This window comes from Mesoplodon densirostris, unplaced genomic scaffold (assembly GCF_025265405.1).
Source record: "Mesoplodon densirostris isolate mMesDen1 unplaced genomic scaffold, mMesDen1 primary haplotype scaffold_46, whole genome shotgun sequence".
In the NCBI taxonomy this organism is placed as follows: Eukaryota; Metazoa; Chordata; class Mammalia; order Artiodactyla; family Ziphiidae; genus Mesoplodon; species Mesoplodon densirostris.
The window spans coordinates 3,213,059-3,285,147 of record NW_026778200.1 but is presented as its reverse complement, the minus strand read 5'-3'; positions in this window follow the sequence as shown (position 1 = coordinate 3,285,147).

The window sequence follows — 72,089 nt, the reverse complement described above, 5'->3', positions numbered from 1 at the left end:
ACTCAGGTCCTGACACTGTCCCTAACAAATACCCTGACACTACTCATAACACAGGCCCAGACAGGATACCTAACAAAGGCTCTGATGCTAGTCTTAACTAACGCCCTGACACTCTCCCTACCTAAGGCCCAGAACCTACTCCTAACTCAGGCCTTGATCATGTCTTTAGATAAGACCCTAATGCTCATCCTACAAAGGCCCTGATGCTGCTCCTAACTCATGTCATGAGAGTTTCCCTAGCTAAGGGACTGATGCTAGTCCTCACTCAGGCCCTGTTGCTCTCCCTACGTCAGGCTCTGACGCTGTCCCTACCTGAAGCGCTGACACTGATTCTAAACAAGGCCCTGGTTCTCTCTGTAACTATGGGATTGACATTATCCCCAGGTCATTTCTTGACACTATACCTAGATGTTAACCTAACACTGTCTTTAGCTAAATTCGAGCCTCTTATGCCAACTAAATTCTTGATGCTGTGCCTAACTCATGCCCTGAATTTAGCCCCAATGCCGTGACACTGTCCCAAACTAAGGCCTAGATGCTGTTCCTAACTCAATGCATGATACTCTCCCTAAGCTGCCAACACTACTCCTAACTCAGGCCCTGACAACTATCCCTAACTAAGGCCATGTTGCCATCAATATCTAAAATCCTGACACTATCCTGAGCTCATATCCTGACCCATCTATTACTAAGTTCCTGAAACTGTCCCTAAGTGAAACTTGACATGGTCCCTAAGTGACTCCCTGAGGCTATCCATAAGAGACACTGATAATGTCTTTAACAAACACCCTGATGCTGATCCTACAGAGGCCCTTAGGCTATTCCTAAGCCTTACCCTGACACTGTCCCTGGTTAAGGTCCTGACAAGGGGCCTAAATAACTCCCTGATACTCTCAATAACTACGACCTTCAAACTATCTCTTGCTCATTTCCATACATTATCCCTAGCCCGAAACATGACTCGGCCTATAGCTAATGTCCTGCCTCTGTTCCTAACTGAAGCCCTAATTTTGTCCCTAACTAAGGCCTTGACTAGTCCTAAGACACTGACACTGTCCCTAACTAAGGCCTTGGCAGTACTCCTAACTCAGGTATCACAGGATACCTAGCAAAGGCTCTGATGTTAGTCCTAACTCAGGCCCTGACTCTGCCCCTAACAAAGGCTCTGCTTCCGTCAATATCTAAAGTCCTGACACTATCCCGAGCATATGTCCTGTTCCATCATCTCTTACTAAACTAATGGAACTGTCCCTAAGTGAGGCCCTGACTCTGACCCTAACAGAGGCCCTGAGAATGTCTTTAACCAAGACCCTGATGCTGATCCTACAGAGGCCCTTCTGCTCCTCCTAAGCCTTGCCCTGGCACTGTCCCTAAGAAAGCCGTGACACTCGTCCTAAAGAAGGCCCAGGTACTCTCAGTAACTAAGGCTTTCAAACTGTCCCTCGCTCTATTCCTGACCTTATCCCTAGCCCGTAACCTGACTCGGTCTGTAGTTAATGTCCTGCCTCTTATCCGACCTGAAGCCCTAATGCTGTCCCTACTTAAAGCCCTGGCTATTACTCGCTAAGTCGCTGACACTGTTTGTAACTAATGCCCAGAAGCTGACCCTGATGTAGGCCCTGATAACGGCAATAACTAAACGCCTGACACTATCCAGAGTTCATGTACTAACCCATTTCTAACCAAAGTCCTGACACTATCCCTAAGGTAGCCCTGGCGCTGTCCCTAAATAAAGCTCTGAGGCCATCCCTAACATAGGCCCTGAAGCTATCCTGAACTGAGGCCCTGATGCTCTGCCTAACTCAGGCCCTGATCATGTCTTTAACTAAGACCGTAATGCTGATCCTACAAAGGCCCTGATGCTGCTCCTGAGTCATGCCCTGACAGTGTCCCCAGCTAAGGGACTGATGCTAGGCCTCACTCGGTCCCTGTTGCTCTCCCTACGTCAGGCTCTGACGCTGTCCCTACCTGAAGCCCTGACACTAAAGGAGGCCCTAATTTCTCAGTAACTAAGGAGTGGACACTATACCTGTGTATACTTGATACTTCTGTTCTATGGACTGTTATGTAGCCTATAAAAAGTGTGAGAGCTAAATTTGTTTCTCTACAGTGAGAAACATGATGTTCCAGATGTAAGGAACACCTGGATAAAATGAGAAAGCTACACATTATGCTGGTCGTTTCAGGAAGTGGGAAAGGATGGCAAGTGGTAAAATATTATATTTTCCTTTAATCTTTTTAAATTTCACTTGTTACAAACAACTTGAATTATAATTGTACTTTTAAAAAGTAACAATGGAAATTTAAAAGAAAAAAATATATATTGTATTTAATTACATTTCATAGAATTATTAGCCCTGAATCATAATTCTGTTAGTACAACAGTATAGAGATTATTTCTTAATATTTAGGTGAGAACCATTTCCTTCTGTTTTTCAAAATAATTCTGTAAACTCATTTCCTGTAATGGCACTCCTCCCCAAATCAAAGTTTTAACAAGGGAGATGCAAGCAGAATAATCATGAAAACACAAAGCAATACAACAGCAACAAAAAAATTCTAATTTCCAATAACAGCTCAATTTAGAAGAGGGTTTATATCTTCAGAACAAAACCACTCCTCTTGACTTTCTAACCAGTCAAAATCTGGGTATTCTACAGTAAATCTGTGCTGTTATTCCTAAAAAACTACCCTTTACTGCTTCTGCCTCCATTAGATTTCCTAAACACTAGTGTTTTTATGTACAGGTTAAAAACAAAACCCTAAAGTGATTTATTTATAATATATGTGTTCTTTGTCTTATCCTAGTGTCTAAAGTCTTCTCCATGGCTGGACCCCAAATAATGTTCCTTTAAGTGCTAAGTAATATCTGGAGAGTGGGAGAAGTTTAATAAATACACAAACCCTAAAGCGTACACTGACCCATACCATAACCCTAAACCGTACCCTAAACCTAACTCGTACCCTAACAATAAAACAAACCCTAACCCATAACCTAAACCTTACCCATAGCCGTACCCTAAACTGTACCCTACAAATAAAGTTACACTTAACCCAGACCCTAACACTAAAGCTAAAGCTAAACCCTCACACTAACACTAAACCTAAACCTAAACCCTAACCCTAACCTCAAACCCAAACCCAACCTCAACCACATCCCCAACCCTAAACTCAACCACAACCACAACCCTAACTCCAAACCTAACCCCAACCCTAAACGCTAAACCAAAACCAACCCTAGCCAACCCCTTCCCTAATCCAATGTGTACACTAACACTAACCCATACCCTAACACTAACATATTTTCGTACCTTCACCTTTACAATAAAACTTACCCGTTTGCTACCCCTAACCATAACACTTACCGTTGCAACCCAAAAGTTTAAGGCTGCTCTGTTTCCAAGAACCTTGACTTCAGTACACCTTAGAAACCCCAGGAAAGACAAAAGTGGATAAAGAAGTTGTGGTACTTACGTTTGATGGGATAACCCTCAACCATGGAATCAATGTCATAAAGCCAGTAGCAACATAATGACTGGATTTAGATATGATCATTCAAAGTGAAATAAGTAACACATAAAAAGAAATGTATCATAAGATATCACTTATGAAGGGAATGTAAACATGGCTACAAATGAACTAAATTAGAAAACAGAACAGAGTCTCACATTTACAAAAAAAACAAACACTTATGCCTAGTGAAGGGGAAAGGAGAGGTGAATTGATGCATAAAACTAGAGTTTGATATTAGCACAGGTACTGTGCCAAAAAACAAATACGGAATACACAAGACCTACACCTTCCTCAGTGAAAGGGACTCAAAACCCCATATTCCCCACAGAGGAATATATCTGACTAGCAAAAATCTTAAAACCTATGTAATGATATGTCTGTGTAAGGTAATAAAGCATGCATAGAGTGACATAAACACGGCAGTGAAAATCAGCTCAAACCAATTATAAAAATAAATTTCAAAAACAAAACACAGAAACAGCGAAAATCTTACACAATTCCTTCAGGGTCTCTGATTCAACCTGGATTGACTACATCTACACACACAGCTGGATGAGACATAAGCCTGGACACTTGGGACTGAGAGGATTGGTGAGGTTGGGTGAGCAAATGCAGAGGATTTAAAGCAATAATGCATGTAACCCTTCCCACGTGTCCCAACTCTCTAGGTTCAAAGGAATTTTATTTCAGGTACAACATGCATGGGAAACGCAGAGAATGGGACAACGATGGATCTGGACAGGTTTCTAAAACGCTACTCCTTTTTCTTCTCCTTGTGCTCGGGTTAGGGATTCCAGCCACTTTACTATCAATCTCCACTCTTGGAGGGTGAGTGCCTTTAACCTCCTGTTTCTCAAAGTTTACAATTTGTGTGGAGAATGAAAGGGAAGATGGGGAAACAATGAGAAACTTCCTGTAAGCATTTGGACGGGCACATATCACTTTAATTTCCTGTCATGCAAAAGAGTTAACCAAACGCTCATCCTGCCGCCCCACAACTAGGACAGGGCCTGAAGCAATCCTGCAGGTTTGCGGACATCTCACAAAAACAGTGAGTTGTTAAGTGGAGCTCAGGTGCACAGGTCTTCACAAACCTGCAGTATTATAATGGACAACTATCATCCAAAAATATGTTAAGGGAAGACAACCAGGAGGAATTGAAATCGAGGCAGGATTGGAGGAAATATATTTCAAGAGTTAGATCGGAAAAAAACTTTTAAGCACAGGAAATGCGACACAATTTTGATAATGATGCAATTGGCAAAAAAGTGCTTATGCATATTTTCCTAAATATATTCAAGAAAACACGCATACTCAACTTCTGGGCAACCAAGCAACTGGGCAACGCAAATCCACACTACAAAGAAATCTCATTTCCGACCAGTCAAACAGAATATCCAAGAAAACTGTAAAAACTACAAAGGCAGCACAGCCTTGGGGAACAGGGAGCCTTGTTACACTGATGGGAGGGATGTAAATTGCCAAGAGTCACTCTGGAGAAGTCCATGGTGTTTGCTAAAACATCTAGAAACAGAGCTACAGAGCATAGGGGACTTCCACTCATAGGTGTATACCATAGGAAAATTGAAAATCAACAAGAATCAGCAACACCAAAGTTTAGGGCTGCACTGATCACAAGAAAATCGACTTCGCTACACCTTAAATATCCCAGGAAAGACAAAAGTGGATAAAAAAGTTATGGTAGTTATGTACGATGGCATATACCTCAGCCATGGAATCAATGTCACAAAGCCAGTAGCAGCATAATGACTGGATTTAGGTATGATAGCTCTAAGTAAAATAAGTAACACAGAAATAGAAACTTATCATAAGATATCACTTATGAAGGGAATGTAAACATGGCTACACATGAACTGAATTAGAAAACACAAAGGAGTCTCACATTTAGAAAAAAAAAATTCTTATGCCTGCTTCAGGGGAAAGGAGAGGTGAGGTGGTGCATAAAACCGGAGTTTAATATTAGCACAGGCTCCATTCCATAAACCTAATATATAATACACAAGACCTACTCCATGCTCAGTGAACTGGACTCAACATCCCCTATTCCATGCAGAAGAATATATCTGAAGAGTAAGAATCTTAATACCTGTGTATTGATATGTCTCTGTAAGGGTGTCAAGCATGTATAGAGTGGCATAAACACGGCAGTGAAAATTACCTCAACCTCACTATAAAAGTAAATTTCAAAAACAAAACACACTAACGGCAAGCTTCTTACACAATTTGTTCAGGGGCTCTGATGCAACCTGGATTGACCACATATACACCCACAGCTGGATGAGACATAAGGCTGGACACTTGGGGCTGAGAGGATTGGTGAGGTTGTGTGAGCAAATGCAGGTCATTTAAAGCAATAATGCATGCAACCCATTCCACGGGGCCCAACTCTCTGTGTTCAATGTAACCTTATTACAGCTAAAACATGCATGGGAAACCCAGAGGATGGGAAAACGTGTGATCTGGACAACTTTCTAAAACGCTCCTCTTTTTCCTCTCCTTGTGCTCGGGTTCCCATTCCAGCCACTTTACTACATATCTCCCCTCTTGTAGAGTCAGCGCATTTAACTTCCTGTTTCACACAGATTGCAATTTGTGTGGAGGATAAAAGGGAAGGGGGGTAACCAATGAGACATTTGCTGTAAGCAGTGGGACGAACACATGTCACTCTAATTTCCCGTAATGAAGAAGAGTTAACCAAAGGCTCAGCATGCCGCCCCAGAAAGAGAATACGGACTGAAGCAATCCTGCGAGTTTGCGGCCAGCTCACAAAGAAGTGAAATGATAAATGGAGCTCTGATGCTCAGGAACTCGCAAACCTGCAGGGTTATAATGGACAACTAACTTCCAAAAATCTGTTGAGGGAAGGCAACGAGGAGGACTTGAAATCGAGGGAGGATGGCAGGAAACATATATCAAGAGGTAGATTGAAATCGCCTTTTAAGGACAGGAAATGCTGCAAAACTTCAACAATCATGCACTTGGCCAAAAATGGTGTATGCGTTATATCCTCAATATATTCAGGAATACATACATTTGCCATTTTTGGCCACCCAAGCAGGTGGGCAATGCAAATCCGCACTAAAAAAAAGTCTCATTTCCAACCGGTCAAACAAAATATCCAAAAAAATTGTAAAAAACTAGAAAGGCAGCACAGTGATGTTGAGCAGGGAGCCTTGTTACGCCGATGGGATGGATTTAAATTGCCAACAGCCACTCTGGAGAACTCCATGGTGTTTCCGAAAATATCTAAAAACAGAGCTACATAGACTAGGGTACTTCTACTAATGGGCATATACATTAGGAAAACTGAAAGTCAAAAAGAAAGAGCCACCCAAAAGTTTACGGCTCCACTGTTTACAGGAAAACCGACTTCTGTACAACTTAAATATCCCAGGAAAAAATAAAGTGGATAAAAAAGTTGTGGTACTTTAGTACTATAAGAAATCCCTCAGGCTTGGAATCAATGTCATAAAGCCAGTAGCAAGATAATGACTGTATTAAGGTAGAATGATACCAAGGGAAGTAAGTAACACAGATAAAGAAACTTATCATAAGATATCACTTATGAAGGGAATGTAAACATGACTACACATGAGCTGAATTAGAAAACAGAACAGATTCTCACATTTAGAAAAATAAACTCTCGTATCTGCTTAAAGGGAAAGGTGAGGTGGGGTGATGCATAAAACCAGAGGTTGATATTAGCACAGGTACAATTCCATAAACCAAACTTGTAATAGACAAGACCTACTCCTTGCTCAGTGAAATGGACTCAATATCCCCTATTCCCAGCAGAGGAATATATCTGACTAATAAGAATTTTAATTCCTATGCATTCAAATATTGCCATAATGGAATCAAGCGTCTATAGAGCGGCATAACCACGACAGTGAAAATCAGCTGAACCCCATTATAAAAATTAATCTCAAAAACAATACACAAAACAGCAAAATTGTTACAAAATTCAATCAGGGGCTCTGAAGCAACCTGGATTGACCCCATCTACACACACAGCTGGAAGAGATATAAGGCTGAACAAATGGGGCTGAGAGCATTGGTCAGGTTGTGTTAGAAAATGGAGAACAATTAAAGCAATAATGTGTGCAACCCGTTCCAAGGATCCCAACACTCTAGATTCAGGGGAATCTTATTACACTTAAAACATGCATGGGAAACCCAGAGGATGGGGCAACGTGTGATCCAGGCAGCTTGCTAAAACGATCCTCCTTTTTCCTCTCCTTGTGCTCGGGTTTGCCATTTGAGTCACTTTATTATTAATCTCCCCATTTGGGGAGTCAGCACATTTAACCTTATGTTTCACACTGTTAACAAAATTTGTGGAGGATGAAAGGGAAGAGGTGGAACCAATGAGAGATTTGCTGTAAGCATTTGGAGAGGCACATGTTACTCTAATTTCCCGTCACATAGAAGAGTTAACCCAAACCTCAGACTGCCGCCCCAGAACCCAGATAGGGCCTGAAGCAATCCTGTGGGTTCATGGCAAGCTCAAAAAAAAAGGGAGTTGAAAAATGTAACTCAGGGTCTCAGGAATTCACAAACTTTCAGAGTTATAATGGACAACTATCGTCAAAAAATCTGTTGAGGAAAGGAAACGAGGAGAACCGGAAATTGAGGCAGGACTGCAGGAAACATATTTGAAGACGTAAATAAGAATCGTCTTTTAAGCACAGGAAATGTGGCACAACTTCGACAATAATGCACTTGGCCAGAAAGACGTATGTGTTTTATCCTCAATATATTCAGGAAAACACGCATACGCACTTCTTGGACAACGAAGCAAGTGGGCAATGCAAATCCGGACTTCAAATAAGTCTCATTTCCCACTGGTCAAACAGACCATCAAAAAAATTGTAAAATCTAGAAACGCAGCACAGCCATGTGGAACACTAGCCTTGTTATGCTGATGGAGGGATGTAAATTGCTAAGAGCCACTCTGGAGAAGTCCATGGTGTTTCCTAAAACATTTGAAAATTGAGCCTCAGAGCTTAGGATACTTCCACTCATGGGCGAATACTTTGGGAAAACTGAAAATCAACAAAAAACAGCGACCCCAATGTTTAGGGCTGCTCTGTTTACAAAAAAAAATCTACTTCAGTACACCTTAAATATCCAAGGAAAGACAAAAGTGCAAAAAGAAGTTGTGGTACTTACATACTATGGGATATCTTCAACCATGGAATCAATATGATAAAGACAGAAGCAGCATAATGACTGGAGTAAGGAATGATGATTCTAAGGGAAATAAGTAACACAGAAAAAGAAACTTATAAGATATCACTTATGAAGGGAATGTAAACATGGCTACACATGAGCTGAATTAGAAAACAGAACAGAGTCTCACATTTAGAAAAATAAAATCCTATGCCTGATTAAGGGGAAAGGTGATGTGGACTGACGCATAAAACCAGAGTTTGATATTAGCACAGATACCGTTCCATAAAACAAATGTGTAATAGACAAGACCTACACCTTGCTCAGTGAACTGAATGCAACATCCCCTATTCCTTGCAGATTAATATATATGACTAGTAAGAATCTTAAAACCTATGTATTGATATGTCTCTGTAAGGGAAACAAGTGTTTATAGAGTGCCATAAACATGGCAGTGAAAATCAGCTCAACCCCATTATAAAAATAAAGTTTAAAAACAAAACAAAAAAACAACGAAATTCTTACAAAATTCATTCAGAGGCTCTGATGCAATCCGGACTGACCACATCAACACTCACAGTTGGATGAGACATAAAGCTATAAACTTGGGGCTGAGAGCATTGGTGAGGTTGTGAGCAAATGCAGACCACTTAAAGCAATAATGCATGCAACCCATTACAAGGGTCACAACACTCTATATTCAAGGGAATCTTATGACTGCTAAAACACGCATGGGAAACCCAGAGGATGGGACAGTGTGTGATCCGGACAGCTTTCTAAAACGCTTCTCCTTTTTTGTCTCCTTGTGCTCGGGTTTGCCATTCCACTCACTTTACTATAAATCTCCCGTCTTGGAGAATCAGCACATTTAACCTCATGTTTCACACTGTTCACAAATTGTGTGGAGGATGAATGGGAAGAGGTGGAAGTAATAATAGATATGCTGTAAGCATTTGAACGGGCACATGGCACTCTAATTTCCCATAATGAAGAAGAGTTAACCCAAACCTCATTCTGCTGCCCCAGAACCCAGATAGGGTCTGAAGAAATCCTACGGGTCTGTGGCAAGCTCAGAAAAAAAGCAAGTTACGAAATGGAGCTCAGGGTCTCAGGAAATTACAAACTTTCAGAATTATAATGGACAACTATTGTGCAAAAATCTGTTGAGGGAAGGAAATGAGGAGGAATGGAAATTGAGGCAGGACAGCAGGAAACATATTTGAAGAGGTAGATAGGAATCACCTTTTAGGCACAGGAAATGTGGCACAACTTCAACAATGATGCAATTGGCCAAAAGGGCGGATGCGTTTTTTCCTCAATATATTCAAGAAAACACGCATATGCACTTTTTGGCAAACGAATCAAGTGGGCAATGCAAAACCGGACTACAAATACCTCTCATTTGCCAATGGTCCAACAGAATATCCAAAAAAAAATGGTAAAATCTAGAAATGCAGCACAGACGTGTGGAACAGTAAGCCTTGTTTCACTGATGGGAGGGATGTAACTTGCCAAGAGCCACTCTGGAAAAGTCCACTGTGTTTCCTCAAACATCTGAAAACTGAGCTGAGGAGTTTAGGGTACTTCCACTCATTGGCATATACATTGGGAAAACTGAAAATCAACAAGAAACAGCCACCCCAAAGTTTAGGGCTGCTTTGTTTACAAAGAAATCCACTTAAGTACACCTCAAATATCCCAGGAAAAATAAAAGTGGATAAAGAAGTTGTGGTACTTACGTACTATGGGATATCCCTCAGTCATGGAATCAATGTCATAAAGGCAGTAGCAGCATAATGACTGGATTTAGGTACGAGGTTTCTAAGTGAAATAAGTAACACAGAAAAAGAAACTTATCATAAGATATCACTTATGAAGGGAATGTAAACATGGCTACACATGAGCTGAATTAGAAAACAGAACAGAGTCTCACATTTATAAAAGAAAAATAAAACACACTTATGCCTGCTTAAGGGGAAAGGTGAGGTGGGTTGATGCATAAAACCAGAGTTTGATATTAGCACTGGTAGCGTTCCATAAAACAAATGTGTAGTAGACAAGACTTACACCTTGCTCAGTGAATTGAACTCAACATCCCATATTCCATGCAGATTAATATATCTGACTAGTAAGAATCTTAATACCTATGTAGTGATATGTCTCCTTAAGGGAATCAAGAGTGTATAGAGTGACACAAACACAGCAGTGAAAATCAGCTCAACCCCATTATAAAAATAAATTTTAAACTAAATCACCAAAACAGCGAAATCCTTACAGAATTTGTTAATTGGCTCTCACGCAATTGGAACTGACCACAGCTACACCCACAGGTGGATGAGACATAAGGCTGGACACTTGGGGCTGAGAAAATTGGTGAGGTTATGTGAGCAAATGCAGACCATTTAAAGCAATAATCTTTGCAACCTATTCCTTGAGTCCCAACTCTCTGGGGTCCAGGGAAGCTTATTACAGCTAAAACATGCATGGGAAACCCAGAGGATGGGACAACGTGTGACTCAGACATCTTTCTAAAATACACCTCCTTTATCCTCTCCTTGTGCTGGGGTTCACCATTCCAGCCACTTTACTATAAATCTCCCCGCTGAGAGAGTCAGTGCCTTTAACCTCCTGTTTCACACAGTTTGCAAGTTGTGTGGAGATTAAAAGGGAATAGGGGGAACCAATGAGAGACATGCTGTAAGCATTTGGACGGGCACACGTCACTCTAATTTTCCATCACGAAAAATATTTAACCAAATGCTCAGCCTGCTGCAGCAGAACACGGATATGGCCTGACGCAATCCTGCGTGTTTGTGGCCAGCTCACAAACAAAGCGAGTTGAAAAACTGAGCTCAGGTTCTCTGGAATTCACAATCCTGCACAGATATAATGGACAACCATTGTTCAAAAATCTGTTGAAGGATGGAATCGAGAAGGACTTTAGTTCGAGGCAGGATTTCAGGAAACATATATCAAGAAGTAGATAGGAATCGCATTTTAAACACAGGAAATGCGGCCAAATTTTGACAATGATGCACTTGGCCAAAAATGGCGTATGTGGTTCCCCGCAATATATTCAAGGAAACACGCATATACACTTTTTTTGACAATGAAGCAAGTGGGCAATGCAAATCGTCAGTACAAAGTACTCTCATTTCCAACCGGTTAAACAGAACATCCAAAAGAATTGAAAAACTAGAAAGGCAGCACAGATGTGTCGAACAGGGAGTTTTTGACAAGGATGGGAGGGATGTAAATTGACAAGAGCCACTGTGGAAAAGTCCATGATGTTACCTGAAACATCTAAAAACAGAGCTACAGAGCCTAGGCTACTTCCACTCATGTGGTAATACATTGGGCAAACAGAAAATCAACAAGAAACAGCCACACCAAACTTTAGGGCTTCTCCATTTACAAGAAAATCGACTTCAGTACACCTTAAATAACCCAGGAAAGAAGAAAGTTGTGGTACTTACATACTACGGGATATTGCTCAGCCATGGAATTAATGTCATAAAGCCAGTAGCAGCATAATGACTGGATTTAGGTACGATGTTTCTAAGTGAAATAAGTAACACAGAAAAAGAAACTTATCATAAGCTATCACTTATGAAGGGCGTGTAAACATGGCTACACATGAGCTGAATTAGAAAACAGAACACAGTCTCACATTTAGAAAAAAAACTCAAATATCTGCTTAAAGCGAAAGGTGAGTTGGGGCGATGCATAACACCCGAGTTTGATATTAGCACACGTACAGTTCCATAAACCAAACGTGTAATAGACAAGACCTACTCCTTGCTCAGTGAACTGCACTCAACATCCCCTATTCCCTGCAGAGGAATATATCTGACTAGTATGAAGTTTAATTCCTATGTATTCAAATATGTCTGTAAGGGAATCAAACGTGTATAGAGTGGCATAAACACGTCAGGGAAAATCAGCTCAACCCCATTATAAAAATTAATTTCAAAAACAATACACAAAAACAACAAAATTCTTACGAAATTCATTCAGGAGATCTGATGCAACCTGGATTGACCCAATCTACACCCACAGGTGGATGAGACATAAGGCTGGACACTTGGAGCTGAGAGGATTGGTGAGGTTGTGTGAGCAAATGCAGACCATTTAAAGCAATAATGCGTGCAACCCATTCCTTTTGTGCCACCTCTCTGGGGCCCAGGGAATCGTATTACAGCTAAAACATGCATGGGAAACCCAGAGGTAGGGACAACGTTTGAGCCGGAGAGCTTTCTAAAATACACCGCCTTTATCCTCTCCTTGTGCTCGGTTCACAATTCCAGCCAATTTACTATAAATCTCCCCGCTTAGAGAGTCAGTGCCTTTAACCTCCTGTTTCACACAGTTTGCAATTTGTGTGGAGATTAAAAGGGAAGAGGGGGAACCAATGAGAGACATGTTGTAAGGATTTGGACGGGCACACGCCCCTCTAATTTCCCATCACGAAGAATATTTAACCAAATGCTCAGCCTGCTGCAGCAGAACACGGATATGGCCTGATGCAATCCTGCGGGTTTGTGGCCAGCTCACAAACAAAGCGAGTTGAAAAACTGAGCTCAGGTTCTCTGGAATTCACAAACCTGCAAAGTTATAATGGACAACTATCGTCCAAATATCTGTAGATGGAAGGAAACGAGGAAGACTTTAATTCGAGGCACGATTATAGGAAACATATTTCAAGATATAGATTGGAATCGCATTTTAAGCACAGGAAATGCGGCCCAATTTTGACAATGATGCACTTGGCCAAAAAGGGCGTATGTGGTTTCCCGCAATATATTCAAGGAAAAGCACATATGCACTTTTTGGCCAACCAAGCAAGTGGGCAATGCAAATCCTCACTACAAAGCAGTCTCATTTCCAACCGGTTAAACAGAACATCCAAAAGAATTGTAAAAACTAGAAAGGAAGCACAGATGTGTGGAACAGGGAGTCTTTTGACAATGATGGGTGGGATGTAAACTGACAAGAGCCACTCTGGAGAAGTCCATGGTGTTTCCTGAAACATCTGAATACAGAGCTACAGATCCTAGGGTACTTCCACTCATGGGCTAATACATTGCGCAAACAGAAAATCAACAAGAAACAGCAACACCAATGTTTAGGGCTGCTCTGCTTATAAGAAAACTGACTTCAGTACACCTTAAATATCCCAGGAAAGAAAAAAGTTGTGCTACTTATATACTATGGGATATCCCTCAGCCATAGAATCAATGTCATAAAGCCAGTAGCAGCATAATGACTGGATTTAGGTACGATGTTTCTAAGTGAAATAAGTAACACAGAAAAAGAAACTTATCATAAGATATCACTTATGAAGGGAAGGTAAACATGTCTACACATGAGCTGAATTAGAAAACAGAATAGAGACTCACATTTAGAAAAAAAAAACTCTTATATCTGCTTAAAGCGAAAGGTGAGGTGGGGTGATGCAAAACACCCGAGTTTGATATTAGCACACGTACAGTTCCATAAACCAAACGTGTAATAGAAAAGACCTACTCCTTGCTCAGTGAACTGGACTCAACATCCCCTATTCCCTGCAGAGGAATATATCTCACTAGTATGAAGATCAATTCCTATGTATTCAAATATGTCCGTAAGGGAATTAAACGTGTATAGAGAGGCATAAACACGGCAGGGAAAATCAGCTCAACCCCATTATAAAAATTAATTTCAAAAACAATACACAAAAACAACAAAATTCTTAAGAAATTCATTCAGGAGCTCTGAAGCAACCTGGATTGACCCCATCTACACCCACAGGTGGATGAGACATAACGTTGGACACTTGGGGCTGAGAGCATTGGTGAGGTTGTGAGCAAATGCAGACCATTTAAAGCAATAATGCATGCACCCCATTCCAAGGGTCCAACACTCTAGATTCAAGGGAATCTTATGACAGCTAAAACATGCATGTGAATCCCAGAGAATGGGACAGCATGTGATGCAGACAGCCTTCTAAAACTCTTCTCGTTTTTAGTCTCCTTGTGCTAGTGTTTGCCTTTCCAGTCACTTTACTATAAATCTCCCGTCTTGAAGAATCAGCACATTTAAACTCATGATTCACACTGTTCACAAATTTTGTGGAGGATGAATGGGAAGAGGTGGAAGTAATAAGAGATTTGCTGTAAGCATTTGGAAGGGCACATGGCACTCTAATTTCCCATCATGAAGAAGAGTTAACCTAAACCTCATTCTGCCACCCCAGATACAAGATAGGGCCTGAAGCAATCCTACGTGTCTGTGGCAAACTCAGAGAAAAAGCGAGTTAAAAAATAGAGCTCAGGGTCTCAGGAATTCACAAACTTTCAGAGTTATAATGGACAACTATCGACCAAAAATCTGTAGAGGGAAGGAAACCAGGAGGACCAGAATTTGAGGTAGGACTGCAGGAAACATAATTGAAGAGGTAGATAGGAATCACCTTTTAAGCACAGGAAATGTGGCCCAACTTCGACAATGATGCCTTTGGCCAAAAAGGCGGATGCGTTTTTTCCTCAATATATTCAAGAAAACATGCATACGCACTTTTTGGCCCACGAATCAAGTGGGCAATGCAAAGCCGGACTACAAATAAGTCTCATTTGCCAATGGTGAAACAGAACATCCAAAAAATTGTAAAATCTAGAAATACAGCAGAGCCGTGAGGAACAGTGAGCATTGTTACGCTGATAGGAGGGATGTAAATTGCCAAGAGCCACTCTGGAGAAGTCCACTGTGTTTCCTTAAACATCTGAAAACTGAGCTAAAGTGTTTAGGGTACTTCCACACATGGGTGTATACATTGGTAAAAGTGAAAATCAAAAAGAAACAGTCACCCCAAAGTTTAGGGCTGCTTTGTTTACAAACAAAATTCACTTCAGTACACCACAAATATCCCAGAAAAGACAAAAGTGGATAAAGAAGTTGTGGTAGTTACGTACTATGGGATATCCCTCAGCCATGGAATCACTGTCATAAAGCCAGTAACAGCATAATGACTGGAGTAAGGTACGATGATTCTAAGGGAAAAAAGTTACACAGAAAAAGAAACTTATCATATCACTTATGAAGGGAATGTAAACATGGCTACACATAAGGTGAATTAGAAAACAGAACAGAGTCTCACATTTAGAAAAAAAAACTCCTATGCCTGCTGAAGGGGAAAGGTGAGGTGGGTTGATGCATAAAACCAGAGTTTGATATTAGCACAGGTACCGTTCCATAAAACAAATGTGTAATGGACAAGACCTACACCTTGTTCAGTGAAATGAACTTAACATCCCGTGTTCCTTGCAGATTAATATATCTGACTATTAAGAATCTTAATACCTATGTATTGATATGTCTCCGTAAGGGAATCAAGAGTGTATAGAGTGGCATAAACACGGCTGTGAAAATCAGCTCAACGCCATTATAAAAATAAATTTCAAACTAAAACACAAAAACAGTGAAATCCTTACAGAATTTGTTAAGGGCCTCTGATGTAATTGGGACTGACCAAATCTACACCCACAGCTGGATGAGACATAAGGCTGGATACTTGGGGCTGAGAGGATTGGTGAGGTTGTGTGAGCAAATGCAGACCTTTTTAAGCAATAATGCGTGCATCCCATTCCTTGGGTGCCACCTTTCTGTGGCCCAGGGAATCCTATTACAGCTAAAACATGCATGGGAAACCCAGAGGATGGGACAAGGTGTGACCCGGATATCTTTCTAAAATACACCTTCTTTATCCTCTCCTTGTGCTCGGGTTCACCATTCCAGCCACTTTCTATAAATCTCCACGCTTAGAGAGTCAGAGCATTTTACCTGCTGTTTCACACAGTTTGCAATTTGTGTGGAGATTAAAAGGGAATAGGGGAAACCAATGAGAGACATTCTGTAGGCATTTGGACGGGCACACGCCCCTCTAATTTCCCATCACGAAGAATATTTAACCAAATGCTCAGCCTGCTGCAGCAGAACATGGATATGGCCTGACGCAATCCTGCGGGTGTGTGGCCAGCTCACAAACAAAGCTAGTTGAAAAACTGAGCTCAGGTGCTCTGGAATTCACAAACCTGCAGGTTATAATGGACAACTATCGTACAAAAATCAGTTGAAGGAAGCAAACGAGGAGGAATTTCATTCGAGGCAGGATTTCAGGAAACATATTTCAAGAAGAAGATTGGAATCGCATTTTAAGCACAGGAAATGCGGCCCAATTTTGACAATGATGCACTTGGCCAAAAATGGCGTATGTGTTTTCCCGCAATATATTCAAGAAAACACGCATACGCACTTTCGGGCCAATGAATCAAGTGGGCAATGCAAAGGCGGAATACACATAAGTCTCATTTGCCAGTGGTGAAACAGAACATCCAAAAAAAAATGTAAAATCTATAAATAGAGCAGAGACGTGTGGAACAGTGAGCCTTGTTACGCTGATAGGAGGGATGTAAATTGCCAAGAGCCACTCTGGAGAAGTCCACTGTGTTTCCTTAAACATCTGAAAACTGAGCTAAAGAGTTTATGGTACTTCCACTCATGGGCGTATACATTGGGAAAACTGAAAATCAACAAAAAACAGCCACCCCATACTTTAGGGCTGCTTTGTTTACAAAACAATGCACTTCAGTACACCACAAATATCCCAGGAAAGACAAAAGTGGATAAAGAAGTTGTGGTACTTACGTACTATGGGATATCCCTCAGCCATGGAATCAATGTCATAAAGTCAGTAGGAGCATAATGACTGGAGTAAGGTACGATGATTCTAAGGGAAAAAAGTTACACAGAAAAAGAATCTTATCATAAGATATCATTTATAAAGGGAATGTAAACATGGCTACACATGAGCTGAATTAGAAAACAGAACAGAGTCCCACATTTAGAAAATAAAATAAAACACACTTATGCCTGCTTAAGGGGAAAGGTGAGGTGGGTTGATGCATAAAACCAGAGTTTGAATTAGCACAGGTAGCGTTCCATAAAACAAATGTGTAGTAGACAAGACTTACTCCTTGCTCAGTGAACTGAACTCAACATCCCCTACTCCATGCAGATTAATATATCTGACTAGTAAGAATCTTAATACCTATGTATTGATATGTCTCCATAAGGGAATCAAGAATGTATAGAGTGGCTTAAACACGGCAGTGAAAATTAACTCAACGCCATTATAATAATAAATTTCAAACTAAAACACAAAAACAGCGAAATCCTTACAGAATTTGTTAAGGGCCTCTGATGTAATTGGGACTGACCACATCTACACCCACAGCTGGATGAGACATAAGGCTGGACACTTGGGGCTGAGAGGATTGGTGAGGTTGTGTGAGCAAATGCAGACCTTTTTAAGCAATAATGCGTGCAACCCATTCCTTGGGTGCCACCTCTCTGTGGCCCAGGGAATCTTACTACAGCTAAAACATGCATGGGAAACCCAGAGGAAGGGAAAACGTTTGACCCGGAGAGCTTTCTAAAATACACCTCCTTTATCCTCTCCTTGTGCTCGGTTCACCATTCCATCCACTTTACTATAATTCTTCCCGCTTAGCGAATCAGTGCCTTTAACCTCCTGTTTCACACAGTTTGCAATTTGTGTGGAGATTAAAAGGGAAGAGGGGGAACCAATGAGAGAAATGTTGTAAGCATTTGGACGGGCACACGCCCCTCTAATTTCCCATCACGAAGAATATTTAACCAAATGCTCAGCCTGCTGCCGCAGAACACGGATATGGCCTGGCGCAATCCTGCGGGTTTGTGGCCAGCTCACAAAAAAAGCGAGTTGAAAAACTGAGCTCAGGTTCTCTGGAATTCACAAACCTGCAGAGTTATAATGGACAACTATCGTCCAAAAATCTGTAGATGGAAGGAAACGAGGAAGACTTTAATTCGAGGCAGGATTACAGGAAACATATTTCAAGATGTTGATTGGAATCGCATTTTAAGTACAGGAAATGCGGCCCAATTTTGACATTGATGCACTTGGCCAAAATTGGCGTATGTGGATTCCCGCAATATATTCAAGGAAACACACATATGCACTTTTAGGCCAACCAAGCAACTAGGCAATGCAAATCCTGACTACAACGTAGTCTCATTTCCAACCGGTTAAACAGAACATCCAAAAGAATTATACAAACTAGAAAGGCAGCACAGATGTGTGGAACAGGGAGTCTTTTGACAATGATGGGAGGGATGTAAATTGACAACAGCCACTCTGGAGAAGTCCATGGTGTTTCCTTAAATATCAAAAAACAGAGCTACAGAGCCTAGGGTACTTCGACTCATGGGCTAATGCATTGGGCAAACAGAAAATCAACAAGAAACAACAACACCAATGTTTAGGGCTGCTCCGTTTATAAGAAAAAAGACTTCAGTACACCTTAAATATCCCAGGAAAGAAAAAAGTTGTGATACTTATATACTATGGGATATCCCTCAGCCATAAATCAATGTCATAAAGCCAGTAGCAGCATAATGACTGGATTTAGGTACGATGTTTCTAAGTGAATTAAGTAACACAGAAAAAGAAACTTATCATAAGATATCACTTATGTAGGGAATGTAAACATGTCTACACATGAGCTGAATTAGGAAACAGAACACAGTCTCACATTTAGAAAAAATAACTCTTATATCTGCTTAAAGCGAAAGGTGAGGTGGGGTGATGCAAAACACCCGAGTTTGATATTAGCACACATAAAGTTCCATAAACCAAACGTGTAATAGACAAGACCTACTCCTTGCTCAGTGAACTGGACTCAACATCTCCTATTCCCTGCAGAGCAATATATCTGACTAGTATGAAGTTTAATTCCTATGTATTCAAATATGTTCTTAAGGGAATCAAACGAGTATATAGGGGCATACACACGGCAGGGAAAATCAGCTCCACCCAATTATAAAAATTAATTTTGGGCCTGCCTGGTGGCACAGTGGTTAAGAGTCCACCTGCCGATGCAGGGGATATGGGTTCGTGCCCCGGTCTGGGAGGTTCCCATATGCCGCGGAGCGGCTGGGCCCGTGAGCCATGGCCGGTGGGCCTGCGCATCCAGAGCCTGTGCTTCGCAACGGGAAAGGCCACATCAGTGAGAGGCCCACATACCGCAAAAAGAAAAAAAAATAATTTAAAAAACAATACACAAAAACAACAAAATTCTTACGAAATTTATTCAGGAGCTCTGAAGCAACCTGGATTGACCCCATCTACACCCACAGGTGGATGAGACATAACGTTGGACACTTGGGGCTGAGAGCATTGGTGAGGTTGTGAGCAAATGCAGACCATTTAAAGCAATAATGCATGCAACCCATTCCAAGGGTCCCAACACTCTAGATTCAAGGGAAACTTATGACAGCTAAAACACGCATGGCAAACCCAGCGGATGGGACAGCATGTGATCCGGACAGCTTTCTAAAACGCTTCTCCTTGTGCTCGGGTTTGCCATTCCACTCACTTTACTATAAATCTCCCGTCTTGGAGAATGAGCACATTTAACCTCATGTTTCACACTGTTCACAAATTGTGTGGAGAATGAATGGGAAGAGGTGAAAGTAATAAGAGATTTGCTGTAAGCATTTGGACGGGCACATGGCACTCTAATTTCCCATCACGAAGAAGAGTTAACCCAAACCTCATTCTGCCACCCCAGAAACCAGAGAAAGCCTAAAGCAACCCTCCGGGTCTGTGGCAAGCTCAGAAAAAAAGCGAGTTATAAAATGGAGCTCAAGGTCTCAGGAACTCACAAACTTTCCGAGTTATAATGGACAACTATCATCCAAAAATCTGTAGAGGGAGGGAAACGAGGAGGACCAGAAATTGAGGCAGGACTGCAGGAATCATATTTGAACAGGTAAATAGGAATCACCTTTTAAGCACAGGAAATGTGGAACAACTTCGACAATGATGCCCTTGGCCAAAAGAGCGGATGCGTTTTTTCCTCAATATATTCAAGAAAACACGCATACGCACTTTTGGACAAATGAATCAAGTGGGCAATGCAAAGCCGGACTACAAATAAGTCTCATTTGCCAATGGTGAAACAGAACATCCAAAAAAAAAAATGTAAAATCTAGAAATACAGCAGAGCCGTGTGGAACAGTGAGCCTTGTTACGCTGATAGGAGGGATGTAAATTGCCAAGAGCCACTCTGGAGAAGTCCACTGTGTTTCCTTAAACATCTGAAAACTGAGCTAAAGAGTTTATGGTACTTCCACTCATGGGCGTATACATTGGGAAAACTGAAAATCAACAAGAAACAGCCACCCCAAAGTTTAGGGCTGCTTTGTTTACAATAAAAAGCACTTCAGTACACCACAAATATCCCAGGAAAGACAAAAGTGGATAATGAAGTTGTGGTACTTAGGTACTATGGGATATCCCTCAGCCATGGAACCAATGTCATAAAGTCAGTAGCAGCATAATGACTGGAGTAAGGTACGAAGATTCTAAGGGAAAAAAGTTACACAGAAAAAGAAACTTATCATAAGATATCACTTATGAAGGGAATGTAAACATGGCTACACATGAGCTGAATTAGAAAATAGAACAGAGTCTCACATTTAGAAAAAAAAATAAAACACACTTATGCCTGCTTAAGGGGAAAGGTGAGGTGGGTTAATGCATAAAACCAGAGTTTGATATTAGCACAGGTAGCGTTCCATAAAACACATGTGTAGTAGACAAGACCTACTCCTTGCTCAGTGAACTGAACTCAACATCCCCTATTCCCTGCAGATTAATATTTCTGACTAGTAAGAATCTTAATACCTATGTATTGATATGTCTCCATAAGGGAATCAAGAGTGTATAGAGGGGCTTAAACACGGCAGTGAAAATCAGCTCAACCCAATTATAAAAATAAATTTCAAACTAAAATGCAAAAACAGCGAAGTCCTTACAGAATTTGTTAAGGGACTCTGATGCAATTGGGACTGACCACATCTACACCCACAGCTGGATGAGACATAAGGCTGGACACTTGGGGCTGAGAGGATTGGTGAGGTTGTGTGAGCAAATGCAGACCTTTTTAAGCAATAGTGTGTGAAATACATTCCTTGGGTGCCACCTGTCTGGGGTCCAGGGAATCTTATTACAGCTAAAACATGCATGGGAAACCCAGAGGATGGGACAACGTGTGACCTGGAGAGCTTTCTACAATACACCTCTTTTATCTCTCCTTGTGCTCGGGTTCACCATTCCAGCCACTTTCCTATAAATCTCCCCACTTAGAGAGTCAGTGCATATAACCTCCTGTTTCACACAGTTTGCAATTTGTGTGGAGATTAAAAGGGAATAGGGGGAACCAATGAGAGACATGCTGTAAGCATTTGGATGGGCACACGCCCCTCTAATTTCCCATCACGAAGAATATTTAACCAAATGCTCAGCCTGCTGCAGCAGAAGACGGATATGGCCTGATGCAATCCTGCGTGGTTGTGGCCAGCTCACAAACAAAGCGAGTTGAAAAACTGAGCTCAGGTTCTCTGGAATTCACAAACCAGCAGAGTTATAATGGAAAACTATCGTCCAAAAATCTGTAGATGGAAAGAAACGAGGAAGACTATAATTCGAGGCAGGATTACAGGAAACATATTTCAAGATGTAGATTGGAATCGCATTTTAAGCACAGGAAATGCGGCCCAATTTTGACAATGATGCCCTTGGCCAAAAATGGCGTATGTGGTTTCCCGCAATATATTCAAGGAAACACGCATATGCACTTTTTGGCCAACCAAGCAAGTGGGCAATGCAAATCCTCACTACAAAGTAGTCTCATTTCCAACCGGTTAAACAGAACATCCAAAAGAATTGTAAAAACTAGAAAGGCAGCACAGATGTGTGGAACAGGGAGTCATTTGACAATGATGAGAGGGATGTAAATTTACAAGAGACACTCTGGAGAAGTCCATCGTGTTTCCTGAAACATCTCAAAACAGAGCTACAGAGCCTAGGGTACTTCCACTCATAGGCTAATACATTGGGCAAACAGAAAATCAACAAGAAACAGCAACACCAATGTTTAGGGCTGCTCCGTTTATAAGAAAAATGATTTCAGTTCACCTTAAATATCCCAGGAAAGAAAAAAGTTGTGGTACTTATATACTATGGGATATCCCTCAGCCATGGAATCAATGTCATAAAGCCAGTAGCAGCATAATGACTGTATTTAGGTATGATGTTTCTAAGTGAAATAAGTAACACAGAAAAAGAAACTTATCATAAGATATCACTTATGAAGGGAATGCAAACATGGCTACACATGAGCTGAATTAGAAAACAGAACAGAGTCCCACATTTAGAAAATAAAATAAAACACACTTATGCCTGCTTAAGGGGAAAGGTGAGGTGGGTTGATGCATAAAACCAGAGTTTGAATTAGCACAGGTAGCGTTCCATAAAACAAATGTGTAGTAGACAAGACTTACTCCTTGCTCAGTGAACTGAACTCAACATCCCCTACTCCATGCAGATTAATATATCTGACTAGTAAGAATCTTAATACCTATGTATTGATATGTCTCCATAAGGGAATCAAGAATGTATAGAGTGGCTTAAACACGGCAGTGAAAATTAACTCAACGCCATTATAATAATAAATTTCAAACTAAAACACAAAAACAGCGAAATCCTTACAGAATTTGTTAAGGGCCTCTGATGTAATTGGGACTGACCACATCTACACCCACAGCTGGATGAGACATAAGGCTGGACACTTGGGGCTGAGAGGATTGGTGAGGTTGTGTGAGCAAATGCAGACCTTTTTAAGCAATAATGCGTGCAACCCATTCCTTGGGTGCCACCTCTCTGTGGCCCAGGGAATCTTACTACAGCTAAAACATGCATGGGAAACCCAGAGGAAGGGAAAACGTTTGACCTGGAGAGCTTTCTAAAATACACCTCCTTTATCCTCTCCTTGTGCTCGGTTCACCATTCCATCCACTTTACTATAATTCTTCCCGCTTAGCGAGTCAGTGCCTTTAACCTCCTGTTTCACACAGTTTGCAATTTGTGTGGAGATTAAAAGGGAAGAGGGGGAACCAATGAGAGAAATGTTGTAAGCATTTGGACGGGCACACGCCCCTCTAATTTCCCATCACGAAGAATATTTAACCAAATGCTCAGCCTGCTGCCGCAGAACACGGATATGGCCTGGCGCAATCCTGCGGGTTTGTGGCCAGCTCACAAAAAAAGCGAGTTGAAAAACTGAGCTCAGGTTCTCTGGAATTCACAAACCTGCAGAGTTATAATGGACAACTATCGTCCAAAAATCTGTAGATGGAAGGAAACGAGGAAGACTTTAATTCGAGGCAGGATTACAGGAAACATATTTCAAGATGTAGATTGGAATCGCATTTTAAGTACAGGAAATGCGGCCCAATTTTGACATTGATGCACTTGGCCAAAATTGGCGTATGTGGATTCCCGCAATATATTCAAGGAAACACACATATGCACTTTTAGGCCAACCAAGCCACTAGGCAATGCAAATCCTGACTACAACGTAGTCTCATTTCCAACCGGTTAAACAGAACATCCAAAAGAATTATACAAACTAGAAAGGCAGCACAGATGTGTGGAAAAGGGAGTCTTTTGACAATGATGGGAGGGATGTAAATTGACAACAGCCACTCTGGAGAAGTCCATGGTGTTTCCTTAAATATCAAAAAACAGAGCTACAGAGCCTAGGGTACTTCGACTCATGGGCTAATGCATTGGGCAAACAGAAAATCAACAAGAAACAACAACACCAATGTTTAGGGCTGCTCTGTTTATAAGAAAAAAGACTTCAGTACACCTTAAATATCCCAGGAAAGAAAAAAGTTGTGATACTTATATACTATGGGATATCCCTCAGCCATAAATCAATGTCATAAAGCCAGTAGCAGCATAATGACTGGATTTAGGTACGATGTTTCTAAGTGAAATAAGTAACACAGAAAAAGAAACTTATCATAAGATATCACTTATGTAGGGAATGTAAACATGTCTACACATGAGCTGAATTAGGAAACAGAACACAGTCTCACATTTAGAAAAAATAACTCTTATATCTGCTTAAAGCGAAAGGTGAGGTGGGGTGATGCAAAACACCCGAGTTTGATATTAGCACACATAAAGTTCCATAAACCAAACGTGTAATAGACAAGACCTACTCCTTGCTCAGTGAACTGGACTCAACATCTCCTATTCCCTGCAGAGCAATATATCTGACTAGTATGAAGTTTAATTCCTATGTATTCAAATATGTTCTTAAGGGAATCAAACGAGTATATAGGGGCATACACACGGCAGGGAAAATCAGCTCCACCCAATTATAAAAATTAATTTAGGGCCTGCCTGGTGGCACAGTGGTTAAGAGTCCACCTGCCGATGCAGGGGATATGGGTTCGTGCCCCGGTCTGGGAGGTTCCCATATGCCGCGGAGCGGCTGGGCCCGTGAGCCATGGCCGGTGGGCCTGCGCATCCAGAGCCTGTGCTTCGCAACGGGAAAGGCCACATCAGTGAGAGGCCCACATACCGCAAAAAGAAAAAAAAATAATTTAAAAAACAATACACAAAAACAACAAAATTCTTACGAAATTTATTCAGGAGCTCTGAAGCAACCTGGATTGACCCCATCTACACCCACAGGTGGATGAGACATAACGTTGGACACTTGGGGCTGAGAGCATTGGTGAGGTTGTGAGCAAATGCAGACCATTTAAAGCAATAATGCATGCAACCCATTCCAAGGGTCCCAACACTCTAGATTCAAGGGAAACTTATGACAGCTAAAACACGCATGGCAAACCCAGCGGATGGGACAGCATGTGATCCGGACAGCTTTCTAAAACGCTTCTCCTTGTGCTCGGGTTTGCCATTCCACTCACTTTACTATAAATCTCCCGTCTTGGAGAATGAGCACATTTAACCTCATGTTTCACACTGTTCACAAATTGTGTGGAGAATGAATGGGAAGAGGTGAAAGTAATAAGAGATTTGCTGTAAGCATTTGGACGGGCACATGGCACTCTAATTTCCCATCACGAAGAAGAGTTAACCCAAACCTCATTCTGCCACCCCAGAAACCAGAGAAAGCCTAAAGCAACCCTCCGGGTCTGTGGCAAGCTCAGAAAAAAAGCGAGTTATAAAATGGAGCTCAAGGTCTCAGGAACTCACAAACTTTCCGAGTTATAATGGACAACTATCATCCAAAAATCTGTAGAGGGAGGGAAACGAGGAGGACCAGAAATTGAGGCAGGACTGCAGGAATCATATTTGAACAGGTAAATAGGAATCACCTTTTAAGCACAGGAAATGTGGAACAACTTCGACAATGATGCCCTTGGCCAAAAGAGCGGATGCGTTTTTTCCTCAATATATTCAAGAAAACACGCATACGCACTTTTGGACAAATGAATCAAGTGGGCAATGCAAAGCCGGACTACAAATAAGTCTCATTTGCCAATGGTGAAACAGAACATCCAAAAAAAAAAATGTAAAATCTAGAAATACAGCAGAGCCGTGTGGAACAGTGAGCCTTGTTACGCTGATAGGAGGGATGTAAATTGCCAAGAGCCACTCTGGAGAAGTCCACTGTGTTTCCTTAAACATCTGAAAACTGAGCTAAAGAGTTTATGGTACTTCCACTCATGGGCGTATACATTGGGAAAACTGAAAATCAACAAGAAACAGCCACCCCAAAGTTTAGGGCTGCTTTGTTTACAATAAAAAGCACTTCAGTACACCACAAATATCCCAGGAAAGACAAAAGTGGATAATGAAGTTGTGGTACTTAGGTACTATGGGATATCCCTCAGCCATGGAACCAATGTCATAAAGTCAGTAGCAGCATAATGACTGGAGTAAGGTACGAAGATTCTAAGGGAAAAAAGTTACACAGAAAAAGAAACTTATCATAAGATATCACTTATGAAGGGAATGTAAACATGGCTACACATGAGCTGAATTAGAAAATAGAACAGAGTCTCACATTTAGAAAAAAAAATAAAACACACTTATGCCTGCTTAAGGGGAAAGGTGAGGTGGGTTAATGCATAAAACCAGAGTTTGATATTAGCACAGGTAGCGTTCCATAAAACACATGTGTAGTAGACAAGACCTACTCCTTGCTCAGTGAACTGAACTCAACATCCCCTATTCCCTGCAGATTAATATTTCTGACTAGTAAGAATCTTAATACCTATGTATTGATATGTCTCCATAAGGGAATCAAGAGTGTATAGAGGGGCTTAAACACGGCAGTGAAAATCAGCTCAACCCAATTATAAAAATAAATTTCAAACTAAAATGCAAAAACAGCGAAGTCCTTACAGAATTTGTTAAGGGACTCTGATGCAATTGGGACTGACCACATCTACACCCACAGCTGGATGAGACATAAGGCTGGACACTTGGGGCTGAGAGGATTGGTGAGGTTGTGTGAGCAAATGCAGACCTTTTTAAGCAATAGTGTGTGAAATACATTCCTTGGGTGCCACCTGTCTGGGGTCCAGGGAATCTTATTACAGCTAAAACATGCATGGGAAACCCAGAGGATGGGACAACGTGTGACCTGGAGAGCTTTCTACAATACACCTCTTTTATCTCTCCTTGTGCTCGGGTTCACCATTCCAGCCACTTTCCTATAAATCTCCCCACTTAGAGAGTCAGTGCATATAACCTCCTGTTTCACACAGTTTGCAATTTGTGTGGAGATTAAAAGGGAATAGGGGGAACCAATGAGAGACATGCTGTAAGCATTTGGATGGGCACACGCCCCTCTAATTTCCCATCACGAAGAATATTTAACCAAATGCTCAGCCTGCTGCAGCAGAAGACGGATATGGCCTGATGCAATCCTGCGTGGTTGTGGCCAGCTCACAAACAAAGCGAGTTGAAAAACTGAGCTCAGGTTCTCTGGAATTCACAAACCAGCAGAGTTATAATGGAAAACTATCGTCCAAAAATCTGTAGATGGAAAGAAACGAGGAAGACTATAATTCGAGGCAGGATTACAGGAAACATATTTCAAGATGTAGATTGGAATCGCATTTTAAGCACAGGAAATGCGGCCCAATTTTGACAATGATGCCCTTGGCCAAAAATGGCGTATGTGGTTTCCCGCAATATATTCAAGGAAACACGCATATGCACTTTTTGGCCAACCAAGCAAATGGGCAATGCAAATCCTCACTACAAAGTAGTCTCATTTCCAACCGGTTAAACAGAACATCCAAAAGAATTGTAAAAACTAGAAAGGCAGCACAGATGTGTGGAACAGGGAGTCATTTGACAATGATGAGAGGGATGTAAATTTACAAGAGACACTCTGGAGAAGTCCATCGTGTTTCCTGAAACATCTCAAAACAGAGCTACAGAGCCTAGGGTACTTCCACTCATAGGCTAATACATTGGGCAAACAGAAAATCAACAAGAAACAGCAACACCAATGTTTAGGGCTGCTCCGTTTATAAGAAAAATGATTTCAGTTCACCTTAAATATCCCAGGAAAGAAAAAAGTTGTGGTACTTATATACTATGGGATATCCCTCAGCCATGGAATCAATGTCATAAAGCCAGTAGCAGCATAATGACTGTATTTAGGTATGATGTTTCTAAGTGAAATAAGTAACACAGAAAAAGAAACTTATCATAAGATATCACTTATGAAGGGAATGCAAACATGGCTACACATGAGCTGAATTAGAAAACAGAACAGAGTCTCACATTTAGAAAAAAAATAAAACACACTTATGCCTGCTTAAGGGGAAAGGTGAGGTGGGTTGATGCATAAAACCAGAGTTTGATATTAGCACAGGTAGCGTTCCATAAAACACATGTGTAGTAGACAAGACCTACTCCTTGCTCAGTGAACTGAACTCAACATCCCCTATTCCCTGCAGATTAATATATCTGACTAGTAAGAATCTTAATACCTATGTATTGATATGTCTCCATAAGGGAATCAAGAGTGTATAGAGTGGCTTAAAAATGGCAGTGAAAATCAGCTCAACCACAATATAAAAATAAATTTCAAATTAAAACACAAAAACAGCGAAATCCTTACAGAATTTGTTAAGGGCCTCTGATGCAATTGGGACTGACCACATCTACACCCACAGCTGGATGAGACATTTGGCTGGACACTTGGGGCTGAGATGATTGGTGAGGTTGTGTGAGCAAATGCAGACCATTTAAAGCAATAATGTGTGCAACCTATTCCATGAGTCCCAACTCTCTGGGGTCCAGGGAATCTTATTACAGCTAAAACATGCATGGGAAACCCAGAGGATTGGACAACATGTGACCCCTACATCTTTCTAAAATACACCTCCTTTATCCTCTCCTTGTGCTCGGGTTCACCATTCCAGGCACTTAACTATAAATCTGCCTGCTTAGAGAGTCAGTGCCTTTAACCTCCTGTTTCACACAGTTTGCAAGTTGTGTGGAGATTAAAAGGGAATAGGGGAACCAATTAGAGACATGCTGTAAGCATTTGGATGGGCACACGCCCCTCTAATTTCCCATCATGAAGAATATTTAACCAAATGCTCAGCCTGCTGCAGCAGAACACGGATATGGCCTGACACAATCCTGTGGGTTTGTGGCCAGCTCACAAACAAAGCGAGTTGAAAAACTGAGCTCAGGTTCTCTGGAATTCACAAACCTGCAGAGTTATAATGGACAACTATCGTCCAAAAATCTGTAGATGGAAGGAAACGAGGAAGACTTAAATTCGAGGTAGGATTACATCAAACATATTTCAAGAAGTAGATTGGAATTGCATTTTAAGCACAGGAAATGCGGCCCAATTTTGACAAGGATGCACTTGGCCAAAAATGGCATATGTGGTTTCCCGCAATATATTCAAGGAAACACGCATATACCCTTTTTGGCCAACCAAGCAAGTGGGCAAAGCAAATCCTCACTACAAAGCAGTCTGATTTCCTACCGGTTAAACAGAACATCCAAAAGAATTGTAAAAACTAGAAAGGCAGCACAGATGTGTGGAACAGGGAGTCTTTTGACAATGATGTGCGGGATGTAAATTGACAAGAGCCACTCTGCAGAAGTCCATGGTGTTTCCAGAAACATCTAAAAACAGAGCTACAGAGCCTAGGGTACTTCCACTCATGGGCTAATACATTGGGCAAACAGAAAATCAACAAGAAACAGCAACACCAATGTTTAGGGCGGCTCCATTTATAAGAAAAATGACTTCAGTAAACCTTAAATATCCCAGGAAAGAAAAAAGTTGTGGTACTTATATACTATGGGAAATCCCTCAGCCATGGAATCAATGTCATAAAGCCAGTAGCAGCATAATGACTGGATTTAGGTACGATGTTTCTAAGTGAAATAAGTAACACAGAAAAAGGAACTTATCATAAGATATCACTTATAATGGGAATGTAAACATGTCTACACATGAGCTGAATTAGAAAACAGAACAGAGTCTCACATTTAGAAAAAAAAAACTCTTATATCTGCTAAAAGCGAAAGGTGAGGTGGGGTGATGCAAAACACCCGAGTTTGATATTAGCACACGTACAGTTCCATAAACCAAACGTATAATAGACAAGACCTACTCCTTGCTCAGTGAACTGGACTCAACATCTCCTTTTCCCTGCAGAGGAATATATCTGACTAGTATGAAGTTTAATTCCTATGTATTCAAATATGTCCGTAAGGGAATCAAACGTGTGTAGAATGGCATAAACACGGCAGGGAAAATCAGCTCAACCCCATTATAGAAATTAATTTCAAAAACAATACACAAAAACAACAAAATTCTTACGAAATTCATTCAGGAGCTCTGTGGCAAACTGGATTGACCCCATCTACACCCACAGGTGGATGAGACATAACGTTGGACCCTTGGGGTTGAGAGCATTGGTGAGATTGTGAGCAAATGCAGACCATTTAAAGCAATAATGCATGCAACCCATTCCAAGGGTCACAACACTCTAGATTCAAGGGAATCTTATGACAGCTAAAACACGCATGGGAAACCCAGCGGATGGGACAGCATGTGATCCGGACAGCTTTCTAAAACGCTTCTCCTTTTTTGTCTCCTTTTGCTCGGGTTTGCCATTCCACTCACTTTACTATAAATCTCCCGTCTTGGAGAATCAGCACATTTAACCTCATGTTTCAAACTGTTCACAAATTGTGTGGAGAATGAATGGGAAGAGGTGGAATTAATAAGAGATTTGCTGTAAGCATTTGGACGGGCACATGGCACTCTAATTTCCCATCACGAAGAAGAGTTAACCCAAAACTCATTCTGCCACCCCAGAACCCAGATAGGGCCTGAAGCAATCCTACGGGTCTGTGGCAAGCTCAGAAAAAAAGCGAGTTAAAAAATGGAGCTCAGGGTCTCAAGAATTCACAAACTTTCAGAGTTATAATGGATAACTATCGTCCAAAAATCTGTAGAGGGAAGGAAACGAGGAGGACCAGAAATTGTGGCAGGACTGCAGGAAACATATTTGAAGAGGTAGATAGTTATCGCCTTTTAAGCACAGGAAATGTGTCACAAATTCGACAATGATGCCCTTGGCGAAACAGGCGGATGCGTTTTTTCCTCAATATATTCAAGAAAACACGCATATGCACTTTTTGACCAACGAACCAAGTGGGGAATGCAAAGCTGTACTACAAATATGTCTCATTTGCCAATGGTGAAACAGAACATCCAAAAAAATGTAAAATCTAGAAATACAGCAGAGCCGTGTGGTACAGTGAGCCTTGTTACGCTGATAGGAGGGATGTAAATTGCCAAGAGCCACTCTGGAGAAGTCCACTGTGTTTCCTTAAACATCTGTAAACTGAGCTAAAGAGTTTAGGGCACTTCCACTCATGGGCGTATACATTGGGAAAACTGAAAATCAACAAGAAACAGCCACCCCAAAGTTTAGGGCTGCTTTGTTTACAAAACAATGCACTTCAGTACACCACAAATATCCCAGGAAAGACAAAAGTGGATAAAGAAGTTGTGGTACTTACGTACTATGGGATATCCCTCAGCCATGGAATCAATGTCATAAAGTCAGTAGCAGCATAATGACTGGAGTAAGGTACGATGATTCTAAGGGAAAAAAGTTACACAGAAAAAGAAACTTATCATAAGATATCACTTATGAAGGGAATGTAAACATGGCTACAAATGTGCTAAATTAGAAAACAGAACAGAGTCTCACATTTAGAAAAATAATAAAACACACTTATGCCTGCTTAAGGGTAAAGGTGAGGTGGGTTGATGCATAAAACCAGAGTTTGATATTAGCACAGGTAGCGTTCCATAAAACACATGTGTAGTAGAAAAGACCTACTCCTTGCTCAGTGAACTGAACTCAACATCCCCTATTCCCTGCAGATTAATATATCTGACTAGTAAGAATCTTAATACCTCTGTATTGATATGTCTCCATAAGGGAATCAAGAGTGTATAGAGTGGCTTAAACATGGCAGTGAAAATCAGCTCTACAACATTATAAAAATAAATTACAAACTGAAACACAAAAACATCGAAATCCTTACAGAATTTGTTAAGGGCCTCTGATGCAATTGGGACTGACCACATCTACACCCACAGCTGGATGAGACATAAGGCTGGACACTTGGGGCTGAGATGATTGGTGAGGTTGTGTGAGCAAATGCAGACCTTTTTAAGCAATAATATGTGCAACACATTCCTTGGGTGCCACCCGTCTGGGGTCCAGGGAATCTTATTACAGCTAAAACATGCATGGGAAACCCAGAAGATGGGACAACGTGTGACCGGGAGAGCTTTCTACAATACACCTCTTTTATCCTCTCCTTGTGCTCGGGTTCACCATTCCAGCCACTTACCTATAAATCTCCCCGCTTAGAGAGTCAGTGCCTTTAACCTCCTGTTTCACACAGTTTGCAATTTGTGTGGAGATTAAAAGGGAATAGGGGAACCAATTAGAGACATGCTGTAAGCATTTGGATGGGCACACGCCCCTCTAATTTCCCATCACGAAGAATATTTAACCAAATGCTCAACCTGCTGCAGCAGAACACGGATATGGCCTGACGCAATCCTGTGTGTTTGTGGCCAGCTCACAAACAAAGCCAGTTGAAAAACTCAGCTCATGTTCTCTGGAATTCACAAACCTGCAGAATTATAATGGACAACTATCGTCCAAAAATGTGTAGATGGAAGGAAATGAGGAAGACTTTAATTCGAGGCAGGATTACAGGAAACATATTTCAAGAAGTAGATTGGAATTGCATTTTAAGCACAGGAAATGCGGCCCAGTTTTGACAATGATGCCCTTCGCCAAAAATGGCATATGTGGTTTCCCGCAATATATTCAAGGAAACCCGCATACACCCTTTTTGGCCAACCAAGCAAGTGGGCAATGCAAATCCTCACTACAAAGTAGTCTCATTTCCAACCGGTTAAACAGAACATCCAAAAGAATTGTAAAAACTAGAAAGGAAGCACAGATGTGTGGAACAGGGAGTCTTTTGACAATGATGAGAGGGATGTAAATTGACAAGAGCCACTCTGGAGAAGTCCATGGTGTTTCCTGAAACATCTAAAAACAGAGCTACCGAGCCTAGGGTACTACCACTCATGGGCTAATACATTGGGCAAACAGAAAATCAACAAGAAACAGCAACACCAATGTTTAGGGCTACTCCGTTTATAAGAAAAAGGACTTCAGTAAACCTTAAATATCCCAGGAAAGAAAAATGTTGTGGTACTTATATACTACGGGAAATCCCTCAGCTATGGAATCAATGTCATAAAGCCAGTAGCAGCATAATGACTGGATTTAGGTACAATGTTTCTAAGTGAAATAAGTAACACAGAAAAAGAAACTCATCATAAGATATCACTTATGAAGGGATGGTAAACATGGCTACACACGAGCTGAATTAGAAAACAGAACAGAGTCTCACATTTAGAAAAAAAAAGCTCTTATATCTGCTTAAAGCGCAAGGTGAGGTGGAGTGTGCAAAACACCCGAGTTTGATATTAGCACACGTACAGTTCCATAAACCAAACGTGTAATAGACAAGACCTACTCCTTGCTCAGTGAACTGGACTCATCATCCCCTATTCCCTGCAGAGGAATATATCTGACTAGTATGAAGTTTAATTCCTATGTATGCAAATATGTCCGTAAGGGAATCAAACGTGTATAGAGTGGCATAAACACGGCAGGGAAAATCAGCTCAACCCCATTATAAAAATTAATTTAAAAAACAATACACAAAAACAACAAAATTCTTATGAAATTCATTCAGGAGCTCTGAAGCAACCTGGATTGACCCCATCTACACCCACAGGTGGATGAGACATAACGTTGGACACTTGGGGCTGAGAGCATTGGTGAGGTTGTGAGCAAATGCAGACCACTTAAAGCAATAATGCATGCAACCCATTCCAAAAGTCACAACACTCTAGATTCAAGGGAATCTTATGACAGCTAAAACACGCATGGGAAACCCAGAGGTTGGGGCAGCGTGTGATCCGGACAGCCTTCTAAAACGCTTCTCCTTTTTTGTCTCCTTGTGCTCGGCTTTGCCATTCCACTCACTTTACTATAAATCTCCCATCTTGGAGAATCAGCACATTTAACCTCATGTTTCACACTGTTCACAAATTGTGTGGAGGATGAATGGGAAGAAGTGGAAGTAATAAGAGATTTGCTGTAAGCACTTGGACGGGCACATGGCACTCTAGTTTCCCATCACGAAGAAGAGTTAACCCAAAACTCATTCTGCCACCCCAGAACCCAGATAGGGCCTGAAGCAATCCTACGGGTCTGTGGCAAGCTCAGAAAAAAAAGCGAGTTAAAAAGTAGAGCTCAGGGTCTCAGGAATTCACAAACTTTCAGAGTTATAATGGATAACTATCGTCCAAAAATCTGTAGAGGGAAGGAAACGAGGAGGACCAGAAATTGAGGCAGGACTGCAGGAAACATATTTGAAGAGGTAGATAGTAATCGCCTTTTAAGCACAGGAAATGTGTCACAACTTCGACAATGATGCCCTTGGCCAAACGGGCGGATGCGTTTTTTCCTCAATATATTCAAGAAAACACGCATATGCACTTTTTGACCAATGAACCAAGTGGGGAATGCAAAGCTGAACTACAAATAAGTCTCATTTGCCAATGGTGAAACAGAACATCCAAAAAAAATGTAAAATCTAGAAATACAGCAGAGCCCTGTGGAACAGTGAGCCTTGTTATGCTGATAGGAGGGATGTAAATTGCCAAGAGCCACTCTGTAGAAGACCACTGTGTTTCCTTAAACATCTGAAAACTGAGCTAAAGAGTTTAGGGCACTTCCACTCATGGGCGTATACATTGGGAAAACTGAAAATCAACAAGAAACAGCCACCCCAAAGTTTAGGGCTGCTTTGTTTACAAAAAAATGCACTTCAGTACACCACAAATATCCCAGGAAAGACAAAAGTGGATAAAGAAGTTATCCAAATGCTTACAGCATGTCTCTAATTGGTTCCCCTATTCCCTTTTAATCTCCACACAACTTGCAAACTGTGTGAAACAGGAGGTTAAAGGCACTGACTCTGTATGCGGGCAGATTTATAGTTAAGTGCCTGGAATGGTGAACCCGAGCACAAGGAGAGGATAAAGGAGGTGTATTTTAGAAAGATGTCGGGTCACATGTTGTTCCATCCTCTGGGTTTCCCATGCATGTTTTAGCTGTAATAAGATTCCCTGGACCCCAGAGAGTTGGGACTCATGGAATAGGTTGCACACATTATTGCTTTAAATGGACTGCATTTGCTCACACAACCTCACCAATCATCTCAGCCCCAAGTGTCCAGCCTAATGTCTCATCCAGCTGTGGGTGTAGATGTGGTCAGTCCCTATTGCATCAGAGGCCCTTAACAAATTCTGTAAGGATTTCGCTGTTTTTGTGTTTTAGTTTGTAATTTATTTTTATAATGTTGTAGAGCTGATTTTCACTGCCATGTTTAAGCCACTCTATAAACTCTTGATTCCCTTATGGAGACATATCAATACATAAGTATTAGGAAGACACTCCCATCTAATTTCCCATCATGAAGAATATTTTACCAAATGCTCAGCCTGCTGCAGCAGAACACGGATATGGCCTGACGCAATCCTGTGGGTTTGTGGCCAGCTCACAAACAAAGCGAGTTGAAAAACTGAGCTCAGGTTCTCTGGAATTCACAAACCTGCAGAGTTATAATGGACAACTATCGTCCAAAAATCTGTAGATGGAAGGAAACGAGGAAGACTTAAATTCGAGGTAGGATTACATCAAACATATTTCAAGAAGTAGATTGGAATTGCATTTTAAGCACAAGAAATGCGGCCCAATTTTGACAAGGATGCACTTGGCCAAAAATGGCAAATGTGGTTTCCCGCAATATATTCAAGGAAACACACATATACCCTTTTTGGCCAACCAAGCAAGTGGGCAATGCAAATCCTCACTACAAAGCAGTCTCATTTCCAACCGGTTAAACAGAATATCCAAAAGAATTGTAAAAACTAGAAAGGCAGCACAGATGTGTGGAACAGGGAGTCTTTTGACAATGATGTGTGGGATGTAAATTGACAAGAGCCACTCTGGAGAAGTCCATGGTGTTTCCAGAAACATCTAAAAACAGAGCTACAGAGCCTAGGGTACTTCCACTCATGGGCTAATACATTGGGCAAACAGAAAATCAACAAGAAACAGCAACACCAATGTTTACGGTGGCTCCGTTTATAAGAAAAATGACTTCAGTAAACCTTAAATATCCCAGGAAAGAAAAAAGTTGTGGTACTTATATACTATGGGAAATCCCTCAGCCATGGAATCAATGTCATAAAGCCAGTAGCAGCATAATGACTGGATTTAGGTACGATGTTTCTAAGTGAAATAAGTAACACAGAAAAAGGAACTTATCATAAGATATCACTTATAAAGGGAATGTAAACATGTCTACACATGAGCTGAATTACAAAACAGAACAGAGTCTCACATTTAGAAAAAAAAAAACTCTTATATCTGCTAAAAGCGAAAGGTGAGGTGGGGTGATGCAAAACACCCGAGTTTGATATTAGCACACGTACAGTTCCATAAACCAAACGTGTAATAGACAAGACCTACTCCTTGCTCAGTGAACTGGACTCAACATCCCCTTTTCCCTGCAGAGGAATATATCTGACTAGTATGAAGTTTAATTCCTATGTATTCAAATATGTCCGTAAGGGAATCAAACGTGTATAGAATGGCATAAACACGGCAGGGAAAATCAGCTCAACCCCATTATAAAAATTAATTTCAAAAACAATATTCAAAAACAACAAAATTCTTATGAAATTCATTCAGGAGCTCCGAAGCAACCTGGATTGACCCCATCTACACCCACAGGTGGATGAGACATAACGTTGGACACTTGGGGTTGAGAGCATTGGTGAGATTGTGAGCAAATGCAGACCATTTAAAGCAATAATGCATGCAACCCATTCCAAGGGTCACAACACTCTAGATTCAAGGGAATCTTATGACAGCTAAAACACGCATGGGAAACCCAGCGGATGGGACAGCATGTGATCCGGACAGCTTTCTAAAACGCTTCTCCTTTTTTGTCTCCTTGTGCTCGGGTTTGCCATTCCACTCACTTTACTATAAATCTCCCATCTTTGAGAATCAGCACATTTAACCTCATGTTTCACACTGTTCACAAATTGTGTGGAGAATGAATGGGAAGAGGTGGAAGTAATAAGAGATTTGCTGTAAGCATTTGGACGGGCACATGGCAATCTAATTTCCCATCACGAAGAAGAGTTAACCAAAAACTCATTCTGCCACCCCAGAACCCAGATAGGGCCTGAAGCAATCCTACGGGTCTGTGGCAAGCTCAGAAAAAAAGCGAGTTAAAAAATGGAGCTCAGGGTCTCAGGAATTCACAAACTTTCAGAGTTATAATGGATAACTATCGTCCAAAAATCTGTAGAGGGAAGGAAACGAGGAGGACCAGAAATTGAGGCAGGACTGCAGGAAACATATTTGAAGAGGTAGATAGTAATCGCCTTTTAAGCACAGGAAATGTGTCACAACTTCGACAATGATGCCCTTGGCCAAACGGGCAGATGCGATTTTTCCACAATATATTCAAGAAAACACGCATATGCACTTTTTGACCAACGAACCAAGTGGGGAATGCAAAGCTGAACTACAAATAAGTCTCATTTGCCAATGGAGAAACAGAACATCCAAAAAAAATGTAAAATCTAGAAATAGAGCAGAGCCGTGTGGAACAGTGAGCCTTGTTACGCTGATAGGAGGGATGTAAATTGCCAAGAGCCACTCTGGAGAAGTCCACTGTGTTTCCTTAAACATCTGAAAACTGAGCTAAAGAGTTTAGGGCACTTCCACTCATGGGCGTATACATTGGGAAAACTGAAAATCAACAAGAAACAGCCACCACAAAGTTTAGGGCTGCTTTGTTTACAAAACAATGCACTTCAGTACACCACAAATATCCCAGGAAAGACAAAAGTGGATAAAGAAGTTGTGGTACTTACGTACTATGGGATATCCCTCAGCCATGGAATCAATGTCATAAAGTCAGTAGCAGCATAATGACTGGAGTAAGGTACGATGATTCTAAGGGAAAAAAGTTACACAGAAAAAGAAACTTATCATAAGATATCACTTATGAAGGGAATGTAAACATGGCTACCAATGTGCTAAATTAGAAAACAGAACAGAGTCTCACATTTAGAAAAATAATAAAACACACTTATGCCTGCTTAAGGGGAAAGGTGAGGTGGGTTGATGCATAAAACCAGAGTTTGATATTAGCACAGGTAGCGTTCCATGAAACACATGTGTAGTAGACAAGACCTACTCCTTGCTCAGTGAACTGAACTCAACATCCCCTATTCCCTGCAGATTAATATATCTGACTAGTAAGAATCTTAATACCTCTGTATTGATATGTCTCCATAAGGGAATCAAGAGTGTATAGAGTGGCTTAAACATGGCAGTGAAAATCAGCTCTACAACATTATAAAAATAAATTACAAACTAAAACACAAAAACAGCGAAATCCTTACAGAATTTGTTAAGGGCCTCTGATGCAATTGGGACTGACCACATCTACACCCACAGCTGGATGAGACATAAGGCTGGACACTTGGGGCTGAGATGATTGGTGAGGTTGTGTGAGCAAATGCAGACCATTTAAAGCAATAATGTATGCAACCTATTCCATGAGTCCCAACTCTCTGGGGTCCAGGGAATCTTATTACAGCTAAAACATGCATGGGAAACCCAGAGGATGGGACAACATGTGACCCGGACATCTTTCTAAAATACACCTCCTTTATCCTCTCCTTGTGCTCGGGTTCACCATTCCAGGCACTGAACTATAAATCTGCCCGCTTAGAGAGTCAGTGCCTTTAACCTCCTGTTTCACACAGTTTGCAACTTGTGTGGAGATTAAAAGGGAATAGTGGAACCAATTAGAGACATGCTGTAAGCATTTGGATGGGCACACGCCCCTCTAATTTCCCATCATGAAGAATATTTAACCAAATGCTCAGCCTGCTGCAGCAGAACACGGATATGGCCTGACGCAAACCTGTGGGTTTGTGGCCAGCTCACAAACAAAGCGAGTTGAAAAACTGAGCTCAGGTTCTCTGGAATTCACAAAACTGCAGAGTTATAATGGACAACTATCGTCCAAAAGTCTGTAGATGGAAGGAAACGAGGAAGACTTAAATTCGAGGTAGGATTACATCAAACATATTTCAAGAAGTAGATTGGAATTGCATTTTAAGCACAGGAAATGCGGCCCAATTTTGACAAGGATGCACTTGGCCAAAAATGGCATATGTGGTTTCCTGCAATATATTCAAGGAAACCCGCATATACCCTTTTTGGCCAACCAAGCAAGTGGGCAATGCAAATCCTCACTACAAAGCAGTCTCATTTCCAACCGGTTAAACAGAACATCCAAAAGAATTGTAAAAACTAGAAAGGCAGCACAGATGTGTGGAACAGGGAGTGTTTTGACAATGATGTGCGGGATGTAAATTGACAAGAGCCACTCTGGAGAAGTCCATGGTGTTTCCAGAAACATCTAAAAACAGAGCTACAGAGCCTAGGGTACTTCCACTCATGGGCTAATACATTGGGCAAACAGAAAATCAACGAGAAACAGCAACACCAATGTTTAGGGTGGCTCCGTTTATAAGAAAAATGACTTCAGTAAACCTTAAATATCCCAGGAAAGAAAAAAGTTGTGGTACTTATATACTATGGGAAATCCCTCAGCCATGGAATCAATGTCATAAAGCCAGTAGCAGCATAATGACTGGATTTAGGTACGATGTTTCTAAGTGAAATAAGTAACACAGAAAAAGGAACTTATCATAAGATATCACTTATAAAGGGAATGTAAACATGTCTACACATGAGCTGAATTAGAAAACAGAACAGAGTCTCACATTTAGAAAAAAAAAATTCTTATATCTGCTAAAAGAGAAAGGTGAGGTGGGGTGATGCAAAACATCCGAGTTTGATATTAGCACACGTACAGTTCCATAAACCAAACGTGTAATAGACAAGACCTACTCCTTGCTCAGTGAACTGGACTCAACATCCCCTTTTCCCTGCAGAGGAATATATCTGACTAGTATGAAGTTTAATTCCTATGTATTCAAATATGTCCGTAAGGGAATCAAACGTGTATAGAATAGCATAAACACGGCAGGGAAAATCAGCTCAACCCCATTATAAAAATTAATTTCAAAAACAATACACAAAAACAACAAAATTCTTACGAAATTCATTCAGGAGATCTGAAGCAACCTGGATTGACCACATCTACACCCACAGGGGGATGAGACATAACTTTGGACACTTGGGGTTGAGAGCATTGGTGAGATTGTGAGCAAATGCAGACCATTTAAAGCAATAATGCATGCAACCCATTCCAAGGGTCACAACACTCTAGATTCAAGGGAATCTTATGACAGCTAAAACACGCATGGGAAACCCAGCGGATGGGACAGCATGTGATCCGGACAGCTTTCTAAAACGCTTCTCCTTTTTTGTCTCCTTGTGCTCGGGTTTGCCATTCCACTCACTTTACTATAAATCTCCCGTCTTGGAGAATGAGCACATTTAACCTCATGTTTCACACTGTTCACAAATTGTGTGGAGAATGAATGGGAAGAGGTGAAAGTAATAAGAGATTTGCTGTAAGCATTTGGACGGGCACATGGCACTCTAATTTCCCATCACGAAGAAGAGTTAACCCAAACCTCATTCTGCCACCCCAGAAACCAGAGAAGGCCTAAAGCAACTCTCCGGGTCTGTGGCAAGCTCAGAAAAAAAGCGAGTTATAAAATGGAGCTCAAGGTCTCAGGAACTCACAAACTTTCCGAGTTATAATGGACAACTATCATCCAAAAATCTGTAGAGGGAGGGAAACGAGGAGGACCAGAAATTGAGGCAGGACTGCAGGAATCATATTTGAACAGGTAAATAGGAATCACCTTTTAAGCACAGGAAATGTGGCACAACTTCGACAATGATGCCCTTGGCCAAAAGGGCGGATGTGTTTTTTCCTCAATATATTCAAGAAAACACGCATACGCACTTTTGGACCAACGAATCAAGTGGGCAATGCAAAGCCGGACTACAAATAAGTCTCATTTGCCAATGGTGAAACAGAACATCCAAAAAAAAATGTAAAATCTAGAAATACAGCAGAGCCGTGTGGAACAGTGAGCCTTGTTACGCTGATAGGAGGGATGTAAATTGCCAAGAGCCACTCTGGAGAAGTCCACTGTGTTTCCTTAAACATCTGAAAACTGAGCTAAAGAGTTTATGGTACTTCCACTCATGGGCGTATACATTGGGAAAACTGAAAATCAACAAGAAACAGCCACCCCAAAGTTTAGGGCTGCTTTGTTTACAATAAAAAGCACTTCAGTACACCACAAATATCCCAGGAAAGACAAAAGTGGATAATGAAGTTGTGGTACTTAGGTACTATGGGATATCCCTCAGCCATGGAATCAATGTCATAAAGTCAGTAGCAGCATAATGACTGGAGTAAGGTACGATGATTCTAAGGGAAAAAAGTTACACAGAAAAAGAAACTTATCATAAGATATCACTTATGAAGGGAATGTAAACATGGCTACACATGAGCTGAATTAGAAAATAGAACAGAGTCTCACATTTAGAAAAAAAAATAAAACACACTTATGCCTGCTTAAGGGGAAAGGTGAGGTGGGTTAATGCATAAAACCAGAGTTTGATATTAGCACAGGTAGCGTTCCATAAAACACATGTGTAGTAGACAAGACCTACTCCTTGCTCAGTGAACTGAACTCAACATCCCCTATTCCCTGCAGATTAATATTTCTGACTAGTAAGAATCTTAATACCTATGTATTGATATGTCTCCATAAGGGAATCAAGAGTGTATAGAGGGGTTTAAACACGGCAGTGAAAATCAGCTCAACCCAATTATAAAAATAAATTTCAAACTAAAATGCAAAAACAGCGAAGTCCTTACAGAATTTGTTAAGGGACTCTGATGCAATTGGGACTGACCACATCTACACCCACAGCTGGATGAGACATAAGGCTGGACACTTGGGGCTGAGAGGATTGGTGAGGTTGTGTGAGCAAATGCAGACCTTTTTAAGCAATAGTGTGTGAAATACATTCCTTGGGTGCCACCTGTCTGGGGTCCAGGGAATCTTATTACAGCTAAAACATGCATGGGAAACCCAGAGGATGGGACAACGTGTGACCTGGAGAGCTTTCTACAATACACCTCTTTTATCTCTCCTTGTGCTCGGGTTCACCATTCCAGCCACTTTCCTATAAATCACCCCACTTAGAGAGTCAGTGCATATAACCTCCTGTTTCACACAGTTTGCAATTTGTGTGGAGATTAAAAGGGAATAGGGGGAACCAATGAGAGACATGCTGTAAGCATTTGGATGGGCACACGCCCCTCTAATTTCCCATCACGAAGAATATTTAACCAAATGCTCAGCCTGCTGCAGCAGAAGACGGATATGGCCTGATGCAATCCTGCGTGGTTGTGGCCAGCTCACAAACAAAGCGAGTTGAAAAACTGAGCTCAGGTTCTCTGGAATTCACAAACCAGCAGAGTTATAATGGAAAACTATCGTCCAAAAATCTGTAGATGGAAAGAAACGAGGAAGACTATAATTCGAGGCAGGATTACAGGAAACATATTTCAAGATGTAGATTGGAATCGCATTTTAAGCACAGGAAATGCGGCCCAATTTTGACAATGATGCCCTTGGCCAAAAATGGCGTATGTGGTTTCCCGCAATATATTCAAGGAAACACGCATATGCACTTTTTGGCCAACCAAGCAAGTGGGCAATGCAAATCTTCACTACAAAGTAGTCTCATTTCCAACCGGTTAAACAGAACATCCAAAAGAGTTGTAAAAACTAGAAAGGCAGCACAGATGTGTGGAACAGGGAGTCATTTGACAATGATGAGAGGGATGTAAATTTACAAGAGACACTCTGGAGAAGTCCATCGTGTTTCCTGAAACATCTCAAAACAGAGCTACAGAGCCTAGGGTACTTCCACTCATAGGCTAATACATTGGGCAAACAGAAAATCAACAAGAAACAGCAACACCAATGTTTAGGGCTGCTCCGTTTATAAGAAAAATGATTTCAGTTCACCTTAAATATCCCAGGAAAGAAAAAAGTTGTGGTACTTATATACTATGGGATATCCCTCAGCCATGGAATCAATGTCATAAAGCCAGTAGCAGCATAATGACTGTATTTAGGTATGATGTTTCTAAGTGAAATAAGTAACACAGAAAAAGAAACTTATCATAAGATATCACTTATGAAGGGAATGCAAACATGGCTACACATGAGCTGAATTAGAAAACAGAACAGAGTCTCACATTTAGAAAAAAAATAAAACACACTTATGCCTGCTTAAGGGGAAAGGTGAGGTGGGTTGATGCATAAAACCAGAGTTTGATATTAGCACAGGTAGCGTTCCATAAAACACATGTGTAGTAGACAAGACCTACTCCTTGCTCAGTGAACTGAACTCAACATCCCCTATTCCCTGCAGATTAATATATCTGACTAGTAAGAATCTTAATACCTATGTATTGATATGTCTCCATAAGGGAATCAAGAGTGTATAGAGTGGCTTAAAAATGGCAGTGAAAATCAGCTCAACCACAATATAAAAATAAATTTCAAATTAAAACACAAAAACAGCGAAATCCTTACAGAATTTGTTAAGGGCCTCTGATGCAATTGGGACTGACCACATCTACACCCACAGCTGGATGAGACATTTGGCTGGACACTTGGGGCTGAGATGATTGGTGAGGTTGTGTGAGCAAATGCAGACAATTTAAAGCAATAATGTGTGCAACCTATTCCATGAGTCCCAACTCTCTGGGGTCCAGGGAATCTTATTACAGCTAAAACATGCATGGGAAACCCAGAGGATTGGACAACATGGGACCCCTACATCTTTCTAAAATACACCTCCTTTATCCTCTCCTTGTGCTCGGGTTCACCATTCCAGGCACTTAACTATAAATCTGCCTGCTTAGAGAGTCAGTGCCTTTAACCTCCTGTTTCACACAGTTTGCAAGTTGTGTGGAGATTAAAAGGGAATAGGGGAACCAATTAGAGACATGCTGTAAGCATTTGGATGGGCACACGCCCCTCTAATTTCCCATCATGAAGAATATTTAACCAAATGCTCAGCCTGCTGCAGCAGAACACGGATATGGCCTGACACAATCCTGTGGGTTTGTGGCCAGCTCACAAACAAAGCGAGTTGAAAAACTGAGCTCAGGTTCTCTGGAATTCACAAACCTGCAGAGTTATAATGGACAACTATCGTCCAAAAGTCTGTAGATGGAAGGAAACGAGGAAGACTTAAATTCGAGGTAGGATTACATCAAACATATTTCAAGAAGTAGATTGGAATTGCATTTTAAGCACAGGAAATGCGGCCCAATTTTGACAAGGATGCACTTGGCCAAAAATGGCATATGTGGTTTCCCGCAATATATTCAAGGAAACACGCATATACCCTTTTTGGCCAACCAAGCAAGTGGGCAAAGCAAATCCTCACTACAAAGCAGTCTGATTTCCTACCGGTTAAACAGAACATCCAAAAGAATTGTAAAAACTAGAAAGGCAGCACAGATGTGTGGAACAGGGAGTCTTTTGACAATGATGTGCGGGATGTAAATTGACAAGAGCCACTCTGCAGAAGTCCATGGTGTTTCCAGAAACATCTAAAAACAGAGCTACAGAGCCTAGGGTACTTCCACTCATGGGCTAATACATTGGGCAAACAGAAAATCAACAAGAAACAGCAACACCAATGTTTAGGGCGGCTCCATTTATAAGAAAAATGACTTCAGTAAACCTTAAATATCCCAGGAAAGAAAAAAGTTGTGGTACTTATATACTATGGGAAATCCCTCAGCCATGGAATCAATGTCATAAAGCCAGTAGCAGCATAATGACTGGATTTAGGTACGATGTTTCTAAGTGAAATAAGTAACACAGAAAAAGGAACTTATCATAAAATATCACTTATAAAGGGAATGTAAACATGTCTACACATGAGCTGAATTAGAAAACAGAACAGAGTCTCACATTTAGAAAAAAAAAACTCTATATATCTGCTAAAAGCGAAAGGTGAGGTGGGGTGATGCAAAACACCCGAGTTTGATATTAGCACACGTACAGTTCCATAAACCACACGTATAATAGACAAGACCTACTCCTTGCTCAGTGAACTGGACTCAACATCCCCTTTTCCCTGCAGAGGAATATATCTGACTAGTATGAAGTTTAATTCCTATGTATTCAAATATGTCCGTAAGGGAATCAAACGTGTGTAGAATGGCATAAACACGGCAGGGAAAATCAGCTCAACCCCATTATAGAAATTAATTTCAAAAACAATACACAAAAACAACAAAATTCTTACGAAATTCATTCAGGAGCTCTGCGGCAAACTGGATTGACCCCATCTACACCCACAGGTGGATGAGACATAACGTTGGACCCTTGGGGTTGAGAGCATTGGTGAGATTGTGAGCAAATGCAGACCATTTAAAGCAATAATGCATGCAACCCATTCCAAGGGTCACAACACTCTAGATTCAAGGGAATCTTATGACAGCTAAAACACGCATGGGAAACCCAGCGGATGGGACAGCATGTGATCCGGACAGCTTTCTAAAACGCTTCTCCTTTTTTGTCTCCTTGTGTTCGGGTTTGCCATTCCACTCACTTTACTATAAATCTCCCGTCTTGGAGAATCAGCACATTTAACCTCATGTTTCACACTGTTCACAAATTGTGTGGAGAATGAATGGGAAGAGTTGGAAGTAATAAGAGATTTGCTGTAAGCATTTGGACGGGCACATGGCACTCTAATTTCCCATCACGAAGAAGAGTTAACCCAAAACTCATTCTGCCACCCCAGAACCCAGATAGGGCCTGAAGCAATCCTACGGGTCTGTGGCAAGCTCAGAAAAAAAGCGAGTTAAAAAATGGAGCTCAGGGTCTCAGGAATTCACAAACTTTCAGAGTTATAATGGATAACTATCGTCCAAAAATCTGTAGAGGGAAGGAAACGAGGAGGACCAGAAATTGTGGCAGGACTGCAGGAAACATATTTGAAGAGGTAGATAGTTATCGCCTTTTAAGCACAGGAACTGTGTCACAAATTCGACAATGATGACCTTGGCGAAATGGGCGGATGAGTTTTTTCCTCAATATATTCAAGAAAACACGCATATGCACTTTTTGACCAACGAACCAAGTGGGGAATGCAAAGCTGTACTACAAATAAGTCTCATTTGCCAATGGTGAAACAGAACATCCAAAAAAATGTAAAATCTAGAAATACAGCAGAGCCGTGTGGAACAGTGAGCCTTGTTACGCTGATAGGAGGGATGTAAATTGCCAAGAGCCACTCTGGAGAAGTCCACTGTGTTTCCTTAAACATCTGTAAACTGAGCTAAAGAGTTTAGGGCACTTCCACTCATGGGCGTATACATTGGGAAAACTGAAAATCAACAAGAAACAGCCACCACAAAGTTTAGGGCTGCTTTGTTTACAAAACAATGCACTTCAGTACACCACAAATATCCCAGGAAAGACAAAAGTGGATAAAGAAGTTGTGGTACTTACGTACTATGGGATATCCCTCAGCCATGGAATCAATGTCATAAAGTCAGTAGCAGCATAATGACTGGAGTAAGGTACGATGATTCTAAGGGAAAAAAGTTACACAGAAAAAGAAACTTATCATAAGATATCACTTATGAAGGGAATGTAAACATGGCTACCAATGTGCTAAATTAGAAAACAGAACAGAGTCTCACATTTAGAAAAATAATAAAACACACTTATGCCTGCTTAAGGGGAAAGGTGAGGTGGGTTGATGCATAAAACCAGAGTTTGATATTAGCACAGTTAGCGTTCCATAAAACACATGTGTAGTAGACAAGACCTACTCCTTGCTCAGTGAACTGAACTCAACATCCCCTATTCCCTGCAGATTAATATATCTGACTAGTAAGAATCTTAATACCTCTGTATTGATATGTCTCCATAAGGGAATCAAGAGTGTATAGAGTGGCTTAAACATGGCAGTGAAAATCAGCTCTACAACATTATAAAAATAAATTACAAACTAAAACACAAAAACAGCGAAATCCTTACAGAATTTGTTAAGGGCCTCTGATGCAATTGGGACTGACCACATCTACACCCACAGCTGGATGAGACATTTGGCTGGACACTTGGGGCTGAGAGGATTGGTGAGGTTGTGTGAGCAAATGCAGACCTTTTTAAGCAATAATGTGTGCAACACATTCCTTGGGTGCCACCCGTCTGGGGTCCAGGGAATCTTATTACAGCTAAAACATGCATGGGAAACCCAGAAGATGGGACAACGTGTGACCGGGAGAGCTTTCTACAATACACCTCTTTTATCCTCTCCTTGTGCTCGGGTTCACCATTCCAGCCACTTACCTATAAATCTCCACGCTTAGAGAGTCAGTGCATATAACCTCCTTTTTCACACAGTTTGCAATTTGTGTGGAGATTAAAAGGGAATAGGGGAACCAATTAGAGACATGCTGTAAGCATTTGGATGGGCACACGCCCCTCTAATTTCCCATCACGAAGAATATTTAACCAAATGCTCAACCTGCTGCAGCAGAACACGGATATGGCCTGACGCAATCCTGTGTGTTTGTGGCCAGCTCACAAACAAAGCCAGTTGAAAAACTCAGCTCATGTTCTCTGGAATTCACAAACCTGCAGAATTATAATGGACAACTATCGTCCAAAAATGTGTAGATGGAAGGAAATGAGGAAGACTTTAATTCGAGGCAGGATTACAGGAAACATATTTCAAGAAGTAGATTGGAATTGCATTTTAAGCACAGGAAATGCGGCCCAGTTTTGACAATGATGCCCTTCGCCAAAAATGGCATATGTGGTTTCCCGCAATATATTCAAGGAAACCCGCATATACCCTTTTTGGCCAACCAAGCAAGTGGGCAATGCAAATCCTCACTACAAAGTAGTCTCATTTCCAACCGGTTAAACAGAACATCCAAAAGAATTGTAAAAACTAGAAAGGAAGCACAGATGTGTGGAACAGGGAGTCTTTTGACAATGATGAAAGGGATGTAAATTGACAAGAGCCACTCTGGAGAAGTCCATGGTGTTTCCTGAAACATCTAAAAACAGAGCTACCGAGCCTAGGGTACTACCACTCATGGGCTAATACATTGGGCAAACAGAAAATCAACAAGAAACAGCAACACCAATGTTTAGGGCTACTCCGTTTATAAGAAAAAGGACTTCAGTAAACCTTAAATATCCCAGGAAAGAAAAATGTTGTGGTACTTATATACTACGGGAAATCCCTCAGCTATGGAATCAATGTCATAAAGCCAGTAGCAGCATAATGACTGGATTTAGGTACAATGTTTCTAAGTGAAATAAGTAACACAGAAAAAGAAACTCATCATAAGATATCACTTATGAAGGGATTGTAAACATGGCTACACACGAGCTGAATTAGAAAACAGAACAGAGTCTCACATTTAGAAAAAAAAAGCTCTTATATCTGCTTAAAGCGCAAGGTGAGGTGGAGTGTGCAAAACACCCGAGTTTGATATTAGCACACGTATAGTTCCATAAACCAAACGTGTAATAGACAAGACCTACTCCTTGCTCAGTGAACTGGACTCATCATCCCCTATTCCCTGCAGAGGAATATATCTGACTAGTATGAAGTTTAATTCCTATGTATGCAAATATGTCCGTAAGGGAATCAAACGTGTATAGAGTGGCATAAACACGGCAGGGAAAATCAGCTCAACCCCATTATAAAAATTAATTTAAAAAACAATACACAAAAACAACAAAATTCTTATGAAATTCATTCAGGAGCTCTGAAGCAACCTGGATTGACCCCATCTACACCCACAGGTGGATGAGACATAACGTTGGACACTTGGGGCTGAGAGCATTGGTGAGGTTGTGAGCAAATGCAGACCACTTAAAGCAATAATGCATGCAACCCATTCCAAAAGTCACAACACTCTAGATTCAAGGGAATCTTATGACAGCTAAAACACGCATGGGAAACCCAGAGGTTGGGGCAGCGTGTGATCCGGACAGCCTTCTAAAACGCTTCTCCTTTTTTGTCTCCTTGTGCTCGGCTTTGCCATTCCACTCACTTTACTATAAATCTCCCATCTTGGAGAATCAGCACATTTAACCTCATGTTTCACACTGTTCACAAATTGTGTGGAGGATGAATGGGAAGAAGTGGAAGTAATAAGAGATTTGCTGTAAGCACTTGGACGGGCACATGGCACTCTAGTTTCCCATCACGAAGAAGAGTTAACCCAAAACTCATTCTGCCACCCCAGAACCCAGATAGGGCCTGAAGCAATCCTACGGGTCTGTGGCAAGCTCAGAAAAAAAAGCGAGTTAAAAAGTAGAGCTCAGGGTCTCAGGAATTCACAAACTTTCAGAGTTATAATGGATAACTATCGTCCAAAAATCTGTAGAGGGAAGGAAACGAGGAGGACCAGAAATTGAGGCAGGACTGCAGGAAACATATTTGAAGAGGTAGATAGTAATCGCCTTTTAAGCACAGGAAATGTGTCACAACTTCGACAATGATGCCCTTGGCCAAACGGGCGGATGCGTTTTTTCCTCAATATATTCAAGAAAACACGCATATGCACTTTTTGACCAATGAACCAAGTGGGGAATGCAAAGCTGAACTACAAATAAGTCTCATTTGCCAATGGTGAAACAGAACATCCAAAAAAAATGTAAAATCTAGAAATACAGCAGAGCCCTGTGGAACAGTGAGCCTTGTTATGCTGATAGGAGGGATGTAAATTGCCAAGAGCCACTCTGTAGAAGACCACTGTGTTTCCTTAAACATCTGAAAACTGAGCTAAAGAGTTTAGGGCACTTCCACTCATGGGCGTATACATTGGGAAAACTGAAAATCAACAAGAAACAGCCACCCCAAAGTTTAGGGCTGCTTTGTTTACAAAAAAATGCACTTCAGTACACCACAAATATCCCAGGAAAGACAAAAGTGGATAAAGAAGTTATCCAAATGCTTACAGCATGTCTCTAATTGGTTCCCCTATTCCCTTTTAATCTCCACACAACTTGCAAACTGTGTGAAACAGGAGGTTAAAGGCACTGACTCTGTATGCGGGCAGATTTATAGTTAAGTGCCTGGAATGGTGAACCCGAGCACAAGGAGAGGATAAAGGAGGTGTATTTTAGAAAGATGTCGGGTCACATGTTGTCCCATCCTCTGGGTTTCCCATGCATGTTTTAGCTGTAATAAGATTCCCTGGACCCCAGAGAGTTGGGACTCATGGAATAGGTTGCACACATTATTGCTTTAAATGGACTGCATTTGCTCACACAACCTCACCAATCATCTCAGCCCCAAGTGTCCAGCCTAATGTCTCATCCAGCTGTGGGTGTAGATGTGGTCAGTCCCTATTGCATCAGAGGCCCTTAACAAATTCTGTAAGGATTTCGCTGTTTTTGTGTTTTAGTTTGTAATTTATTTTTATAATGTTGTAGAGCTGATTTTCACTGCCATGTTTAAGCCACTCTATAAACTCTTGATTCCCTTATGGAGACATATCAATACATAAGTATTAGGAAGACACTCCCACCTAATTTCCCATCATGAAGAATATTTTACCAAATGCTCAGCCTGCTGCAGCAGAACACGGATATGGCCTGACGCAATCCTGTGGGTTTGTGGCCAGCTCACAAACAAAGCGAGTTGAAAAACTGAGCTCAGGTTCTCTGGAATTCACAAACCTGCAGAGTTATAATGGAGAACTATCGTCCAAAAATCTGTAGATGGAAGGAAACGAGGAAGACTTAAATTCGAGGTAGGATTACATCAAACATATTTCAAGAAGTAGATTGGAATTGCATTTTAAGCACAAGAAATGCGGCCCAATTTTGACAAGGATGCACTTGGCCAAAGATGGCAAATGTGGTTTCCCGCAATATATTCAAGGAAACACGCATATACCCTTTTTGGCCAACCAAGCAAGTGGGCAATGCAAATCCTCACTACAAAGCAGTCTCATTTCCAACCGGTTAAACAGAATATCCAAAAGAATTGTAAAAACTAGAAAGGCAGCACAGATGTGTGGAACAGGGAGTCTTTTGACAATGATGTGTGGGATGTAAATTGACAAGAGCCACTCTGGAGAAGTCCATGGTGTTTCCAGAAACATCTAAAAACAGAGCTACAGAGCCTAGGGTACTTCCACTCATGGGCTAATACATTGGGCAAACAGAAAATCAACAAGAAACAGCAACACCAATGTTTAGGGCGGCTCCGTTTATAAGAAAAATGACTTCAGTAAACCTTAAATATCCCAGGAAAGAAAAAAGTTGTGGTACTTATATACTATGGGAAATCCCTCAGCCATGGAATCAATGTCATAAAGCCAGTAGCAGCATAATGACTGCATTTAGGTACGATGTTTCTAAGTGAAATAAGTAACACAGAAAAAGGAACTTATCATAAGATATCACTTATAAAGGGAATGTAAACATGTCTACACATGAGCTGAATTACAAAACAGAACAGAGTCTCACATTTAGAAAAAAAAACTCTTATATCTGCTAAAAGCGAAAGGTGAGGTGGGGTGATGCAAAACACCCGAGTTTGATATTAGCACACGTACAGTTCCATAAACCAAACGTGTAATAGACAAGACCTACTCCTTGCTCAGTGAACTGGACTCAACATCCCCTTTTCCCTGCAGAGGAATATATCTGACTAGTATGAAGTTTAATTCCTATGTATTCAAATATGTCCGTAAGGGAATCAAACGTGTATAGAATGGCATAAACACGGCAGGGAAAATCAGCTCAACCCCATTATAAAAATTAATTTCAAAAACAATACACAAAAACAACAAAATTCTTATGAAATTCATTCAGGAGCTCCGAAGCAACCTGGATTGACCCCATCTACACCCACAGGTGGATGAGACATAACGTTGGACACTTGGGGTTGAGAGCATTGGTGAGATTGTGAGCAAATGCAGACCATTTAAAGCAATAATGCATGCAACCCATTCCAAGGGTCACAACACTCTAGATTCAAGGGAATCTTATGACAGCTAAAACACGCATGGGAAACACAGCGGATGGGACAGCATGTGATCCGGACAGCTTTCTAAAACGCTTCTCCTTTTTTGTCTCCTTGTGCTCGGGTTTGCCATTCCACTCACTTTACTATAAATCTCCCGTCTTGGAGAATGAGCACATTTAACCTCATGTTTCACACTGTTCACAAATTGTGTGGAGAATGAATGGGAAGAGGTGGAAGTAATAAGAGATTTGCTGTAAGCATTTGGACGGGCACATGGCAATCTAATTTCCCATCACGAAGAAGAGTTAAACAAAAACTCATTCTGCCACCCCAGAACCCAGATAGGGCCTGAAGCAATCCTACGGGTCTGTGGCAAGCTCAGAAAAAAAGCGAGTTAAAAAATGGAGCTCAGGGTCTCAGGAATTCACAAACTTTCAGAGTTATAATGGATAACTATCGTCCAAAAATCTGTAGAGGGAAGGAAACGAGGAGGACCAGAAATTGAGGCAGGACTGCAGGAAACATATTTGAAGAGGTAGATAGTAATCGCCTTTTAAGCACAGGAAATGTGTCACAACTTCGACAATGATGCCCTTGGCCAAACGGGCAGATGCGATTTTTCCACAATATATTCAAGAAAACACGCATATGCACTTTTTGACCAACGAACCAAGTGGGGAATGCAAAGCTGAACTACAAATAAGTCTCATTTGCCAATGGAGAAACAGAACATCCAAAAAAAATGTAAAATCTAGAAATAGAGCAGAGCCGTGTGGAACAGTGAGCCTTGTTACGCTGATAGGAGGGATGTAAATTGCCAAGAGCCACTCTGGAGAAGTCCACTGTGTTTCCTTAAACATCTGAAAACTGAGCTAAAGAGTTTAGGGCACTTCCACTCATGGGCGTATACATTGGGAAAACTGAAAATCAACAAGAAACAGCCACCCCAAAGTTTAGGGCTGCTTTGTTTACAAAACAATGCACTTCAGTACACCACAAATATCCCAGGAAAGACAAAAGTGGATAAAGAAGTTGTGGTACTTACGTACTATGGGATATCCCTCAGCCATGGAATCAATGTCATAAAGTCAGTAGCAGCATAATGACTGGAGTAAGGTACGATGATTCTAAGGGAAAAAAGTTACACAGAAAAAGAAACTTATCATAAGATATCACTTATGAAGGGAATGTAAACATGGCTACCAATGTGCTAAATTAGAAAACAGAACAGAGTCTCACATTTAGAAAAATAATAAAACACACTTATGCCTGCTTAAGGGGAAAGGTGAGGTGGGTTGATGCATAAAACCAGAGTTTGATATTAGCACAGGTAGCGTTCCATAAAACACATGTGTAGTAGACAAGACCTACTCCTTGCTCAGTGAACTGAACTCAATATCCCCTATTCCCTGCAGATTAATATATCTGACTAGTAAGAATCTTAATACCTCTGTATTGATATGTCTCCATAAGGGAATCAAGAGTGTATAGAGTGGCTTAAACATGGCAGTGAAAATCAGCTCTACAACATTATAAAAATAAATTACAAACTAAAACACAAAAACAGCGAAATCCTTACAGAATTTGTTAAGGGCCTCTGATGCAATTGGGACTGACCACATCTACACCCACAGCTGGATGAGACATAAGGCTGGACACTTGGGGCTGAGAGGATTGGTGAGGTTGTGTGAGCAAATGCAGACCATTTAAAGCAATAATGTGTGCAACCTATTCCATGAGTCCCAACTCTCTGGGGTCCAGGGAATCTTATTACAGCTAAAACATGCATGGGAAACCCAGAGGATGGGACAACATGTGACCCGGACATCTTTCTAAAATACACCTCCTTTATCCTCTCCTTGTGCTCCGGTTCACCATTCCAGGCACTGAACTATAAATCTGCCCGCTTAGAGAGTCAGTGCCTTTAACCTCCTGTTTCACACAGTTTGCAAGTTGTGTGGAGATTAAAAGGGAATAGTGGAACCAATTAGAGACATGCTGTACGCATTTGGATGGGCACACGCCCCTCTAATTTCCCATCATGAAGAATATTTAACCAAATGCTCAGCCTGCTGCAGCAGAACACGGATATGGCCTGACGCAAACCTGTGGGTTTGTGGCCAGCTCACAAACAAAGCGAGTTGAAAAACTGAGCTCAGGTTCTCTGGAATTCACAAAACTGCAGAGTTATAATGGACAACTATCGTCCAAAAGTCTGTAGATGGAAGGAAACGAGGAAGACTTAAATTCGAGGTAGGATTACATCAAACATATTTCAAGAAGTAGATTGGAATTGCATTTTAAGCACAGGAAATGCGGCCCAATTTTGACAAGGATGCACTTGGCCAAAAATGGCATATGTGGTTTCCTGCAATATATTCAAGGAAACCCGCATATACCCTTTTTGGCCAACCAAGCAAGTGGGCAATGCAAATCCTCACTACAAAGCAGTCTCATTTCCAACCGGTTAAACAGAACATCCAAAAGAATTGTAAAAACTAGAAAGGCAGCACAGATGTGTGGAACAGGGAGTGTTTTGACAATGATGTGCGGGATGTAAATTGACAAGAGCCACTCTGGAGAAGTCCATGGTGTTTCCAGAAACATCTAAAAACGGAGCTACAGAGCCTAGGGTACTTCCACTCATGGGCTAATACATTGGGCAAACAGAAAATCAACGAGAAACAGCAACACCAATGTTTAGGGTGGCTCCGTTTATAAGAAAAATGACTTCAGTAAACCTTAAATATCCCAGGAAAGAAAAAAGTTGTGGTACTTATATACTATGGGAAATCCCTCAGCCATGGAATCAATGTCATAAAGCCAGTAGCAGCATAATGACTGGATTTAGGTACGATGTTTCTAAGTGAAATAAGTAACACAGAAAAAGGAACTTATCATAAGATATCACTTATAAAGGGAATGTAAACATGTCTACACATGAGCTGAATTAGAAAACAGAACAGAGTCTCATATTTAGAAAAAAAAAACTCTTATATCTGCTAAAAGCGAAAGGTGAGGTGGGGTGATGCAAAACACCCGAGTTTGATATTAGCACACGTACAGTTCCATAAACCAAACGTGTAATAGACAAGACCTACTCCTTGCTCAGTGAACTGGACTCAACATCCCCTTTTCCCTGCAGAGGAATATATCTGACTAGTATGAAGTTTAATTCCTATGTATTCAAATATGTCCGTAAGGGAATCAAACGTGTATAGAATAGCATAAACACGGCAGGGAAAATCAGCTCAACTCCATTATAAAAATTAATTTCAAAAACAATACACAAAAACAACAAAATTCTTACGAAATTCATTCAGGAGCTCTGAAGCAACCTGGATTGACCACATCTACACCCACAGGGGGATGAGACATAACTTTGGACACTTGGGGTTGAGAGCATTGGTGAGATTGTGAGCAAATGCAGACCATTTAAAGCAATAATGCATGCAACCCATTCCAAGGGTCACAACACTCTAGATTCAAGGGAATCTTATGACAGCTAAAACACGCATGGGAAACCCAGCGGATGGGACAGCATGTGATCCGGACAGCTTTCTAAAACGCTTCTCCTTTTTTGTCTCCTTGTGCTCGGGTTTGCCATTCCACTCACTTTACTATAAATCTCCCGTCTTGGAGAATGAGCACATTTAACCTCATGTTTCACACTGTTCACAAATTGTGTGGAGAATGAATGGGAAGAGGTGAAAGTAATAAGAGATTTGCTGTAAGCATTTGGACGGGCACATGGCACTCTAATTTCCCATCACGAAGAAGAGTTAACCCAAACCTCATTCTGCCACCCCAGAAACCAGAGAAGGCCTAAAGCAACCCTCCGGGTCTGTGGCAAGCTCAGAAAAAAAGCGAGTTATAAAATGGAGCTCAAGGTCAGGAACTCACAAACTTTCCGAGTTATAATGGACAACTATCATCCAAAAATCTGTAGAGGGAGGGAAACGAGGAGGACCAGAAATTGAGGCAGGACTGCAGGAATCATATTTGAACAGGTAAATAGGAATCACCTTTTAAGCACAGGAAATGTGGCACAACTTCGACAATGATGCCCTTGGCCAAAAGGGCGGATGTGTTTTTTCCTCAATATATTCAAGAAAACACGCATACGCACTTTTGGACCAACGAATCAAGTGGGCAATGCAAAGCCGGACTACAAATAAGTCTCATTTGCCAATGGTGAAACAGAACATCCAAAAAAAAATGTAAAATCTAGAAATACAGCAGAGCCGTGTGGAACAGTGAGCCTTGTTACGCTGATAGGAGGGATGTAAATTGCCAAGAGCCACTCTGGAGAAGTCCACTGTGTTTCCTTAAACATCTGAAAACTGAGCTAAAGAGTTTATGGTACTTCCACTCATGGGCGTATACATTGGGAAAACTGAAAATCAACAAGAAACAGCCACCCCAAAGTTTAGGGCTGCTTTGTTTACAATAAAAAGCACTTCAGTACACCACAAATATCCCAGGAAAGACAAAAGTGGATAATGAAGTTGTGGTACTTAGGTACTATGGGATATCCCTCAGCCATGGAATCAATGTCATAAAGTCAGTAGCAGCATAATGACTGGAGTAAGGTACGATGATTCTAAGGGAAAAAAGTTACACAGAAAAAGAAACTTATCATAAGATATCACTTATGAAGGGAATGTAAACATGGCTACACATGAGCTGAATTAGAAAATAGAACAGAGTCTCACATTTAGAAAAAAAAATAAAACACACTTATGCCTGCTTAAGGGGAAAGGTGAGGTGGGTTAATGCATAAAACCAGAGTTTGATATTAGCACAGGTAGCGTTCCATAAAACACATGTGTAGTAGACAAGACCTACTCCTTGCTCAGTGAACTGAACTCAACATCCCCTATTCCCTGCAGATTAATATTTCTGACTAGTAAGAATCTTAATACCTATGTATTGATATGTCTCCATAAGGGAATCAAGAGTGTATAGAGGGGCTTAAACACGGCAGTGAAAATCAGCTCAACCCAATTATAAAAATAAATTTCAAACTAAAATGCAAAAACAGCGAAGTCCTTACAGAATTTGTTAAGGGACTCTGATGCAATTGGGACTGACCACATCTACACCCACAGCTGGATGAGACATAAGGCTGGACACTTGGGGCTGAGAGGATTGGTGAGGTTGTGTGAGCAAATGCAGACCTTTTTAAGCAATAGTGTGTGAAATACATTCCTTGGGTGCCACCTGTCTGGGGTCCAGGGAATCTTATTACAGCTAAAACATGCATGGGAAACCCAGAGGATGGGACAACGTGTGACCTGGAGAGCTTTCTACAATACACCTCTTTTATCTCTCCTTGTGCTCGGGTTCACCATTCCAGCCACTTTCCTATAAATCTCCCCACTTAGAGAGTCAGTGCATATAACCTCCTGTTTCACACAGTTTGCAATTTGTGTGGAGATTAAAAGGGAATAGGGGGAACCAATGAGAGACATGCTGTAAGCATTTGGATGGGCACACGCCCCTCTAATTTCCCATCACGAAGAATATTTAACCAAATGCTCAGCCTGCTGCAGCAGAAGACGGATATGGCCTGATGCAATCCTGCGTGGTTGTGGCCAGCTCACAAACAAAGCGAGTTGAAAAACTGAGCTCAGGTTCTCTGGAATTCACAAACCAGCAGAGTTATAATGGAAAACTATCGTCCAAAAATCTGTAGATGGAAAGAAACGAGGAAGACTATAATTCGAGGCAGGATTACAGGAAACATATTTCAAGATGTAGATTGGAATCGCATTTTAAGCACAGGAAATGCGGCCCAATTTTGACAATGATGCCCTTGGCCAAAAATGGCGTATGTGGTTTCCCGCAATATATTCAAGGAAACACGCATATGCACTTTTTGGCCAACCAAGCAAGTGGGCAATGCAAATCTTCACTACAAAGTAGTCTCATTTCCAACCGGTTAAACAGAACATCCAAAAGAGTTGTAAAAACTAGAAAGGCAGCACAGATGTGTGGAACAGGGAGTCATTTGACAATGATGAGAGGGATGTAAATTTACAAGAGACACTCTGGAGAAGTCCATCGTGTTTCCTGAAACATCTCAAAACAGAGCTACAGAGCCTAGGGTACTTCCACTCATAGGCTAATACATTGGGCAAACAGAAAATCAACAAGAAACAGCAACACCAATGTTTAGGGCTGCTCCGTTTATAAGAAAAATGATTTCAGTTCACCTTAAATATCCCAGGAAAGAAAAAAGTTGTGGTACTTATATACTATGGGATATCCCTCAGCCATGGAATCAATGTCATAAAGCTAGTAGCAGCATAATGACAGTATTTAGGTATGATGTTTCTAAGTGAAATAAGTAACACAGAAAAAGAAACTTATCATAAGATATCACTTATGAAGGGAATGCAAACATGGCTACACATGAGCTGAATTAGAAAACAGAACAGAGTCTCACATTTAGAAAAAAAATAAAACACACTTATGCCTGCTTAAGGGGAAAGGTGAGGTGGGTTGATGCATAAAACCAGAGTTTGATATTAGCACAGGTAGCGTTCCATAAAACACATGTGTAGTAGACAAGACCTACTCCTTGCTCAGTGAACTGAACTCAACATCCCCTATTCCCTGCAGATTAATATATCTGACTAGTAAGAATCTTAATACCTATGTATTGATATGTCTCCATAAGGGAATCAAGAGTGTATAGAGTGGCTTAAAAATGGCAGTGAAAATCAGCTCAACCACAATATAAAAATAAATTTCAAATTAAAACACAAAAACAGCGAAATCCTTACAGAATTTGTTAAGGGCCTCTGATGCAATTGGGACTGACAACATCTACACCCACAGCTGGATGAGACATTTGGCTGGACACTTGGGGCTGAGATGATTGGTGAGGTTGTGTGAGCAAATGCAGACCATTTAAAGCAATAATGTGTGCAACCTATTCCATGAGTCCCAACTCTCTGGGGTCCAGGGAATCTTATTACAGCTAAAACATGCATGGGAAACCCAGAGGATTGGACAACATGGGACCCCTACATCTTTCTAAAATACACCTCCTTTATCCTCTCCTTGTGCTCGGGTTCACCATTCCAGGCACTTAACTATAAATCTGCCTGCTTAGAGAGTCAGTGCCTTTAACCTCCTGTTTCACACAGTTTGCAAGTTGTGTGGAGATTAAAAGGGAATAGGGGAACCAATTAGAGACATGCTGTAAGCATTTGGATGGGCACACGCCCCTCTAATTTCCCATCATGAAGAATATTTAACCAAATGCTCAGCCTGCTGCAGCAGAACACGGATATGGCCTGACACAATCCTGTGGGTTTGTGGCCAGCTCACAAACAAAGCGAGTTGAAAAACTGAGCTCAGGTTCTCTGGAATTCACAAACCTGCAGAGTTATAATGGACAACTATCGTCCAAAAATCTGTAGATGGAAGGAAACGAGGAAGACTTAAATTCGAGGTAGGATTACATCAAACATATTTCAAGAAGTAGATTGGAATTGCATTTTAAGCACAGGAAATGTGGCCCAATTTTGACAAGGATGCACTTGGCCAAAAATGGCATATGTGGTTTCCCGCAATATATTCAAGGAAACACGCATATACCCTTTTTGGCCAACCAAGCAAGTGGGCAAAGCAAATCCTCACTACAAAGCAGTCTGATTTCCTACTGGTTAAACAGAACATCCAAAAGAATTGTAAAAACTAGAAAGGCAGCACAGATGTGTGGAACAGGGAGTCTTTTGACAATGATGTGCGGGATGTAAATTGACAAGAGCCACTCTGCAGAAGTCCATGGTGTTTCCAGAAACATCTAAAAACAGAGCTACAGAGCCTAGGGTACTTCCACTCATGGGCTAATACATTGGGCAAACAGAAAATCAACAAGAAACAGCAACACCAATGTTTAGGGCGGCTCCGATTATAAGAAAAATGACTTCAGTAAACCTTAAATATCCCAGGAAAGAAAAAAGTTGTGGTACTTATATACTATGGGAAATCCCTCAGCCATGGAATCAATGTCATAAAGCCAGTAGCAGCATAATCACTGGATTTAGGTACGATGTTTCTAAGTGAAATAAGTAACACAGAAAAAGGACCTTATCATAAGATATCACTTATGAAGGGAATGCAAACATGGCTACACATGAGCTGAATTAGAAAACAGAACAGAGTCTCACATTTAGAAAAAAAATAAAACACACTTATGCCTGCTTAAGGGGAAAGGTGAGGTGGGTTGATGCATAAAACCAGAGTTTGATATTAGCACAGGTAGCGTTCCATAAAACACATGTGTAGTAGACAAGACCTACTCCTTGCTCAGTGAACTGAACTCAACATCCCCTATTCCCTGCAGATTAATATATCTGACTAGTAAGAATCTTAATACCTATGTATTGATATGTCTCCATAAGGGAATCAAGAGTGTATAGAGTGGCTTAAAAATGGCAGTGAAAATCAGCTCAACCACAATATAAAAATAAATTTCAAATTAAAACACAAAAACAGCGAAATCCTTACAGAATTTGTTAAGGGCCTCTGATGCAATTGGGACTGACCACATCTACACCCACAGCTGGATGAGACATTTGGCTGGACACTTGGGGCTGAGATGATTGGTGAGGTTGTGTGAGCAAATGCAGACCATTTAAAGCAATAATGTGTGCAACCTATTCCATGAGTCCCAACTCTCTGGGGTCCAGGGAATCTTATTACAGCTAAAACATGCATGGGAAACCCAGAGGATTGGACAACATGGGACCCCTACATCTTTCTAAAATACACCTCCTTTATCCTCTCCTTGTGCTCGGGTTCACCATTCCAGGCACTTAACTATAAATCTGCCTGCTTAGAGAGTCAGTGCCTTTAACCTCCTGTTTCACACAGTTTGCAAGTTGTGTGGAGATTAAAAGGGAATAGGGGAACCAATTAGAGACATGCTGTAAGCATTTGGATGGGCACACGCCCCTCTAATTTCCCATCATGAAGAATATTTAACCAAATGCTCAGCCTGCTGCAGCAGAACACGGATATGGCCTGACACAATCCTGTGGGTTTGTGGCCAGCTCACAAACAAAGCGAGTTGAAAAACTGAGCTCAGGTTCTCTGGAATTCACAAACCTGCAGAGTTATAATGGACAACTATCGTCCAAAAATCTGTAGATGGAAGGAAACGAGGAAGACTTAAATTCGAGGTAGGATTACATCAAACATATTTCAAGAAGTAGATTGGAATTGCATTTTAAGCACAGGAAATGTGGCCCAATTTTGACAAGGATGCACTTGGCCAAAAATGGCATATGTGGTTTCCCGCAATATATTCAAGGAAACACGCATATACCCTTTTTGGCCAACCAAGCAAGTGGGCAAAGCAAATCCTCACTACAAAGCAGTCTGATTTCCTACCGGTTAAACAGAACATCCAAAAGAATTGTAAAAACTAGAAAGGCAGCACAGATGTGTGGAACAGGGAGTCTTTTGACAATGATGTGCGGGATGTAAATTGACAAGAGCCACTCTGCAGAAGTCCATGGTGTTTCCAGAAACATCTAAGAACAGAGCTACAGAGCCTAGGGTACTTCCACTCATGGGCTAATACATTGGGCAAACAGAAAATCAACAAGAAACAGCAACACCAATGTTTAGGGCGGCTCCGTTTATAAGAAAAATGACTTCCGTAAACCTTAAATATCCCAGGAAAGAAAAAAGTTGTGGTACTTATATACTATGGGAAATCCCTCAGCCATGGAATCAATGTCATAAAGCCAGTAGCAGCATAATCACTGGATTTAGGTACGATGTTTCTAAGTGAAATAAGTAACACAGAAAAAGGAACTTATCATAAGATATCACTTATAAAGGGAATGTAAACATGTCTACACATGAGCTGAATTAGAAAACAGAACAGAGTCTCACATTTAGAAAAAAAAAACTCTATATATCTGCTAAAAGCGAAAGGTGAGGTGGGGTGATGCAAAACACCCGAGTTTGATATTAGCACACGTACAGTTCCATAAACCACACGTATAATAGACAAGACCTACTCCTTGCTCAGTGAACTGGACTCAACATCCCCTTTTCCCTGCAGAGGAATATATCTGACTAGTATGAAGTTTAATTCCTATGTATTCAAATATGTCCGTAAGGGAATCAAACGTGTGTAGAATGGCATAAACACGGCAGGGAAAATCAGCTCAACCCCATTATAGAAATTAATTTCAAAAACAATACACAAAAACAACAAAATTCTTACGAAATTCATTCAGGAGCTCTGCGGCAAACTGGATTGACCCCATCTACACCCACAGGTGGATGAGACATAACGTTGGACCCTTGGGGTTGAGAGCATTGGTGAGATAGTGAGCAAATGCAGACCATTTAAAGCAATAATGCATGCAACCCATTCCAAGGGTCACAACACTCTAGATTCAAGGGAATCTTATGACAGCTAAAACACGCATGGGAAACCCCGCGGATGGGACAGCATGTGATCCGGACAGCTTTCTAAAACGCTTCTCCTTTTTTGTCTCCTTGTGTTCGGGTTTGCCATTCCACTCACTTTACTATAAATCTCCCGTCTTGGAGAATCAGCACATTTAACCTCATGTTTCACACTGTTCACAAATTGTGTGGAGAATGAATGGGAAGAGGTGGAAGTAATAAGAGATTTGCTGTAAGCATTTGGACGGGCACATGGCACTCTAATTTCCCATCACGAAGAAGAGTTAACCCAAAACTCATTCTGCCACCCCAGAACCCAGATAGGGCCTGAAGCAATCCTACGGGTCTGTGGCAAGCTCAGAAAAAAAGCGAGTTAAAAAATGGAGCTCAGGGTCTCAGGAATTCACAAACTTTCAGAGTTATAATGGATAACTATCGTCCAAAAATCTGTAGAGGGAAGGAAACGAGGAGGACCAGAAATTGTGGCAGGACTGCAGGAAACATATTTGAAGAGGTAGATAGTTATCGCCTTTTAAGCACAGGAACTGTGTCACAAATTCGACAATGATGCCCTTGGCGAAATGGGCGGATGCGTTTTTTCCTCAATATATTCAAGAAAACACGCATATGCACTTTTTGACCAACGAACCAAGTGGGGAATGCAAAGCTGTACTACAAATAAGTCTCATTTGCCAATGGTGAAACAGAACATCCAAAAAAATGTAAAATCTAGAAATACAGCAGAGCCGTGTGGAACAGTGAGCCTTGTTACGCTGATAGGAGGGATGTAAATTGCCAAGAGCCACTCTGGAGAAGTCCACTGTGTTTCCTTAAACATCTGTAAACTGAGCTAAAGAGTTTAGGGCACTTCCACTCATGGGCGTATACATTGGGAAAACTGAAAATCAACAAGAAACAGCCACCACAAAGTTTAGGGCTGCTTTGTTTACAAAACAATGCACTTCAGTACACCACAAATATCCCAGGAAAGACAAAAGTGGATAAAGAAGTTGTGGTACTTACGTACTATGGGATATCCCTCAGCCATGGAATCAATGTCATAAAGTCAGTAGCAGCATAATGACTGGAGTAAGGTACGATGATTCTAAGGGAAAAAAGTTACACAGAAAAAGAAACTTATCATAAGATATCACTTATGAAGGGAATGTAAACATGGCTACCAATGTGCTAAATTAGAAAACAGAACAGAGTCTCACATTTAGAAAAAATAATAAAACACACTTATGCCTGCTTAAGGGGAAAGGTGAGGTGGGTTGATGCATAAAACCAGAGTTTGATATTAGCACAGGTAGCGTTCCATAAAACACATGTGTAGTAGACAAGACCTACTCCTTGCTCAGTGAACTGAACTCAACATCCCCTATTCCCTGCAGATTAATATATCTGACTAGTAAGAATCTTAATACCTCTGTATTGATATGTCTCCATAAGGGAATCAAGAGTGTATAGAGTGGCTTAAACATGGCAGTGAAAATCAGCTCTACAACATTATAAAAATAAATTACAAACTAAAACACAAAAACAGCGAAATCCTTACAGAATTTGTTAAGGGCCTCTGATGCAATTGGGACTGACCACATCTACACCCACAGCTGGATGAGACATAAGGCTGGACACTTGGGGCTGAGAGGATTGGTGAGGTTGTGTGAGCAAATGCAGACCTTTTTAAGCAATAATATGTGCAACACATTCCTTGGGTGCCACCCGTCTGGGGTCCAGGGAATCTTATTACAGCTAAAACATGCATGGGAAACCCAGAAGATGGGACAACGTGTGACCGGGAGAGCTTTCTACAATACACCTCTTTTATCCTCTCCTTGTGCTCGGGTTCACCATTCCAGCCACTTACCTATAAATCTCCCCGCTTAGAGAGTCAGTGCATATAACCTCCTTTTTCACACAGTTTGCAATTTGTGTGGAGATTAAAAGGGAATGGGGGAACCAATGAGAGACATGTTGTAAGCATTTGGATGGGCAAACGCCCCTCTAATTTCCCATCACGAAGAATATTTAACCAAATGCTCAGCCTGCTGCAGCAGAACATGTATATGGCCTGATGCAATCCTGCGTGGTTGTGGCCAGCTCAGAAACAAAGCGAGTTGAAAAACTGAGCTCAGGTTCTCTGGAATTCACAAACCTGCAGAGTTATAATGGACAACTATCGTCCAAAAATCAGTAGATGGAAGGAAACGAGGAAGACTATATTTCGAGGCAGGATTACAGGAAACATATTTCAAGATGTAGATTGGAATCGCATTTTAAGCACAGGAAATGGGGCCCAATTTTGACAATGATACCCTTGGCCAAAAATGGCGTATGTGGTTTCCCGAAATATATTCAAGGAAACACGCATATGCACTTTTTGGCCAACCAAGCAAGTGGGCAATGCAAATCTTCACTACAAAGTAGTCTCATTTCCAACCGGTTAAACAGAACATCCAAAAGAATTGTAAAAACTAGAAAGGCAGCACAGATGTGTGGAACAGGGTGCCTTTTGACAATGATGAGAGGGATGTAAATTGACAAGAGACACTCTGGAGAAGTCCATCGTGTTTCCTGAAACATCTAAAAACAGAGCTACAGAGCCAAGGGTACTTCCACTCATAGGCTAATACATTGGGCAAACAGAAAATCAACAAGAAAGAGCAACACCAATGTTTAGGGCTGCTCCGTTTATAAGAAAAACGATTTCAGTTCACCTTAAATATCCCAGGAAAGAAAAAAGTTGTGGTACTTATATACTATGGGATATCCCTCAGCCATGGAATCAATGTCATAAAGCCAGTAGCAGCATAATGACTGGATTTAGGTACGAGGTTTCTAAGTGAAATAAGTAACACAGAAAAAGAAACTTATCATAAGATATCACTTATGAAGGGAAGGTAAACATGGCTACACACGAGCTGAATTAGAAAACAGAACAGAGTGTCACATTTAGAAAAAAAATAAATAAAACACACTTATGCCTGCTTAAGGGGAAAGGTGAGGTGGGTTGATGCATAAAACCAGAGTTTGATATTAGCACAGGTAGCGATCCATAAAACAAATGTGTAGTAGACAACACCTACTCCTTGCTCAGTGAACTGTACTCAACATCCCCTATTCCCTGAAGATAAATATATCTGACTAGTAAGAATCTTAATACCTATGTATTGATATGTCTCCATAAGGGAATCAAGAGTGCATAGAGTGGCTTAAACAAGGCAGTGAAAATCAGCTCATCCCCATTATAAAAATAAATTTCAAACTGAAACACAAAAACAGCGAAATCCTTACAGAATTTGTTAAGGGCCTCTGATGCATTTGGGACTGACCACATCTACACCAACAGCTGGATGAGACATAAGGCTGGACACTTGGTGCTGAGAAGATTGGTGAGGTTGTGTGAGCAAATGCAGACCATTTAAAGCAATAATGTGTGCAACCTATTCCTTGAGTCCCAACTCTCTGGGGTCCAGGGAATCTTATTACATCTAAAACATGCATGGGAAACCCAGAGGATGTGAAAACATGTGACCCGGACATCTTTCTAAAATACACCTCCTTTATCCTCTCCTTGTGCTCGGGTTCACCATTCCAGGCACTTAACTATAAATCTCCCTGCTTAGAGAGTCAGTGCCTTTAACCTCCTGTTTCACACAGTTTGCAAGTTGTGTGGAGATTAAAAGGGAATAGGGGGAACCAATGAGAGACATGCTGTAAGCATTTGGACGGGCACACGCCCCTCTAATTTCCCATCACGAAGAATATTTAACCAAATGCTCAGCCTGCTTCAGCAGAACACGGATATGGCCTGACGCAATCCTGTGTGTTTGTGGCCAGCTCACAAACAAAGCGAGTGGAAAAACTGAGCTCAGGTTCTCTGGAATTCACAAACCTGCAGAGATATAATGGACAACTATCGTCCAAAAATCTGTAGATGGAAGGAAACGAGGAAGACTTTAATTCGAGGCAGGATTACAGGAAACATATTTCAAGAAGTAGATTGGAATTGCATTTTAAGCACAGGAAATGCGGCCCAATTTTGACAATGATGTCCTTGGCCAAAAATGGCGTATGTGGTTTCCCGCAATATATTCAAAGAAACACGCATATACCCTTTTTGGCCAACCAAGCAAGAGGGTAATGCAAATCCTCACTACAAAGTAGTCTCATTTCCAACCAGTTAAACAGAATATCCAAAAGAATTATAAAAACTAGAAAGGCAGCACAGATGTGTGGAACAGGGAGTCTTTTGACAATGATGGGAGGGATGTAAATTGACAAGAGCCACTCTGGAGAAGTCCATGGTGTTTCCAGAAACATCTAAAAACAGAGCTACAGAGCCTAGGGTACTTCCACTCATGGGCTAATACATTGCACAAACAGAAAATCAACAAGAAACAGCAACAGCAATGTTTAGGGCTGCTCCGTTTATAAGAACAATGACTTCAGTACACCTTAAATATCCCAGGAAAGAAAAAAATTTGTGGTACTTATATACTATGGGATATCCCTCAGCCATGGAATCAATGTCATAAAGCCAGTAGCAGCATAATGATTGGCTTTAGGTACAATGTTTCTAAGTGAAATAAGTAACACAGAACAAGAAACTTATCATAAGATTTCACTTATGAAGGGAATGTAAACATGGCTACACATGAGCTGAATGAGAAAACAGAACAGAGTCTCACATTTAGAAAAAAAAAAACTCTTATATCTGCTAAAAGCGAAAGGTGAGGTGGGGTGATGCAAAACACCCGAGTTTGATATTAGCACACGTACAGTTCCATAAACCAAAGGTGTAATAGACAAGACCTACTCCTTGCTCAGTGAACTGGACTCGACATCCCCTTTTCCCTGCAGAGGAATATATCTGACTAGTATGAAGTTTAATTCCTATGTATTCAAATATGTCCGTAAGGGAATCAAACGTGTATAGAATGGCATAAACACGGCAGGGAAAATCAGCTCAACCACATTATAAAAATTAATTTAAGAAACAATACACAAAAACAAGAAAATTCTTACGAAATTCATTCAGGATCTCTGAAGCAACCTGGATTGACCCCATCACACCCACAGGTGGATGAGACATAACGTTCGACACTTGGGGCTGAGAGCATTGGTGAGGTTGTGAGCAAATGCAGACCATTTAAAGCAATAATGCATGCACCCCATTCCAAGGGTCCCAACACTCTAGCTTCAAGGGAATCTTGTGACAGCTAAAACACGCATGGGAAACCCAGAGAATGGAGCAGCGTGTGATCCGGACAGCTTTCTAAAATGCTTCTCCGTTTTTGTCTCCTTGTGCTCGGGTTTGCCATTCCACTCACTTTAATATAAATCTCCCGTCTTGGAGAATCAGCACATTTAATCTCATGTTTCACACTGTTCACAAATTGTGTGGAGGATGAATGGGAAGAGGTGGAAGTAATAAGAGATTTGCTGTAAGCATTTGGACGGGCACATGGCACTCTAATATCCCATCACGAAGAAGAGTTAACCCAAAACTCATTCTGCCACCCCAGAACTCAGAGAGGGCCTGAAGCCAGGCTACGGGTCTGTGGCAAGCTCAGAAAAAAAGCGAGTTAAAAAATGGAGCTCAGGGTCTCAGGAATTCACAAACATTCAGAGTTATAATGGACAACTATCGTCCAAAAATCTGTAGAGAGAAGGAAACGAGAAGGACCGGAAATTGAGGCAGGACGGCAGGAAACATATTTGAAGAGGTAGATAGGAATCACCTTTTAAGCACAGGAAATGTGGCACAACTTCGACAATGATGTCCTAGTCAAAAGGGAGAATGCGTTTTTTCCTCAATATATTCAAGAAAACACGCATAAGCACTTTTTGGCCAACGAATCAAGTGGGCAATGCAAACCCAGACTACAAAAAGTTTCATTTGCCAATGGTGAAACAGAACATCCAAAAAAAAAGGTACAATTTAGAAATGCAGCAGAGCCGTGTGGAACAGTGAGCCTTGTTACGCTGATAGGAGGGATGTAAATTGCCAAGAGCCACTCTGGAGAAGTCCACTGTGTTTCCTTAAACATCTGTAAACTGAGCTAAAGAGTTTAAGGCACTTCCACTCATGGGCGTATACATTGGGAAAAATGAAAATCAACAAGAAACAGCCACCCCAAAGTTTAGGGCTGCTTTGTTTACAAAACAATGCACTTCAGTACACCACAAATATCCCAGGAAAGACAAAAGTGGATAAAGAAGTTGTGGTACTTACGTACTATGGGATATTCCTCAGCCATGGAATCAATGTCATAAAGTCAGTAGCAGCATAATGACTGGAGTAAGGTACGATGATTCTAAGGGAAAATAGTTACACAGAAAAAGAAACTTATCATAAGATATCACTTATGAAGGGAATGTAAACATGGCTACAAATGTGCTAAATTAGAAAACAGAACAGAGTCTCACATTTAGAAAAAGAATAAAACACACTTATGCCTGCTTAAGGGGAAAGGTGAGGTGGGTTGATGCATAAAACCAGAGTTTGATATTAGCACAGGTAGCTTTCCATAAAACACATGTGTAGTAGACAAGACCTACTCCTTGCTCAGTGAACTGAACTCAACATCCCCTATTCCCTGCAGATTAATATTTCTGACTAGTAAGAATCTTAATACCTATGTATTGATATGTCTCCATAAGGGAATCAAGAGTGTATAGAGTGGCTTAAACACGGCAGTGAAAATCAGCTCAACCCCATTATAAAAATAAATTTCAAACTAAAACGCAAAAACAGCGAAGTCCTTACAGAATTTGTTAAGGGACTCTGATGCAATTGGGACTGACCACATCTACAACCACAGCTGGATGAGACATAAGGCTGGACATTTGGGGCTGAGAGGATTGGTGAGGTTGTGTGTGCAAATGCAGACCTTTTTAAGCAATAGTGTGTGAAACACATTCCTTGGGTGCCACCTGTCTGGGGTCCAGGGAATCTTATTACAGCTAAAACATGCATGGGAAACCCAGAGGATGGGACAACGTGTGACCTGGAGAGCTTTCTACAATACACGTCTTTTATCTCTCCTTGTGCTCGGGTTCACCATTCCAGCCACTTTCCTATAAATCTTCCCGCTTAGAGAGTCAGTGCATATAACCTCCTGTTTCACACAGTTTGCAATTTGTGTGGAGATTAAAAGGGAATAGGGGGAACCAATGAGAGACATGCTGTAAGCATTTGGATGGGCACACGCCCCTCTAATTTCCCATCACGAAGAATATTTAACCAAATGCTCAGCCTGCTGCAGCAGAACACGGATATGGCCTGATGCAATCCTGCGTGGTTGTGGCCAGCTCACAAACAAAGCGAGTTGAAAAAGTGAGCTCAGGTTCTCTGGAATTCACAAACCAGCAGAGTTATAATGGAAAACTATCGTCCAAAAATCTGTAGATGGAAAGAAACGAGGAAGACTATAATTCGAGGCAGGATTACAGGAAACATATTTCAAGATGTAGATTGGAATCGCATTTTAAGCACAGGAAATGCGGCCCAATTTTGACAATGATGCCCTTGGCCAAAAATGGCGTATGTGGTTTCCCGCAATATATTCAAGGAAACACGCATATGCACTTTTTGGCCAACCAAGCAAGTGGGCAATGCAAATCTTCACTACAAAGTAGTCTCATTTCCAACCGGTTAAACAGAACATCCAAAAGAATTGTAAAAACTAGAAAGGCAGCACAGATGTGTGGAACAGGGAGTCATTTGACAATGATGAGAGGGATGTAAATTTACAAGAGACACTCTGGAGAAGTCCATCGTGTTTCCTGAAACATCTAAAAACAGAGCTACAGAGCCTAGGGTACTTCCACTCATAGGCTAATACATTGGGCAAACAGAAAATCAACAAGAAACAGCAACACCAATGTTTAGGGCTGCTCCGTTTATAAGAAAAACGATTTCAGTTCACCTTAAATATCCCAGGAAAGAAAAAAGTTGTGGTACTTATATACTATGGGATATCCCTCAGCCATGGAATCAATGTCATAAAGCCAGTAGCAGCATAATGACTGTATTTAGGTATGATGATTCTAAGTGAAATAAGTAACACAGAAAAAGGAACTTATCATAAGATATCACTTATGAAGGGAATGCAAACATGGCTACACATGAGCTGAATTAGAAAACAGAACAGAGTCTCACATTTAGAAAAAAAATAAAACACACTTATGCCTGCTTAAGGGGAAAGGTGAGGTGGGTTGATGCATAAAACCAGAGTTTGATATTAGCACAGGTAGCATTCCATAAAACACATGTGTAGTAGACAAGACCTACTCCTTGCTCAGTGAACTGAACTCAACATCCCCTATTCCCTGCAGATTAATATATCTGACTAGTAAGAATCTTAATACCTATGTATTGATATGTCGCCATAAGGGAATCAAGAGTGTATAGAGTGGCTTAAAAATGGCAGTGAAAATCAGCTCAACCACAATATAAAAATAAATTTCAAATTAAAACACAAAAACAGCGAAATCCTTACAGAATTTGTTAAGGGCCTCTGATGCAATTGGGACTGACCACATCTACACCCACAGCTGGATGAGACATTTGGCTGGACACTTGGGGCTGAGATGATTGGTGAGGTTGTGTGAGCAAATGCAGACCATTTAAAGCAATAATGTGTGCAACCTATTCCATGAGTCCCAACTCTCTGGGGTCCAGGGAATCTTATTACAGCTAAAACATGCATGGGAAACCCAGAGGATTGGACAACATGTGACCCGGACATCTTTCTAAAATACACCTCCTTTATCCTCTCCTTGTGCTCGGGTTCACCATTCCAGGCACTTAACTATAAATCTGCCTGCTTAGAGAGTCAGTGCCTTTAACCACCTGTTTCACACAGTTTGCAAGTTGTGTGGAGATTAAAAGGGAATAGGGGAACCAATTAGAGACATGCTGTAAGCATTTGGATGGGCACACGCCCCTCTAATTTCCCATCATGAAGAATATTTAACCAAATGCTCAGCCTGCTGCAGCAGAACACGGATATGGCCTGACACAATCCTGTGGGTTTGTGGCCAGCTCACAAACAAAGCGAGTTGAAAAACTGAGCTCAGGTTCTCTGGAATTCACAAACCTGCAGAGTTATAATGGACAACTATCGTCCAAAAATCTGTAGATGGAAGGAAACGAGGAAGACTTAAATTCGAGGTAGGATTACATCAAACATATTTCA